Here is a 72,089-nt window from a genome sequence, read left to right as displayed (position 1 = left end):
AAGGTGGGGCTTTCTTGCCTGCTTTGGTCTAGAGAGAAGCCCTGATTCCACCTTTCTGCTTTCAGAGAGGATTGGGGATGTAGTGAAAACACGATTATCCAGTAAAGAGCTACAGCCAGCCGTGTTCTACAGTCTCTGAAAACAACTATGACATTGAGGTGGTGTGGGTTCTTGTGTCTGAGGTTGGGGACTGTCTAAGGGACATAGACTAAGGGACACTGGACAAGTTTTTTACTCTGATTTCGGGTTCATCCTCTCTAATGGTTCCAGGAACGTTTGGTCTTGTCTAAGTTTAAGATGTCTCCCAGGTAAAGTCACCGCGGGCACAGAGCGGACACTGCACATGTGGAGTTGGTTGTCAGTCTGTCCCTCAGGTCCACAGGAATCCCAGCCCCCTTACCAGTGCTCCAGACACAGGAAGGGATGGATGGGTCTATTGGGGTAGGTAGTGGTGTCTCTTTTACCTTTCCTCCAGTGTTCCCACTGTGGACAACAATATGATTGCTGGAGGTGGACAGGCAGAAAGCAAGTGGACCATAATTAGGAGAGATGAGAGGAAGGTGAGCAGTGGGGACAGGGAGCCAGGAGAGAGGAAAAACAATGCTCCCTCCCCAGCCTCCCCACACACACATACACACACAGAAGGGCATGGGGACAGTGACTGCCTGTAGGAGGGACAGGAAGACCCAGGCATTCACTCCCGGTCATTTAGAGAATGGGAGGGCTGAGATCAGCGATCACCTCCCTCATTGCAGAGGTGAAGGGACCGTGACCATAGGAGGACTGCACGGCTGAGGACGTAATCCCAGGAGCAGTGGGAACCTGAGTTCTCACCTCAACAAAATCTCTTCCCGTTCCCTTGGCCACCCCAACACCGTTGCTGCCTGGACACGTGAAGACCACTCGTGGGTTTGGATGACTCCAGCGGCAGGAACAACATCCTTCAGGTGAGCATGTCTTCCCTCCACACTTTTTCGTTTGTCCTTTCCATCCATAAGCTCCTCCTTGTAGCTCTTCCCTTTTCCTCCCCTTATGATGCTCATCCTGAAGGACCAGGGCTCAGTCAGGTACTTGAGGTCCTTGAATCTTCAGTGTCCATAAATCGCTCTGCAGCACCCCTCACCCACACTCACGGTAGTGTCCTGGCTCCCGAGCCTGGGTCTGCACCACCGAATCCTGCTGAGCAGCCCTGACTGTCCCCAGCAGGGAGCTGGGCTGGGAGCCAGAAGAGGGAAGCCCATCCCTGCTGGGGACCCCCGGGAAGTCTGCTGTGCCCGGGGCACTCCCCACATGGTCTTTTCCTGCCCTGGGTGGCTCTGGATCTGCCCCCTCTCCTCTTCCTTCGGCTTGTCAATTCTGGATTCAAGAGGAGAGAACAGGAAGGAATCTGCGGTGAAGAAGAACAGGAGAAGGAAACGAGAATGTGGGGTGTTTGGGATGTGAAGGGTAAGGCCAACAGGTGCACATATTCTCCATCAATTCCCTGACTTTCTGGTTGGCCCTTCTGGGAAACCAGCCAAAACACTGGGGTGGTCTCTGGGGCATGTGGCCACAGAAGTGCAGACAACAGGATGGTGATGATCTGCGCAGGCAACTCAAGGATGCCCTGAGCACATCTTCCCCAGGGAAGGGGTGCCCCATGCATAGGAGCCCACTGAGGTGCTGGGCTACCTCCTCCGATGGCTGCTTCATTTGGAGGGAGGGCTGCGGGTGCCTGGAGCGCCACCATGGGCAGGACTGGAGGATGAGCTGTGCATTACTCCGTGTGAGGAGTGCCCCTGCACTTGCCCAAAGTCTTAGTCTGCCCCGTCCAGCCCTACCCTCCCAACCTGCTCACGTCAGCAGGGAGCATCCCCAGTGAATCATTAGGTGTGATGAGACTCCCCCAATTCAGGCCTCCTGCGAACAGCATGAAGGAGACACGGGACCCCAGCGCTCATGCAGACAACTCACCTAGCCCCATTTGCCATCCCTGTGGGCGCTTGGTAGGGCCTGGTATGGAGGAGGGGACACTGTAGGGTCCCAGGCTGACCGGAAGCTAGGTGTCCCATTCGTGGTCCTCTCAGCATCCCTGAAGCCCCAGGGAGGGTATGGGCTCACCTGATGGCACCGTTCCTCAACCTGAGGTTTGAGGTTCTATAGCTTCTTTTGCGTATTTGTCACAGTGAAACAAAATGATAAAATAATTGTAATCATATACATGTTGTTTGAGAGATGTAAATGTTAATAGCTATAAAATTGTATAATCTATATTTCTATCACACAAGTTTATAATACATATGTAATTGTACATATTTATAATTATGATAAGGGCACCTGGGTGGCTCACTCAGTTTAAGTGTCTGGCTTCAGCTCAGGTCATGATCTCACAGGTCATGATTCATTTGAATCATGATCTCATAGTTCATGGGTTCGGGCCCCTGCATCGGGTTCTCTGCTGTCAGCGCGGAGCCTGCATAGGGTCCTCCGCCACCCTCTCTCTCTGCCCCGCCCCCACTGCCTCTCTCAAAAATAAAGAAACATTACAAATTTTTATAATAAATATGATATTTATGAGTAATGTACTAAATTAATAAAGTAGTTGGTAAATCAACAAAGTGATAATCAAATTTTTATAACAAAACTCATTGGCGCACTGGCATCAGAGATGCTGCTTTTGCCCCCTTGTTCCGAGCTATTCTCAGTACTTCGGGCTGCCAGATGTCTGCTCTCCAATAACTGAGGTGTTTCTGTACATGGATTATCAGTATTTTAGAGCACCTTGCTGTAAGGGACCGCCACCTCCATGACCGGACTAGGATCTGATTTATGGAGGCCTCATGAACTCTGGCGAGACCAGTGTGTGGTCAAAGTTCCGTAGCGAAAGCCCTGACAGTGGTCGTGCTGACCACAGATTTTGTGTCGAGGCAGTGCCATTGGAGAATGCCATCTTGACGGCTGCCTGGCTGGCTTAGGCGGTGTGGCACACAACTCTAGATCTCAGGGTCTCCCCACAGTGGGTGTAGAGATTACTTTAAAAAAAAAGTGAGAATGCCATTTGAATGTAAGAAAACTTGAAGGCGGATAATAGCTTGAAAAACTGGAAATACTACCAAGGATCTCAGAGGTAATAGTTGTGCGGCAGTGCCTCTTGGGAACATGACTGAGAAAGGCTAGAAATGAACTGCACTCAGCTCTTCGGCACCCACAGTTATACAATGTATCCCTTTTCTGATTTGCCAATGGTCCAAGACAAGCCATGTGCTCACTCAGTACAAGAGGCCAAAAGTATTTTGAATTTGAATCGCTGGTATGTGGCAAATGCTGGAATCTTCAGCTCGACTCACCAGATGACACGGCTGCACTGAAACACAGCTTCTCTCAGTTGATGAATTCGTTACAAGAAAAAGATCAGTGTGAGGCCGTGAGAATGTGAAATCTGGCAAAGAAAATGGGTTCCCCGAGGTCGTGAACCTATCATGTTAGTTTCTCACGATGATTTTATTTTGATATCAAGTCTAGATTGCTTTCAATATGCCTCTACTTATCTCAGACTCTCCTCTCTCTATGCAAGTGAATATTCTGTAAATCGGGCAATTTATCATTGGCCTTAACATTAAGCACAAACGACCCAGAGAGAATGGATTCTCTGCTTACCACTCATTATCCTCACTGCATGCCTCCTCCTTCTGTTGTAGGTTTTTCCTCTAAATTCTGTGCTCACATGGATGGCTTTCGTGGCTCAGGAAAATCAAATCCCTTATGAAGAATTCAGCCTAGGTCTCCGGGGGGAGTGTGCTGTGACCGGTGCTTTCCTTACTATCTCTATTGGTTTCAAGATCTCTTGGGTTTTCATTTTTCATTTTTGGTATAGGAGCCTTATATGTCAGGAGAAAAATAAGTGCCAAAAATGTCAGTGAATCGCTTTATCAGAAGGAGCATCCCGCCTTAGTAAAATTCACTTAAAAAGCCTTAAAGACAGCATGTCCATTTCCTTGATTACATCGGAAGCCTCACTCCACTCCTCAGAGCAGACATAAGTTAGTTTGGGAGAGGAATTAGAGGAAACTTAGGCACAATGCATGTGGCATCACTAATTACTACTATATGACCTTCAAGTATTTTTTCATGGACTAGACCACTCCGCATATCACATAGGTATATTTGCCTAAAAGTCTTAAACGTTTGAAATAGAGAAAAATGATTTTTAAAAGAATAGATAAAAGAATTGTTTTACACCGCCAAAGGGAGGATAGTTTATACGAGCTAAAGTTTAAGCGGGCATGGATTTCACAGAGGTAACAAAGCTAGAATCACCTGTGTATTCATCCACTAACGCTCGTGTATTTTACCGAGCTCTCCAGCCTGCACTGGCTGTAAAGGTGCAACACCGACAACCAAGGGGGCCTTGGAAAATTTGTGCGTGGGGCCCCGGGCCAGGGACGTCGGCCAGGTAAAGGATGGACTCTCCCAGGCACATCCTGGTCCAACTTGGACCGTTTCTTGCCCCCCCCCCAACCGGTGTGAGTGGTCCCCGGTCTCACAGGTATCATTCAGAAACTTCCACAGACCAAAACTCATTCTTTCTTCCTCATCTGCAGTCCACTGGATACCCTTCGTGGGTAGAGAAACTAACAAATAATAGTTCTAGTCATCACGATAATGTGATTAGAGCAATGACAAAAATCGTCATTCTTTACTATTTCTAGTATTCCATATTTACAGTTTTAGAAATTCATAGAATTCCTATGTATATAAAATGTCTACCATTTGTGTATTTATAATAAACTATGTTGGTAATAAATATGATCATTGATGTGAATCTCAGGACACATACCTATTCCACCTGCCAGACAAATCTCACCCTTAACTGTCAAAGTGTCTATTTGGGGTAACAGTCCCTCCATCTGGTCTACCTTCTGTGTGTGTGTGTGTGTGTGTGTGTGTGTGTGTGTGTGTGTGTGTGTGTGTGTGTCTATGCTTGTGCGCGCCCGCGCGCACGAGAGAGACTGAGACAGAGACAGAGAGACAGAGAGAGAGAGACCAAAAAATTTCGGATGCCTCATTTTGGCACCAGAGATGAAGTCCGCTTATTTCGAAGGCATCTTGGAGCCAGAGTCGAAGACCGATTTTCCAATGACCCAGGCGGTGACTGTGTGCAAAGAGTTATTCGAAACCTCAAATATATGCAAACGATCCATGCAGGAATCCTGACAGCTTGCTGGTCAACCGCCCAAATCCCCTCAAGCCCCAGCTTAGCAGACTGCTGGTCAACCTGGACTGCGGAAAGAGGCATGCAAGGCAGCGTCCAACCCGGCTCTTCCGTCACACACGCTCCCTGCAACAGCCACATCAGTCGCACATTAGAAGTGTCCAGCCGCCCCCCATCCCCTTTCTCCATCATTGCCAAGGCTCCCCAACCCCGTCCCCGCCCACGTTGAGCCACGGCGAGGTGGGGAAAGAAGCGGGAATCCAGGAGCATTCACGTTCGGCGGGTAAGTGCGACGGCAGTGATCCACGTAGGACCACGGGAAACCCCGTGGCGCACGGTCCCCGTCTCGGAGCCCGGGCCGCCCTCTCCCCTTACCCGCCGCGGTCGCGGTCGCTTCCCGCGAGCCGACAGGCGGCGAGCGGCGTGTGCTGGTCCACCCGTCAACCCCTGCCAGAGACGCGACGACAGCCTCCCTAAGAGACCTGCTCGCCCAATCCCCAGCGAAGGCAAGACCCGCCGACGCCGTGGCACCGCCGAGCACATCCTGCTGGCGCTGCCGGCCCCCTGGAACTCTGCGGCGCTGACTGCGGCCGAATCCCAGCCTTCGCTAGTCTTGCGGAGCTCCGGGGGAAAAGGCTAGAGAGGCGGGCGCCAGGTGGCGCTAGACAACCGGGCCGGCTCCGGACCGCAGGCGGGCGAGGGCGCACCACCGGCCGCCTGCGAGTCCGATCTCGTCCCGGTCCCCTCGGATGGCGCTTCCCCGCGCCAGGTGGGCGGAGGGTGTCCCGCGGGGCCCCGGGTAGTATTCTCCCCCCCGGCCCCCCCTCCCCAGGAGTTCCCTGCCTGGATGGATCGGCCCTGCCTGACAGGGCTCGGCACCTACAGCAGAAGGGGGGGTTTGAAAACCTTTCTCTGGAAATCTCCCTGGAATCGCCTTCCCCTGCCTGGGACGGCGGACGGGAAGGGGACAGACTGGAGGCGGCGACTCGTGAGCCGGCGCAAAATTCCCCAGAGTCGCCGGCACGTCCGCGTCCCCTAGCCCACCTTCTTTCTCAGAGCGACAGCGGTGCTTCTCGGCGTCCTAGATGGACAGGACATCTGCGGGGGTAGGGTGGGCCGGGACCGAAAAACTGAAACCATGCAAGTACTGGTAGAAAGCGTGGAGGGACGCCTCTCATTCTACGATGCTGGAGTGGAGGTCTCCCGAAAGCATAAAGCAAAGTCCAGAATCCATCGAAGAAATGATTCATCAACTTGCCCGCGTAATGAGTAACCAAAATGGACCTTTGCATATACCACAGGGAAAGTCCCTTGACAACAAGGGGGCGTGGGGAGCATTTGGGCACACGCATGGGTGATAAGAATATTGATGTCAGCACTATTTGTTACAAGAACAAAAAGTTGGGAAAAGATCATAGCCATGAAGGGGAGCCACGTGGAACTCTGGTGTACCCCATACAATGCCATACTATCAATTGTCTTCTGGTTTAGGGATTTGTCTACCCAGTCCTCTATAACAAGTATTATACACTTGGTGACTTATACAACAACGGAAATGTATTGCTCACATGTCTGGAGGCCAGAAGTCCAAGATCAGGGTGCTGGCATGCTTGGGTGAGGGCCCTCTTCTGGGTCACAGACTTTCCTTGGAATCTCATATGGTGGAAAGATCTAGGGAGCTTATTATAGGATCTTTTATTTTTAGTTTTTCATGTTTCATCTTATTTTTTAAACGTTATTTTTCTATTCTCTTGTATGTTGCAATATTTTAATTCATTTTTTGCATTTTATTTTATATTCTTCATTTCATTTATTTCCTATAGAGGTAACATACAATGTTGATTCCTTTCTGGTGTCCGATGCAGTGATTCAACACTCCATACATCACCCAGGGCTCAGCAGGACAAGTGCACCCCTTAGTCTCCATCACCTGGTTCACTCATTCCCCCAGCTCTGCTCCCCTCCTCTCTGCTCACCATCCTTCTGTTTTTTACAGCCAAGAGTCTGTTTCCTGGTTTGTCTCACTCTCTCTCTCTCTCTCTTTTTCCTTTGCTCATTTGTTTTGCTTCCTAAATTCTACATACGCGTGAAAACATAGGGCATTTGTCTTTCGCTGCCTTATATCACCTAGTTCCATCTATGTGTTGTTTTTCTCCCCCTGTGAAGGAAATTCTTTATTTTTTTCATTCTTTTTTTCAAGAATAGAATTTAGTGAGTCATCATTTACATGTAACACCCAGTGCTCATCCCAGTAAGTGTCCTCCTTAAAGCCTCTCTCTCCTTTAGGGGTTCCCCCCACACAACTCCCCACCAGCACTCCTCAGTTTGTTCTCTGTATGAGTGAAATCATATGAGGTTTGTCTTTCTCTGTCTGATTTTGCGTAGCGTAATACACTCTACTTCCATCCAATTTGTTACAAATGGCAAGATTTCATTCTTTTGGATCGCCAAGTACTATTCCACTGGGTCCATATACTACATCTTCTTCATCCATTCACCACTTGGTAGACATTTGGGCTCTTTCCATTCTTTGGCCATTGTTGACAGTGCCGCTAAGATCATCGGTGTGCCTGTGCCCCTTCGAATCAGCACTCCTGTATCCTTTGGATAAATACCTAGTAGCGCAATTGCTGGGTCGCAGGGTAGTTCTCTTTGTAATTTTTGGAGGAACCTCCATACTGTTTTCCAGAGTGGCCGCACCAGTTTGCATTCCCACCAGCAGTGCAAAAGGGTTCCTCTTTTTCCGCATCCTCGCCAACATCTGTCGTTGCCTGAGTTGTTCATGTTAGGCATCCTGACAGGTGTCAGGTGGTATCTCGTTGAGGTTTTGATTTGTAGTTCTCTGATGATGAGTGACCTCGTGCATCTTTTCATGTGTCTGTTAGCCATCGGGATGTCTTCTTGGGAGAAGTGTCTGTTCGTGTCTTTTGTCCATTTCTTCCCTGGATTATTATTATTTTTTTTTTTTGGATGTTGAGTTTGATAAGGTCGTTCTAGATTTTCAATACTAACCGTTCGTCTGATACGTCATTTGCAAATATCTTCTCCGATTCCGTCGGTTGCCTTTTAGTTTTGCCGATTGTTTCCTTCGCAGTGCAGCTTTTTATCTTGATGAGGTCCCACTAGTTCATTTGTGCTTTTGTTTCCTTTGCCTCTGGAGACGTGTCAAGTAAGAAAGTGCTGCGGCTGACGCCAAAGATGTTTTTGCCTGCTTTCTCCTCGAGCATTTGGATGGCTTCCTGTCTTATGTTTAGTCTTTCCTCCGTTTTGAGTTTATTTTTCTGTCTGGCATAAGAAAGTGGTCCAGGTTCGTTCTCCTGCATGTCGCTGTCCAGTTTTCCCAACACCACGTGCTGAAGTGACTGTCTTCATTCCATTGGATAGTCTTTCCTGCTTTGTCAAAGATCTGTTGGCCATACGTCTGTGGGTCCATTTCTGGGTTCTCGATTCTGTTCCATTGATCTCGGTGTCTGTTCTTGTGCCAGTATCATACTGTCTTGATGATTACAGCTTCGTACTACATCTTGATGTGTGGAATTGGGATGCCTCCAGCTGTGGTTTTCTTTCTCAGGATTGCTTTTGGCTATTCAGGGTCTTTTCTGGTTCCGTACAAAATTTAGGATTTTTTCTCATAGCTCTGTCAAGAAAGCTGGGTTTCTTTCGGTAGGAGTTGCGTCGAATATGTAGATTGCTTTGGGTAGTATTGGCATTTTAACAATATTTGTTCTTCCGATCCAAGAGGATGGAATACTTTTCCATTTTGTGTGTGTGTCTTCTTCAATTTTTTTCATAAGCTTTCTATACTTTTCAGTGCATAGGTTTTTCGCGCCTTCGGTTAGGTTTATTCCAAGGCATTTTATGGACTCGGTGCAATTGGAAATGGGATCGATTCCTTGATTTCTCTTGCTGTTGTTTCATTATCGGTGTACAGGAATGCAACCGATCTCTGTGCCTTGATTTGATATGCTGCGACTATGCTGGACGCATGGATCAGTTCTAGCAGTTTTGGGGGGAATCTTTTGGGTTTTCGGTATAGACTGTCACATTGTTGGCAAAGAGTGAAAGTTTGACTTCCTCCTTGCCAGTTTGGATGCCTTCTAGTTCTTCTTGTTGTCTGATTGCTGAGGCTAGGACTTCCAATACTAGGTTGAATAACCGTGGTGAGAGTGGACATCCCTGTCGTGTTCCTGACCCTAGGGGGAAAACTCTCAATTTCCCCATTGAGGATGATATTCGCATTGGTCTTTCCCATGTGGTTCTTATCATCTTGAGGTATGATCCTTCTATCCCTACTTTCTTAAGGGTTTTCATCAAGAGAGGATGCTGAGTTTTGTCAAATGCTTTCTCGGCATCTACTGAGAGGATCATGTGGTTCTTCTTTCTTTTATTGATGTAGTGTATCACACTGATCGATTTGCAGACATGAAACCAGTCCTACATCCCAGGTATAAATCCCACTTGATCGTAGTGAAGAATTCTTTTCATGTATTGTTGGATTAGGTGGGCTAGTATCTTGTGGAGCATGTTTGCCTCCATGTTCATCGGGGAAATTGGTCTCCAGTTTTCCTATTGAGTGGGGTCTTTGTCTGGTTTTGGAATCAAGGGAATTCTGGCCCCATCGAATGAGTTTGGAAGTTTTCCTTCCATTTCTATTTTTTGGAACAGCTTCAAAAGAATAGGTGTTAATTCTTAATTAAATGTTTGGTAGAATTCCCCTGAAAAGCTATCAGGCCCTGGACTCTAGGTTTTTGGGAGATTTTTGGTTACTAATTTAATTTCTTTCCTGGTGACGAGTCTTTTCCATGTTTCTATTTCTTCCTGTTTCAGTTTTGGTGCTTTATGTTTCTAGGAATTTGTCCATCTCTTCCAGAATGCCCATTTATTGGCGTATAATTGCTCATAATATTCTGTTGCGACCGGCACAACAAACACCGAGATCAGGGTCCTGAGGGTAGGGGAATGGAAGAAAGAAAAGAAGAGAAGCCAGTTTGGGAACAGGAGGGTCCCGTGGACTGATGGCCCAAGTGACGGCTTTATTGTTGCTGTACACAATCTTTTATATCAAGACTCTGTGGGTCAGGTCATTCTAAGAATAAACAGATTTCGCACGATCGCTGCCAACCAAAACATTTAGTTCTGTGTCCATTGTGAACTTTCTAAACGGGTCACAGCAAGGTCCTGTTGGTAGATTGCTAGCAAAACACAGTTCCCATGTTTGTTTCTATTTGACCCGGGGTAGAAAGGGGGGTAACATTGCTGCCAACACCCACAGACCATGGGCTTCAGGAATTAGATTTCTCCGCCTTGGCGAGGCTTTCGTATGCCTTTGCAAGTGGGGGAAGGGGAGGGGGAACCACCGGGTTGGCTGAGTCAACAGGGAGCCGTTGCTCAACCCGGTCTCAGCCTGGCTCCGGGGTCCGGCCTCCTACATTTCCCCCTATTGTTTGTAATTGCAACATGTGCATCCTGGCTTGGTATGTGGTAAAGGCAGTGAGACCCCATCTCCAGAAACAACACAGTAACATAAGTATAACAGATATTACGGAAACAATTTCAATAAAGATCCAGAGGGAATGCTAAAGAATATTAAATGGATTAAGCCCATTAAGTTTGTGCAGTATGGTTCCAGCGAGATCTCCAGGGTCAGGGAAACTGAGTGAGCTACTTGCAATAGCATTTATCTCTTCCTGTAGCTGTAAGAGGTCTAAGCTAGTGTTAGCGTCATGCCAAACCCCTTGTAAATGACGACGCACTTGTCCCCATGTCATATTGGTATACTCTAACGGGGTAACACAGATATGTTTATATGCATCATGACAAATTAGAGAAAGTCTGGTACGCAAAACAGCAAGCTGATCGCCAAGATATATCAATGCTTCTTGTAGTGCCTCCAATTGGGCTTCCAATTTACGGTCTATTCGTTCTTGAGTGGCAAGCACCTTGGATATATTATGAGCCAATTCATTTACATGGGATGCCGTTTGGGCACTTTCATGTAAGGATATTACAGATAGAGTTGCAGAGGCAATGACAGTCACTGTTGCTATGAGTCCAGCAACCAAGAGTCCAAGAAACCGTCTGGTCCTGTGCAGCCGTTTACTGATTTCTAAGGCCAATCGAATCCCATAATTAGGATACCAAGGTCCTGTAACATTTACTGGCAACATCCAATAGGGAGGTTGTAAGACCAGATAAACCTTCATTTCACTTCTAGAGGGCCCCTCTACTAGTAGACAATTGGTCAAAACACAAGCAGGACAAGTCAGCCGGTATAACTGATGACCATCTTCCTTCACTGGAGTAATGGCTCCATCTCCAACAATCAAATAGTAGGGAGGAGGAACACAGGCACGCAATTGTAGGACTGGAGAAAGAGAATAATCTGGAAAACTAAAGCTGTCATTAGTATACATTTTATCAAAGGCAGCATATAACTTCCAAAGATCAGAATGAATTCTTCCTTCAGGGGATTGCAAAATGGTTTGTGGGATAACCTTGTGGTGTTCCTGCACCTCGTTAGGAGGTGGGCCCATATCTCTTAACGGAGCCACTAAAGGTCTCCTTGTTTCCCTTTGCACTTCCAAAATAGCCATAGGTGTTTCTTGAAGGAATGAATGCCAGGCCTCTCGGGAATAATCTGTAATGGTATAGTTTATGCCTTTAGGAGTCATCCTTAATGAAGAGGATTGGGCACATTTACCCCAAGGTGAGTCCCCAGTAAGGCCTTGACCAATTGAGGGACATACAGGAAGATTTTGAGGGGGATCACGTGGTCCAAAAAACATCCATTCTCCTAGTAATTCTCTCTTTTGCCAATAAGCGGCAACGGAGCGAGATGTACATGTGGGGAATACTTTGTCTTTCCCTTTAACATCTCCCCCTCTTTAAGTGTTTGCAGATACTGTTTTAGTGTCAGGTGAGCGCGTTCAACAATAGCTTGTCCTGTGGAATCATAAGCCTTGCCAGTTGCATGCTCAATTGGGAGTCGGTGGCAAAATTCTGCAAATGATTTAGAAGTATAAGCACTACCATTGTCAGTTTTTATTTTATGAGGCTTGCCCATTGCTGCAAAGGCAGAAAATAGGTGATTTTGAACATCAACAAATGCTTCTCCTGAGTGGGCTGAAGCATGTATATAGCCTGAGCAAGTATCTACAGACACATGTAAATATTGCAATTTCCCAAAAGGTAAATATTGGGTGACGTCCATTTGCCACAAATCATTGGGCCCAAGACCTCGGGGATTAATGGCATAGACCGGCTGTGGGAAGAATTGCGGACAGAGGCCGCATTGTTTAACAATTTGTCTGGCCGCCTCACGAGATATTTTGAATTCTCGTCGAAGGGCTGCCGCATTCTGATGAAAATTATCGTGACTCCTTTTGGCTGTTTCCAAAGGAGTGGTAATGGGCAGAACTTGCAATAAATGGGTTGCTGCCTCGGCTATCCGATTCCCAGCAACTAGGGGACCAGGTAGATCGGTGTGAGCTCGATTGTGGGAAATATAAATTGGACTGTGCCGTAAATTAAGAAGGTTTTGTATAGCATGAAATAGATGATAAAGTTCCTCATCCGCTGTCAGTATAAAGGCCGTGGGAAGTTGCAACACGGCTGTGACAACGTATTGACTGTCAGAATAGACATTTATAGATTCCGGGTAAGTTTTTAAGGCTACCTGTACAGCATAAAGCTCGGCCCTTTGGACAGATTTAGTCGTATAATTGAAAATGATCAAATTTTTATGTTGGGAAGTGACATAATACACCGCAATTTTACCCTCTTTACTAGCATCCACAAAAATGGAGGCAGCGTCTTCAATCGGCTGACAAACAATAGGATTATAGGGCAAAATATCTACAAGACTGAAACCTTGTATTCAAGAATCAGAAGGTAAATGAAATTTAATTTGACCTGTAAAATTAGCCAAGGCAAGTTGCCATTCGATGGACTGGGCAAAAGCAACGTCCACCAGCTTCTCTGTCAGAAAGGCACATGCAATAATTTCTGGATCGTGTCCAAAGAGCTGAACAGCTCGGGATCTTCCTCTAATGATGAGAAGACAAACCATAGATAGCAAAGGATAATGACATGCAGGGAGTGTCATTCACTCCCATTCAAGTGGGCCATGAGATTGCCACAGAATTGCAAAGGGGATGACCTGAGGTTCTAATATTATTAGATACAAAGGCTGAGAAGGGTCAATTCTAGCGACTGGGGCCTGCTGAATGGCCTGTTCTATATGTCTTATAGCTTCTTTAGCTTCTTGAGTGAGACTTCGCGGGGACGCTGGAGAACTATCTCCTTTTAGAATATTAAACAAAGGCAGTAAATTGTTCTGTGGTGACCCCTAGTGTATTTCTAATCCAGTTTATATCTCCTAACAATTTCTGAAAATCATTTAGAGTAGTCAAATGTCCGGTTCTAACTGATCCTTTCTGAGGTCGAACAGTTGATTTGGAGATGAGATACCCTAGGTATTCAAAAGGGGCTTCCTTTTGAACTTTCTCAGGGGCAACAATCAAATTATACGCTTTAAGGCACCTTTGAAGAGAAATAAACGCTTCCTGTAATAATTCCTCAGTTTCAGCAGCCAAAAGTAAGTCGTCCATATAATGGATGTAATATACATGGGGGAAGCTCTGTCTAAAAGGGGTCATTGCTCTGGCCACAAACTCTTGACATAAAGTCGGACTGTTAGCCATGCCTTTCGGTAAGACCTTCCACTGATACCGCTCAGCAGGTTCCTGTAAGTCAGTGGAAGGCAGGGAGAATGCAAAATGTTCTCCGTCGCCAGGGGCCAACGGAATGGTAAAAGAAACAATCTTTTAAGTCCAAAACTAGTAATTGATATTGCAAAGGAATGGCCGATGGGGAAGGGAGGCCGGGTTGCAAAGCCCCCATGGGTTTCAGGGCAGCATTAATCGCTCTCAAATCCTGCAGCAACCTCCAGGATCAAGGACCTCTTTAATACAGGTCCAAGTAGACCATAAGGTCCTTGGAACCGCAGCCCCATGAATCTTCATTTGACTTTTAAGTTCCTGACCAACTCGCTGCCAAACCTTTAAATCAACTGTACCCCCGTCTGGAAACCATGGGCAATAGTCGTGCCCTATGTCAAAAAATTCCCTAAGAGCTGACTGAGAAACCTTAATTCCCTTCTCCTTCATAAGAGCCTGCAAGGCAGTTACAAAATACCCCTGTTCCGTACACTGTTTCTGTCCCATAGTCTTACTCCCGTCGTCTGTGCTGCTGCCACAGTTCCCCTACCTGAATTAGACGCCGTGCGATCTGCTTTCGCTTTCCTCCCTGTTGTCTCAGGTCCCTGTTCGGGCGCCACTTGCTGCGACCGGCGCAACAAACACGGAGATCAGGGTCCTGAGGGTAGGGGAATGGAAGAAAGAAAAGGAGAGAAGCCAGTTTGGGAACAGGAGGGTCCCCTGGGCTGATGGCCCAAGTGACGGCTTTATTGTTGCTGTACACAATCTTCTCTATCAAGACTCTTAGGGGTCAGGTCATTCTAAGAATAAACAGGTTTCGCATGATCGCTGCCAACCAAAACATTTAGTTCTGTGTCCATTGTGAACTTTCTAAACGGGTCACAGCAAGGTCCTGGTGGTAGATTGCTAGCAAAACACAGTTCCCATGTTTGTTTCTATTTGACCCGGGGTAGAAAGGGGGGTAACATTGCTGCCAACACCCACAGACCACGGGCTTCAGGAATTAGATTTCTCCGCCTTGGCGAGGCTTTCGTATGCCTTTGCAAGTGGGGGAAGGGGAGGGGGAACCACCGGGTTGGCTGAGTCAACAGGGAGCCGTTGCTCAACCCGGTCTCAGCCTGGCTCCGGGGTCCGGCCTCCTACAATATTCTCTTATTATTGCTTGTATTTCTGCAGTGTTGGTTGTGATCTCTCCTCATCCACCCTTGATTACATTTATTTGGGTCCTTTCCTTTTTCCTTTTGATCAACCCGGCTAGGGCGTTGTCAGTTTGGCCAATGCTTTCAAAGAAACAGCTGCTGGTTTCATTGATCGGTGCTACTGTTTTCCTTTTGTATTTGGAAAGCGTTCATTTCTGCTCCAATCTTTCTTGTTTCCCATCTTCTGCTGGTTTGGGGTTAGCTTACGCTTGAAAGCTAGTTCATTTCATCTGGGACTGTGTCATCTGCCTTGATTGACACTTCAGGTCCAGGGGCTGGCGAGAGACAAATTAGAGTCCCTGTGTCCCAGTGCGAATTCCCTGGAGATTACCCACATCTGGCTGCGTGTGGTCAGCACCCAGCCTTTCTCCAATTTGGAGTGCAGGCCAACTGAGAACAGGGGACAAAGGGTAGAGAGATATCAAGAGCGGCGTTTCGTTTCTGGACAGCTAGACTGTAGGATGCATCCTGTTCCTACTCAGGGAATGGGAACATTCTGCTGTGCCCTTGCTGAAGGGAACAGACTCACACATTGGCTTACCGGGCTAACTGGGTCGTGTGGGCTGGTGGAGACTTCAGGGTAAACTGGCAGAGCAGGGAGGACAAGAGGAGTACACAGCACGCAAACCAAGATTGAGGCAGAGACCCAACGGCAGGAGCCCCTTAAGGACTTGGCCATCATCGATGCCATCCAAGTGGCCTAAGAGGCCAGTGGAGGCCAGTGGACTTCCGCCTCCCCTCAGCACTATGCTTCCCTCCTTGTGTAGGCAGATCGGAACGAGAGTGCGGCACTGACGAGACTGCCCCCACACTGTTTTCTCTTGAAAGTGACCACGAAAGCACACAGGTAAAGAGATCGCTTCCTCAAAATCCCTTATCCAACTGGCGTCGTCTTCTCAAGAGGGATTATGGAAGCAGGAAGTTCTCTTCCCATCTGGAGAGTTCTCCCAGAATAGTGCGTGGGTACATGGACACGCCACAGGGTGTTCACAACTCCAGCCTTTGTTTTTTCCCCTCGGTGGTGCTGGGGCCTTATCGATTTTATCGTTTCACACACCAATTGTTGGCTTTTTTATTTTCTCTGTGGCTTATCTTTTTCCCGTGTAATTGATGTGCCCTTTGTCCTTCTTTTCCCCTCCGCGGGTCTGATTTGTTGGTGGGTTTTCTAGCTCCTCAAAACGGAACTTAAACAAGTGATTCTCAACCCTTGCCCTCTGCTAACAGAAGCATTTGAAGCGACGGGCACTGCCCTAGTGGCATCTCACCACCAAATTCCATGTTGTATTTTGATTATCAGTCTGTTCTGTTTTACGTGTTCCATGTAATTTCCTCTCTAAACCGTGAGCCTTCAAGAAATCTACCGTTGTTGTGCAAACAGTTAGGGATTCTCTGGACGTCTTCGTATTGTCGATTTCTACTTTATTCCCAATGTGTCAGAGAACATACTTTCTAATAGTTCGTTATCCTGATGATTATTGGGCCTGTGTCATGGCCCAGAATATCTGGGTGAATGTTCCATGTTTCTAGGAAAAAGTATGTTTCCTACAACAGTGAGGTGGTTAGTCTGTAAATGTCCGTTTCATTCAGGCCAAGGGTAGCCGTCAGATCTCCTGTGTTATCCCTCGTGACACGAGCCTGTGTCCCTGGGATTTGACACCTACCAGTGCTTCTCAGACTTCTTTCCCCATCAGGTGAGAGCATGCTAGAGGGAGCTGGGTTCCTTCCTGCACAGGGAAAGCTGGAGGGGACTGGATTTGGGCATCTCCTTTCCCCCAGGCCGGCTGTGGATGGCAGAGGCAAGGTGGTTGCTCTGGGAGAACCGTGTCCCCCCAGGGAAGGCTTCCTTAAGGAGACCAAGGGCACCCTGGGTGTGTTCAGAATGGTGGTTTCCTTCTCCCGCTGCCAGATGTACTGAGGATTTTGCTTTGCACTGTGAATGCGGTGGAGCTCCTGGAGGCGAGCTCATGAGTGTGGAAGTCCCGAAAGGCTGCGTCCCCCGGGGTTTAACCTGTCCGTCTTGCGGACACGGAGCCTGCACACAGTCATCAGCCACCGTGTGAGTGCTGCTGCCCAGATCCCGCTCCACCAGTGGCCTCTGCTCCGTGAAGCCGTGAGCCTCTGCGTTCACCCCGCTTATTGCGGTGATGCTCACCCTGTGGTCTCAGTTCTCTGACGGATTTAAGGATTGTTGGTGTTCACGCCGTTCAGGTTTCTCGCGTGATGACAGAGAAACCCCATTAAGAAGGTCCAAGGATAAAAGGCGTAAAGTAGGTTACGGGGACAGGGAGCCAAAATAAGTTATAGGCCTGTTTTTATTACGTGAGATTTTCACAGACATAACTCCATGATAGTGAACTTGGAAACAGATGAGATAGTTGATGTCTAGCAACACACGAATTATACGAAAATTGTTGCAAGCAGCGGAGAGGAGTCCACCCACAACGTGGGGCCACTGAAGGGGCTGGAGGGAGTGGCCGCGGTCTGGAGACCCCCGGACCGGGAGCTAGTCGCACATGGCAGAAGGGGCCGGTGGCCCTGAAGGGCAGTAGGGTGGGGCCAGTGAGGCGGCCAAGAGTCCTGTGGTCCTGCAGCAGGGGCGGCGGGGACCAGCTGGGGCAGGGGAAGGATGGGGATGAGACAGGAAACGCAGCGTTTGAGGAGAACGCAGGGTGCGACCCTGCAGGGTGAGGCGAGCGGGGACGCAGGCCGGTCCTCTCTGCCAGGGCACAGGCAGGTCTGGCTGCTGTGGTGATGACGCCCTGGGTGAGTGGGCTCAGGGGGCCAGCCTCTCTGAAGTGCCACCGGTCCCGTGTGTCAGCTCTGTGACTCCATGTCTTAGAGGGCTTCCTGCAGATACACCAGCCTAGGAGACCCAAGATCTAGCTCTATCTCACCATTGTCCAAACCATGGGAATGAAGGAACATAGAAGAGAGAATTCAGTTGGGAAGTCAAAGACCCAAGGACGATGTCCCAACTGTAGGGACTCTGAAGGAAGTCCTAAAAGCCTTGCTAGGGGAACAAAGCAACTGAAGAAGTCCGTGTGGGAAAATCCCTTGTTGGGTTAAAAACACGTTTCAAAAGGTATATAGAGACATGCTTGAATGGCATGGAGAATTTATGGAGCGCTACCCAAGTAAATGCTTTTAGAAGATACTCTGTGCAGGGAAAGGGGAGACTTACATTTTCACTGTGTGTCCTCTAGACTATAATCTCTTTATTAAAGATATATTATTTGTACGTATTTGCTACACGCAATGGGGGCTCAAGAGTTGAATGCTCCCCCTGAGTCATCCAGGCGCCCCTAGACTATAATCTTTTATGAATGAAACATCGTTTAAAGGAAACACTCTTTCTCTTCTCCTCTTCCAAGGGATATCCTGCCTCCCAGGAGACCCCATGGACCCCGGAGCACAGTTAGAAACATTGTGTGAGGGGTGGACAGCCTGTAACACAAGCTAGGTATGCAAACAGACCTCCCCTCATTTTCCAAAAGTTCCATTCATTTCTCTTTCTAGTGTCCAATTCTACTGAAGACAGGCAAGTATTCTGAAACCCAGGGAGTTATTTCTCTTGAGACATCACCCGCCTCTCCGCTGCTGTCCATCCTGGGCTCGGGGGCTGCAAGGAGGGAGGTTCTGCGTGCACAGTGAGTCTCCCCCCGCCCCCCGCCCGCCGCCCAGGGCCGATGGAGCCGGTCCTGACGTGCCTGCTGGTCCTGGGTCCGCCCTACCATGGCAGGCCGCGTCTTGCATGGACTCGTCCCTGAGGCAGGTCCCAGCAGGGCAGAACCCCTCGCAGCTGCTGGGGTCCATGTGTGGGACCCCAGGCCCCTCTGCTGGCTGCACTGCTGTCCACTCGCTAGAGCTGTCATCGAGGACAGGAAACCGTAAAACCGTCTGCAGACCCAGCTACATACTTTGTAGGGACCGTGGCAAAACGAACTTCCAGATCCCTTGTGCAAAAAGCAGGGGGAATATACAGTTACTGGAATTAAAATATAAGGCATTTTCCTTAATACTATATTACTTATGAAACATAATAGGTTATCAAAGGCACATGAGCAACAACTAGGGTGACACGTTAAAAGCAATATTTCCAGGGTCTTCTTTTATAGAATACACTACATAACACCTTATCTATGTTATACGGAAACGTGGTATCATTTTAGGGCTCACTTCTATGCAAGTTCCCTTACTGTGTCATGAAAATGTCTACATACTTTTAGCAACTTTTATCTTTGGTGGATGTAGTTGAGAGTAGTATTGGCCTCTACTGGCACGTGGAAGACCCCACACACTTGTAGTTCATGGTTTGGGGAAGCATCTTTCTGGTGGCGTGAATGCAGGTGGAGCTGTTCAGAGTATCTTTGAGGCTGTGGTAATTTGGATGGGTTTCCGATAACGTATTTCAAAATATGAATTGCATCACCCACAGAACTCATGATCCTTGAGGAACAAGTTTTCTAAAAAGAAAGTCAACTCGAACAAATCAAGCCAAACCATCGATTTCGGGTATTCCGAATGTAATTTGAGGTGTAAATTCATATACTTTGGCATTTTAAGGTTTCCGCTGACCTTTCTCATCATGTGCTGAGGGTGTACAAATACCCAAAACTGGGTTCCAGGTTGGTATACAACACAAAATGCCCTTCAATTCATTCTAACACTGTACCTTCAATTTTCTGGAATGTTACTTTTAAAATTGTCTTCCTCCTTAACAGATGGTGCTTCTGAAGCTTCCTATAAAATAGTGTTCTTTTCTGCTGCACGCAATGACCTTTAAATGTAATCTATGATTTCTGAGGTTGTGGATTTCTGGATTTGTAATGTTGTAGCAGTTTTCATACCAGAGATACTCAGCCCTTGAAGAATTCTAATATTCTTCAGTGGTCCCCGATATGATGTATTGCAATGAATTGTTATTTTGCAGCAAGCTACTGACCCAGTTTGCTGCCCAAGTAGCACAGTTCTCATGCCAGCATCCAGGGTGGGCATTCGTATTGGTGCAGATGCCATGGGGACAGGCTAGCAGGACAGCCAGACCAGCCAGCCTGCCACTGCGGGTCCCGGCACACCCCCTTGCAGAGGTCCTGGTCCTCTCTCCTAAGGCTATAACGGCTGCCACCTCTGCTGCCATCACTGCTTGGGGACCCACTGTCCCAGGACTGTCCCCATCATACACATGTGCACCAGGCAGCCTGACCCACCCTTCGGCTCCATGCCAGGTGCTTCCTGCTGCGTCTACGTGTGTGAGGACACAGTACACACCACGTCATCCACCAAGGCAGCCAGTCTTCACCCAGTCTTTGGGACAGGTGGCCTGTTCAGGGCTGCAGGGGTCAGGGGCTTGAAGGCCTTTGTATATTGTAGCTCTTCCCTTTTGCTAAGGAGAGAAGCCAAGGAGGCGTTTTGGATGCAGGTGTGAACCTGCTTCAAACACAGTCCGTGGCCAGTGAGCAGCGGGACGTACCCCCGTTAGGGGAAGCCTGCGAGTTGCATTTCTGAAATCCTGAAAGGTAATCCCATTGGTACGAGCCCAACAGTTTGTTTCTGCAAAGGAATCCTCTTTTATATTCATGCTTTCAAATTGTTCCATAATAGGATTCACAGCACAATATGGGTGACATGTTTTTTATATGCGGGCTTCGATTTTTAAAAATCAGTAGAACTTTAAAGTTGTTTCATTTAGACGTTATTTCTAAAATTCTGCTTTTAGAGGTGCCTGCGTGGCTCAGTTGGTTAAGCGACCGACTCTTGATACTGGTTCAGGTCAGGATCTCACGGGGGTGAGATGTCCACAGTCGGGCTCCACATGCGGGTGGAAGCTGCCTGGGGTTCTCTGTCTCCCTCTCTCCCTGCTCCTCCTCAGCTCGCGCACACATTCTCTGTCTCGCAAAATAAATAAATAAGCTTAAAATTCTGCTTTTAAATATAACATGGGCAAGCATTTAAGGACAACCCTGGGGGAGTCTGTGACACTCACCCGGCACCATGGCTAGCCTCCTCTCTGTGACTGGGAATAGCAAAGCCATTTGCTGATGGAACTGTAGGTCCAGGTAGAAGTGGCCCTCTGTGCTTGGAGCTAGGAATCTAACGGGCTAGAAAGAAATAACAGTCACTTACCAACCAAAAGTCCATTCCCACAGCTAAAGCCAGATCGCTCTGAAAATAGAGACAGCTAACAATAAAGTGACAACGAATAGCTATAAAGTCAAATGCCTCAAATGTGAATCTCAAAAAGCAAAGGCATGCCATGACTGAGATAAACCAGAAGACACGAAAAATTAGTAGCTCTAAGAGTGAAACACTGGCAGAGATAACGAACATAAGTAATTCAGACATAATAAGGTTTTAAATAAATAGTGAAAGTAACTAAATTGTAAATGACTGTGAGAATGCAGATCCATCAAAAAGTCGCCAACTGAGTCCCAATTTGGCGAGAGGGAGCTGTTCCCTGCCAAGACAGGCTCCCACACGGGGAGCAGGGATCAGAAGCAGAGTCAAACCAGAGAAGGCCAGGTGCCACGGAGGAGGTGATGGGAGAGAGGCCCCAGAGCAGGGAGTGGGAGAAGAATGGCCACAGCGAATATCTGGAAAGAGGCCGCCACATTTATGAGCATTTTCCAGACCCATCAGAAAGAAACCCTGTGAGGTTGGAAATGCTTTTTGGAAGCATACTGCTTTCCACAATTGTCACATAAACGACTAGCAGAAAAATACTATTTCTCTAGCAGTATTTTTGCTAGTATATTGCATACTCTAGCAGCGTGGGAACGGGCTCACCCCACACAAAGGTACCTCAGGGGTAAGAGGAGGAAGTACGGAGTAACCACTGCAGAACACGAAGAGTCCCCATCTTGACGAACCTTATGTGCTGTGCTGTGCAGCTTTTAAAAACGAGAAAAAAGTCGGGGCACCTGGGTGGCTCAGTCGGTTAAGTGTCTGACCTCGGCTGAGGTCATGATCTCAGGGTTTGTGAGTTCGAGCCCCACAACGGGCTTGCTGCTGTCAGTGCAGAGCCTGCTTTGGATCCCCTGTCCCCCTCTCTGTGCCTCCCCTGCTCGTGCTCTCTTTCTCTCAAAAATAAAGAAACATTTTTTTTTTAAATAAGATAAAAGTTATTAAGAAAGCAGGGCACCTGGGTGGCTCAGTGGGCTAAGAGTCTGACTCTTGGTTTCAGCTCAGGTCATGATCTGACAGATTTGTGAGTTTGAGCCCTCAATGGGGCTCTCGTGCTAACAGTGCAGAGCCTGTTTGGGATTCTCTCTCCCCCTCTCTCTCTGCCCCTCTTGCACAGGCACTCTCTCTCTCAAACATAAATAAATAAATGAATAAATGAATAAATAAATAAATAAATAATTTTAAGTTATTAAGAAACTGATTCAGTGTAAGATATACATCATTAATCAGAAATAGAAAAATTTAGTAATGAAGGGACAGAACCCAAGAACGAATAAAAAAAAAAAAAAGGAAGTCGCTTCTTTTTTTTTTTTTTTTAATGTTTACTTATGTTTGAGAGAGAGAGACAAAGTGCAAATGGAGGAGGGGCAGAGAGAGAGGGGGACATAGAATTTGAATCAGACTTCAGGCTCTGAGCTGTCAGCACAGAGCCTGACGTGGGGTTTAAACACAGGAACCTCAAGATCATGACCTGAGCCTAAGTCAGAGGCTTAACCCACAAAGCCACCCAGGTGCCACTCCTGGAAAAATCATCTCTTAAATGAAGTTCAAACCAGAAGAAACAATGTCAAATAAGCCTTACAAGCAACAGAAGGCAAAACAGAGGAAACTATTGAAAAAGCAATTAAATAAGAGATTGTAAGAGATTTGATAAAAGTGTCAAAAGTTGAAGATAATGAAAAGAGATGGGCCATATGAATGACTGAGGTGCTTGAAAGAGCAAAGACAAAGCCAAGATAGAAAACAAGTAGAGAAAATTCTAGTTCCGCTTTTGTCCGCAGACGGAAAACACTTTTGAGGAGGGAGCATAATGCAAGCTGAGAGTAAGTACAAGCTGGCACCAACCACCCCTCCCCACCCCGCCACCCCCAGCCAGGTGGAATATGTGTGATATTCCTCAGACACTCCCAGCTTCACAAGAACAAAGAAAAGGGGTTTAAGTGCTTGCCATGGTGACACGGGAAACTAAGGCAAATGAAAACTTAAATTCCCTTACTGCCCACAGCCCACTGACAAGTCCTTGAGACAGGCAGAGTGACCTCCCTCTAGGAGCTCAGCTGCCTCAAAGACGACACTTTGCGAGGGCCAAAAGGGAATCTTGGCTTAACATTATCTAGCACGGCTACACCAGCAATGTGGTAATGGAACTTCTCTACTTCCCTCTCTCTGGGAGGAGCATGGGAGCTCCTTTTCAGTCCCCAAGGACTCTTCCTTGGGATGCCTTTTTAACCCACTGGAAACAATTAGGCTTGCAAAATGTAGAAAAGGGCTGATCTCCTGGAACACTGCATGGCCTTAGTAAACAGGGAAAAGGGACAGAGGTACCCTAGGTCCAGGCCTGCACGGTCTGGTCAGTAACCAGGCCAGTAAACTCCCTCCTGATAATATTGGATGATAATTATCTGGCTAGACCTCCTCCTGATAGAATTCAGTCGCTGGAGGAAACACAGGCCATCCCTGATAAAGGGGACACTGACTCTGTCTCTTCTTCCTCCTAATACATGTGAGGGCTTCTCCCTCATTCACTTCCCAGGCTAATGGCTGTGATAATTAGAGCCAACTGTGCTTAGTCTACCTCAGGACGGGGACTTTAAGGAATATTCGCAAGCAGCTGCCTAAACTCCATTCATTTCCCTGTCTTCTCCAGCCAGACATGGATTCCATATTTCCCCTTTGGTGGAGAAAAAGAAAAACGAAAACAAAACAAAACAAAAAAAGAAAAAAAAAAGAAAAGAAAAAAAAAAGAAAAAGAAAAAACCAAATAAACCATGGTGTCTGCTCCTCTGTCCAGGCTGACAAGGTTTAGAGCCAGGAATCTTTCTTCTGTGCCTTCTGCTGGCACCTCGCCTCTTCTGCCTTCCCCTCCCCATCCTGTTTCTGCACCACCTTGGGTGGGGCTTACGTAACTGGTTCCTATGCCATCGTCACTGACTCAGGCACCACTGGTCCCTCCTCCCAGCTTCCTGTCAAGGAACAAAGAGCACCCACTTGGACCGCCCTCTTCAGATCCCCCCACTGACGTCCCAGGTAAAGATTGACAACGGGGAACAGATGGTCTCTTAAGTGGACCCAAATGGAACACATTTGTTTAAACTAACTTAAGCTTTTGCTTTAATTAAGATAGACATGCCTTTAGCATTATCAACATTAAATATGAAACTTTTTATTCTACCTAGGTTTGCTGAAGGTCAAGAAAGCTCATGTTCTCTCTGCAAGTTGTTAGCAAGAAGATGACTAATGGTAATGGTTAATTTTGTCTCAAAGTTTTCATGGGTAATTGTTAAGACAGCTTTCGAAGCCTTTGGTAACCTGAAACTTTAAAGTTTTGCTTGCACAATAAATGGGATTGAATTCATTGGATAGCAAATGAGATAAAAAGCTAAAGCACTGATTACTAGATGTAGGTTTGTGCTTTTGACTTATTGCAGAGTAACTAAGACTATTTGGGTCTGGTAAGTGTGCTTTGTGCTTTATGAAGCTTTACTATGGAACACCTGCTTTGTGCTTAATTGATAAATTTACCATCTTAAAAAAAAAACTGGTGTAACAGTTCTCGAGTGGTTACTAACTTCTCATTGGAGACTAAGGTTTCTAGAGTTAAAAGTCTGTTAAGTATAATTAAGACTGATGGAAATAAGGAAAGAAACTCTGTATGTAGGAAAGTAGGAGATGCATAAGAAAGATAGAAGGAATAGCAAATGCATTTTTTTTGTTGGAGGTAAAAGAAAGTGATTTTGTCCTAAATGAGACTGGTTCTTTGGAGAGAAATGGTTTGGGGCAAAATCTGAATGCAAAGGAAAGTTGTAGAAGGTTCCCAAAGGGAAATCTTTGGAAAGGAATTTTGTGTGTGGTCAGGATGGACTAAAATAGAGGTGAATGGATTTTAAAGGTGCACCAGGTATAAGATTAAAATTCTGCTTTTCTCTCTGTTCGAAAGACAAAGTTTTCTTGGACTATTGAGCTGCTCTCGATAAGAAAATGTAAACAAAGGTTTGGGTTTTTGGGGTTTTTTCCCTCTCTTTTCTCTGCCTGAAAAACCAAAGCTTACGTTTTGTCTTTTTCAGGTACTTGAGTACTTTGTTAAAACTTCTCAATGTTAAAGGAGCTTAGCTTTGCTGACAACTGTAGAACCATACCTATTTGCCTTTGGAATCTCTTATTGCCACCTTGGTGAAAAAAATAATTTAAATAAATACTGATCTGCAATCCTATTTAGGATGCGCTTTATAACTGTCTGAGGTTTTTAACGGACTTCCAAGAGTTAAATTGTAAATGAATTTTTTTTTTTTTTTTTTTTTTTTTTTTTTTTTTTTTTTTTACAATTAGGCCTTTTTATTTGGGATGCTAAGTTACTTGGAAAGGCACTGTCCAATAATGGTAAACCTTAGGTTGTATTGCATGGGTAAATGCTGTAACTGTCAAATATATGTGCAATTCCTAAAGTTGTTGTTTTGATATTCTGATTATTGAAGTGTTATGTGCCACAGAGATAACTGAATTCCCTTGTCAATTGCATCATAATGAACTCTCATCAGATCTTTACCAATGTCCATTTTGTCATTTGTCATTTAGAATTGTTCTTATTCTCTCACACAACATATTTCATCTTCAAGGAGATTCATAAAAAGGACTTTTAGGACAATTACAGGTATTTGACATCTTTAAGATTAATACTAAAATGGGTAAGAATTTACAGAAGTAAAAAGCTGCATTCATACTGAACAAGAATTAGGAACATGAGACTAAATGAACTGAGGAAGATTATAGTTTTGTGACTCTTGTTGGAAATATTGCTGGTTCTCTAATGTTTCCTCTCCAGATTAAGGAAACTTTCTCTTAAGATATCTATGATATACAGAAATGTCATAAAGTATTCATTTGTAAACTGAAGCATTTATCTTTTCTCTCTACCTAAACCCTCTAAAATTCAAAAAGTCTCAGTGAGCATTCTTCTAGCAATCATACTTATTTGCATCAGTTCAATAAGAGTCTTGTCCTTATAACAGGACACCATTGGAAATACTGGTGATTTTACCAAGGCTTTGCCTGGAATGTCCTATTTGAGAGACATGCATAGACTTAGATATGACCCGATAGCTCTAAGGAACTAAGGTTGACTTTATGAAACATGGAGCCATAAAGCCCCTTGGAAATGTTGGCCTGATACCTTGCTTACAGGGTTCTCAGCAGTCTCACCAGCTGAGTTAAGAATGTACCGTCACTTCCTGGCAGGTGCAGGAACCTCAGGGTACGTTGGGGACCTCGTGAAGAGGGATTTGCCCAGTTCTACAGGTATTGCGGGCATGTCTGACAGCAAGTACTTGGCTTGGCTTCTGGCTTGGAGAGGCTACTAAAAATTCAATCTGGAGATTCCTTAGAAAAGTTTGAAGCAAAGCAAACTTTAAGAAATCCTTATGATTAGGGGCTCCTTGAGTGGCTCAGTTGGTTAAGCGTCTGACTTCAACTTAGGTCATGATCTCTCCGTTTCTGAATTCAAGCCCAGCGTCAGGCTCTGTGCTGACAACTCAGGGCCTGGAGCCTGCTTGGGATTCTGTGTTTCCCTCTCTCTCTGCCCCTCACCTGCTCACGCTCTCTGTCTCAAAGATAAATATTTTAAAAAAATTTTAAAGGTCCTTATGATCAATCGCTATTCTTGCTGAGCTTATGTAAGTAATTAGGCCAAGTTTGCTAGAACCGGACTTGTTTTACAAACGAATTAGTCTTGATTCGGCTGTCTCCGAATATGAGGGCTTTTAGACAGAAAAACTATTTTCGATAATGCACTTTTATGGATGTTAAACTCTAGTTTTGATTGTCTTTAAATGTTTGTTGTTTGCCTAAACTGGACAACTTGAGGTAAACTTCAGAAAAATGGTCACAATAGCACAGACATGGACAATCTTCTTGCTTATTATTCTGTGGTAATAATAACCCCAGGGGCATATGATTTAAACAACTGGAAAATGGTATGGATTACCCCAACAATTGTATATGAAACGACTTTTCTCACTGTAAGTCTATCAACAGATAAAGACTATAGTGCCTTATTAAATTATTAACTTGCGGCCGGATTGAATCATGAGTCTCTAAATATGCAAACCATAGCCTCTAAACCTGATCTGACAATTACTAGCAACCCATGCCATATAAACCCCAAAGCCTGCTTTATCTAAAGGATCGAAAGTCTAATACAACAGGGAATTTAACTCCAAAATGAAAGGGTCATATTATGTACTTCCACTGCCGTAAAGTCAGAGGGCACTCTTCATGGGCTCCTGCATCTAAATAAAACCTGTACCCCTTTACAGGAAATCAATGAGTGAACTAATGTGACCTCTAATTCCTGTGAACCTGTGGGAGAAATCAAACTTCTCTTATGATGGTTGTACCTTTCTTTTTCATTCTCCTTTCCCCAATTTCTACTAATAATTCCTTCTTACAATGGGCCACTCAAAAGGATCACCACAGATATTTGAGTTACACACCAGAAAGACCAATCTGATTCCTGCTGCCCGTTCCCACTCCCGTGTGAGGATGCTTCCAGCCTGACAACTAAAAATCTCACTGGCCGCACTTATTAATTGCCTGATTGCTTACTAAACAAAACATAATCTATAGGATGGCTAACCACCACCTGTTACCCAGTTAAGGCCTTAAATGACTCTCACAATAACATTATATTACTAAATACTAAAATAACTCAAATGCATGAAACAATTCTACAACATAGAATGACATTCGATGGTCTAACTGCCGCACAGGTGGAACTTATACTGTCATAAAAACAAAGTGCTGAGGGGCGCCTGGGTGGCGCAGTCGGTTAAGCGTCCGACTTCAGCCAGGTCACGATCTCGCGCTCCGTGAGTTCGAGCCCCGCGTCCGGCTCTGGGCTGATGGCTCAGAGCCTGGAGCCTGTTTCCGATTCTGTGTCTCCCTCTCTCTCTGCCCCTCCCCCGTTCATGCTCTGTCTCTCTGTGTCCCAAAAATAAAATAAAAACATTGAAAAAAAAAATTTAAAAAAAAAAAAAATAAAATAAAAAAAATAAAAAAAAAATAAAAAAAAAAACAAAGTGCTGTGTATACATTCCAGAATACCACAAAACTATTTCTGGATTTCTAACTGACATGAATACTCAAACTGGCGCTTTAAACAATCCCTCTCTTTCCTTTAATGATTGGTTAAACATCTAGACTGGAGGTTTTTTGTCAGCTACCAAAGGACTTTTATTTGGGCTAATCTTTCTAGTTATTCTAATTATGTTTTGCTGTTTTCTCCCATGTCTGTCTGCCTCGTGCCGAGACTCCATCACTGCAATAACGTCAAGCCAACAGATGATCCTTTCTACTCCAGGAGCTTCGTGTACATTGTCAGTGTTGGATTCAGCTGCCTCTGCCTTTCATGACTCCCCTATACCTTCCCGACCGACCAATGTTGACCCGTAGGTGGGGACATCTCTATGCCCCTACTCAGCAGGAGGAAGCCATGGAAAAGGAGACCTCCACCGTCAGCAACCTTAAAGATGTAAGGGTCAAAATTGTTCAGGAGGGATATGATGAGGGAGCATAATGCAAGCTGAGGGCAAAGTACAAGCTAACACCAGCCCCTCCCACCTAGGTGGAATACGTGTGATATTCCTCACACACACTCCCAGCTACCCAAGAACAGAGTAAAGGGGTTTAAGTGCTTGCTGTAGTGATGTGGGAAAATAAAGCACATGAAAACTTAAATTCCCGGGGCGCCTGGGTGGCGCAGTCGGTTAAGCGTCCGACTTCAGCCAGGTCACGATCTCACGGTCCGTGAGTTCGAGCCCCGCGTCAGGCTCTGGGCTGATGGCTCGGAGCCTGGAGCCTGTTTCCGATTCTGTGTCTCCCTCTCTCTCTGCCCCTCCCCCGTTCATGCTCTGTCTGTCCCATAAATAAATAAAAACGTTGAAAAAAATTAAAAAAAAAAAGAAAACTTAAATTCCCTTACTGCCTACAGCCCTTTGACTAGTCCTTGAAACAGGCAGAGTGACCTCCCTCTAGGAGCTCAGCTGCCTCAAGGACGACACTTTGCTAGGGTCAAAAGGGAAACCTGGCTTAACATTATCCTGACCCACCCCGATCCTGTAAATCTACTTTAACATATAAAAATTCCTTTGGAAATGTCCTTTATCTCAATTCCCCCAAGATATATGCTGGCAATCATACTCCAAGCTTATGGCCCCCGATATACATCTGAAGGGTCTAATGACTAAGGTTTTACTAAATGGTAATAAATGTCATTTTCCTAACAACAGCTAGCCCCTCAAGGTCCTGGAAACGTTGCTTCCAAAATACCTTAGAGACTTAGTGTATCCCTAATTCCCTCCCGACCTGTGGGACTATAATCAGTTACCTGTCACAATCCCAGTGCAGCTCTTTCTGCCCATGGGTCCTGTCCCTGTGCTTTAATAAAATTACCTTTTTGCACCCAAGACATCTTCAAGAATTCTTCCTTGGCTGTTGGCTCCAAACCCCACCATCACCCAAAACATCGTCACCTGACACTTTTAGGAAAGAGAACACTGAGCATCTCTTGTAACAACTAACAGCAATATGGGTATTCAAGTAAAATCAGTGGGCTTTAAAGAAAAAGAACAATCTTTTTAAAAAAATATTTATTTATTTTTGAGAGAGAGAGGGAGGGAGAGGGAGGAAGCATGAGTGGGGGAGGGGCAGAGAGAGAGGGAGACACCGAATTCGAAGCAGGCCTCAGGCTCTGAGCTGACAGCAGCAAGCCCGATGCGGAGCTCGAACCCACAAACCGTGAGATCATGACCTGAGCCAAAGTCAGACACTCAACCAACTGAGACACCAAGGTGCCCCTAAAGAAACAGAAAAATCTTTGGGTGTCTGGAATACAAGAGCAAGTGACATGTATAGAAACAACATTGAGAATTTCATCAACCATTGTGAGAGAAACACTAGGGCAACATATTGAAGATACTCAAGGAAAGAACTGATGAGTCATGAATTTCATACCAGCCTAGTTGACTTCTTAGTATCAAAGACCCTGACATCCAAGTCATCAGGAAAGACCTAGGTTAACATTGTTCCCAAGATCAGTGAGATGAACAGACTTGAGTACAGGAAATCCCTATAAAGACATTGACATCAGAACAGAGGCAAGTACTAAATTTGCAATTACTTTGTTTAATTAGACTGAATGAGGATTATCTGAGAGAGGGAGTGACCTTGATGATGCCCTGAGTCACTATGGTGGCTGCCTTATATGGATTCAGTAAATTCTAACTTCCTTTAGGGTATTTTTTCTATATATTTTAGTGATTTTATAGAAAAATATCTTAAAAGCGAGTAGTAGTACATAAATAGTATTTAGTATAAAGCCTTCCATAGGAAATACAGATCATACATCTAACACTAATGTATACTAATGTATAATATATACTTCACATATACAATAAAACCCTAAATGTACTACATTAGGTGCCCAGGGAGACAAAAGGCAGTGAGGCCGTTCTTGGTGTCTGTTGGGAGTGAGCCTGTCAGCCCTGTGTGAGCTCCACCCCCACCCCCCAGGAGGCCCAGGCTGAGGACCCCAGGGCCCCTCCCTCACAGGTGTCAGACCAGAATCTGCATCGGAAACAGGTGCTGGAATGACTGGGGAGGCACAGAGACAGATGGAGGAGGGCTCCCCGGGGTGGGTGTCTGGGACCCAGAGGGCGCCACATCTCTGGAAAGTGACTCTGTGCCCTGGCATCCCCAGGAGTCAGATCTGCTGGGCACTAGGACCTTTTGCTGCTCTCAGCTGACTGTGTTGTCTGTCAGCTGAGAATGTCTAGGAATGTCCTCCAGGAGTGATCTCTCCTGGGCATTCGGCCAGGCCGACTTAAGTAACTGGACCCTGGATGGTGAACTGCCACCCAGGAAAGGGGAGCCTCTAGACTCAGGATGAAAAGGCCAGTCGCACCCCTGGGCTCCCTGAGCAGCAGCAGGTCTGAGGACACAAGGTCGGGGGTGGGAAGCCCGCCCCTGTCCCCACACACAATAAGACCCAGCGTGGGACATGCACAAAGTGGACAGGTAGTTCCCTGGAGCTCCTCCTTTTTCTCCCACTAATCCTTTTCTTTCTAAGACCCCAGCCTAACCTGCCTGTGCTTTTTAAAGTTTAGGGGAAAAAAAAAGCATTATGCTGTGGTAATGAAAACATAGTTTTTATCTCGAATATATTCCAACACGAAAGCTTGCAAGTGACGTGACCTTTTATTTTATTTTTATTTTTTTAGCATTGGCAATTTTGTTGATTTTTGAAATTTTATAATTTTTTTTTAATTTGTAGATTTTGGTTTTGGGGTTTAGTTCTTGTTTTTTATTAATTTTTTGTTTTATATTTTTAATCTTATTTTGTTTACTTCTTTTTTAAATTTTATTTAAATTCAAGTTAGTTAACATACAGTGTAATAATATTTCCACGAATAGAATTTAGTCATTCATCACTCCATACAACACCCAGTGCTCATCCCAAGTGCCCTCCTTAATGCCCATCACCCATTTAGCCCATCCACCCACCCAATACCCCACCACCAACTTTCAGTTTATTCTCTGTATTTAAGAGTCTCTTATGGTTTATCTCCCTCTCTGTTTCTATCTTATTTTTCCTTCTCTTCCTCTATGTTCATCTGTTTTGTTCCTTAAATTCCACAGACGAGTGAAATCATATATTTATCTTTCTCTGACTGACTCATTTCACTTAGCATAATACATTCTAGTTCCATCCACATTGATGCAAATGGCAAGATTTCATTCTTTCTGATTGCCCAGTAATACTCCATTGTATGTATACACCACATCTTCTTTATCCATTCATCGATCAATGGACATTTGGACTCTTTCCATACTTTCTATACTACATTCAAAATGTAGGACCAAGTGCTGGCAAACATGTGGAGACACTTGATCACTCGCACACCGATGGCGGGGACGTAAAATGGAATGGCTGCTCTGGAAAACAGGGTGGCAGTTTAAAACAACAACAGCAAAAAACAACAAAACAAACAAAAACCATGCAAATTGCATAACCCTGCGACTATCCCAGACGAATGGAAGAGATTGTGCAGCACAGGGTTGACTCAGCAGGTCTGGGATGTTCAGAAAGGAAATTGCACATTCCAGAGAAAGGCCTGACCTTGCCTGTCTCCTTGCCCATCTAAGCCCTTGGAAGGTCCTGCCTGGACCTTTGTTTAGCTGGGCACTTGGGTCATCTAGGCCCACAATGTGACTTCTGGTGGGGGGCCTTGGGCCATGTGGTATCAGGATGACCTCCAGGAGGTCAGCATCTTGGAATTTTGTGAGAGTCCTGCGAGTCCTTCTAGGGAGTGAGACATCCAGCCTGACGGTGGTCTGGAGGACCCCCATCCCAGGCCCGACACCACTTACGTTCCCACAAATTCCTGGACATGAATGATCTCAACAGCTCTGTACCTCACAGCCCCAAACTGGAAACAACATGGATGTACTTCAAGGGGTGAATACTTGGGGGAGGGTAGGAGGGTATAGGGCAGGTAGTGGCAAAAATGTAGGGAAGCGTTTGGAGACACATGAGAGGAAGAATGGACAGGAGGGGGCTATGCATTCTCTATAACGTGGGAGAGACCGAATGAGGAAAGGCTTCTGGAAGTTGGAACAGGGTCACTAAGTGAACAGTGCTACCATCCATTCTGATGGGAAGTCTGGAGAATGGCCAAGGTGAGGGAGACCCAAGTTTGTGTGTCATTTTTTTTTTTTTAACGTTTATTTATTTTTGGGACAGAGAGAGACAGAGCATGAACGGGGCAGGGGCAGAGAGAGAGGGAGACACAGAATCGGAAACAGGCTCCAGGCTCTGAGCCATCAGCCCAGAGCCTGACGCGGGGCTCGAACTCACGGACCGCGAGATCGTGACCTGGCTGAAGTCGGACGCTTAACCGACTGCGCCACCCAGGCGCCCCTGTGTGTCATTTTTTAATGTAATGTCCAGGAGGCATCCACATCAGAAAATCAACCAGGCAGGGGTGCCTGGGTGGCGCAGTCGGTTAAGCGTCCGACTTCAGCCAGGTCATGATCTCGAGGTCCGTGAGTTCGAGCCCCGTGTCAGGCTCTGGGCTGATGGCTCGGAGCCTGGAACCTGTTTCCGATTCTGTGTCTCCCTCTCTCTCTGCCCCTCCCCCGTTCATGCTCTGTCTCTCTCTGTCCCAAAAATAAATAAACGTTGAAAAAAAAATTTAAAAAGAAAATCAACCAGGCAGTTTATGTATGATTATGGGTGGAGATAAATCGGGTTTATAAGCACTGAGGTGAGAGTGCCTTGGAAATGGACTAGATCACACAGAGATTATTTAAAATGATGAAAATATAGTGAGAAAAGACTAGTGCCCAGACTTGTACCATGATGCACTTCAAATTTTTTTTATTTTATTTTTTTTAATTTATTTTATTTTATTTTATTTTATTTTTTACCCCAATCCCTGGCAACCACTAATCTGCTTTTGTATGGATTTGTCTGTTCTGGACATTTCATATAAATGGAATCATGCAATATTATTTTTTTGTCTGGCTTATTTCACTTAACATAATCTTTCCAAGGTCCCTCTATGTTGTAGCATGAGTCAGAGCTTTATTCCTACTTTTTTTTTTTTTATATATGAAATTTATTGTCAAATTGGTTTCCATACAACACCCAGTGCTCATCCCAAAAGGTGCCCTCCTCAGTACCCATCACCCACCCTCTCCTCCCTCCCACCCCCCATCAACCCTTAGTTTGTTCTCAGTTCTCAACAGTCTCTTATGCTTTGGCTCTCTCCCACTCTAACCTCTTTTTTTTTTTTTTTTGTTCCCCTCCCCCATGGGTTTCTCTTAAGTTTCTCAGGATCCACATAAGAGTGAAACCATATGGTATCTGTCTTTCTCTGTATGGCTTATTTCACTTAGCATCACACTCTCCAGTTCCATCCACGTTGCTACAAAAGGCCATATTTCATTTTTTCTCATTGCCACGTAGTACTCCATTGTGTATATAAACCACAATTTCTTTATCCATTCATCAGTTGATGGACATTTAGGCTCTTTCCATAATTTGGCTATTGTTGAGAGTGCTGCTATGAACATTGGGGTACAAGTGCCCCTATGCATCAGTACTCCTGTGTCCCTTGGATAAATTCCTAGCAGTGCTATTGCTGGGTCATAGGGTAGGTCTATTTTTAATTTTCTGAGGAACCTCCACACTGCTTTCCAGAGCGGCTGCACCAATTTGCATTCCCACCAACAGTGCAAGAGGGTTCCCGTTTCTCCACATCCTCTCCAGCATCTATAGTCTCCTGATTTGTTTATTTTGGCCACTCTGACTGGCGTGAGGTGATATCTGAGTGTGGTTTTGATTTGTATTTCCCTGATAAGGAGCGACGCTGAACATCTTTTCATGTGCCTGTTGGCCATCCGGATGTCTTCTTTAGAGAAGTGTCTATTCATGTTTTCTGCCCATTTCTTCACTGGGTTATTTGCTTTTCGGGTGTGGAGTTTGGTGAGCTCTTTATAGATTTTGGATACTAGCCCTTTGTCCGATATGTCATTTGCAAATATCTTTTCCCATTCCGTTGGTTGCCTTTTAGTTTTGTTGGTTGTTTCCTTTGCTGTGCAGAAGCTTTTTATCTTCATAAGGTCCCAGGAATTCACTTTTGCTTTTAATTCCCTTGCCTTTGGGGATGTGTCGAGTAAGAGATTGCTACGGCTGAGGTCAGAGAGGTCTTTTCCTGCTTTCTCCTCTAAGGTTTTGATGGTTTCCTGTCTCACATTCAGGTCCTTTATCCATTTGGAGTTTATTTTTGTGAATGGTGTGAGAAAGTGGTCTAGTTTCAACCTTCTGCATGTTGCTGTCCAGTTCTCCCAGCACCATTTGTTAAAGAGACTGTCTTTTTTCCATTGGATGTTCTTTCCTGCTTTGTCAAAGATGAGTTGGCCATACGTTTGTGGGTCTAGTTCTGGGGTTTCTATTCTATTCCATTGGTCTATGTGTCTGTTTTTGTGCCAATACCATGCTGTCTTGATGATGACAGCTTTGTAGTAGAGGCTAAAGTCTGGGATTGTGATGCCTCCTGCTTTGGTCTTCTTCTTCAAAATTACTTTGGCTATTCGGGGCCTTTTGTGGTTCCATATGAATTTTAGGATTGCTTGTTCTAGTTTCGAGAAGAATGCTGGTGCAATTTTGATTGGGATTGCATTGAATGTGTAGATAGCTTTGGGTAGTATTGACATTTTGATAATATTTATTCTTCCAATCCATGAGCAGGGAATGTCTTTCCATTTCTTTAAATCTTCTTCAATTACCTTCATAAGCTTTCTATAGTTTTCAGCATACAGATCCTTTACATCTTTGGTTAGATTTATTCCTAGGTATTTTATGCTTCTTGGTGCAATTGTGAATGGGATCAGTTTCTTTATTTGTCTTTCTGTTGCTTCATTGTTAGTGTATAAGAATGCGACTGATTTCTGTACATTGATTTTGTATCCTGCAACTTTGCTGAATTCATGTATCAGTTCTAGCAGACTTTTGGTGGAGTCTATCGGATTTTCCATGTATAATATCATGTCATCTGCAAAGAGCGAAAGCTTGACTTCATCTTTGCCAATTTTGACGCCTTTGATTTCCTTTTGTTGTCTGATTGCTGTTGCTAGAACTTCCAGCACTATGTTAAATAACAGCGGTGAGAGTGGACATCCCTGTCGTGTTCCTGATCTCAGGGAAAAAGCTCTCAGTTTTTCCCCGTTGAGGATGATGTTAGCAGTGGGCTTTTCATAAATGGCTTTTATGATCTTTAAGTATGTTCCTTCTATCCCGACTTTCTCAAGAGTTTTTATTAAGAAAGGGTGCTGGATTTTGTCGAAGGCCTTTTCTGCATCGATTGACAGGATCATATGGTTTTTCTCCTTTTTTTTGTTAATGTGATGTATCACGTTGATTGATTTGCGAATGTTGAACCAGCCCTGCATCCCAGGAATGAATCCCACTTGATCATGGTGAATAATTCTTTTTATATGCCGTTGAATTCGATTTGCTAGTATCTTATTGAGAATTTTTGCATCCATATTCATCAGGGATATTGGCCTGTAGTTCTCTTTTTTTACTGGGTCTCTGTCTGGTTTAGGAATCAAAGTAATACTGGCTTCATAGAATGAGTCTGGAAGTTTTCCTTCCCTTTCTATTTCTTGGAATAGCTTGAGAAGGATAGGTATTATCTCTGCTTTAAACGTCTGGTAGAACTCCCCTGGGAAGCCATCTGGTCCTGGACTCTTATTTGTTGGGAGATTTTTGATAACCGATTCAATTTCTTCGCTGGTGATGGGTCTGTTCAAGCTTTCTATTTCCTCCTGATTGAGTTTTGGAAGAGTGTGGGTGTTCAGGAATTTGTCCATTTCTTCCAGGTTGTCCAATTTGTTGGCATATAATTTTTCATAGTATTCCCTGATAATTGTTTGTATCTCTGAGGGATTGGTTGTAATAATTCCATTTTCATTCATGATTTTATTTATTTGGGTCATCTCCCTTTTCTTTTTGAGAAGCCTGGCTAGAGGTTTGTCAATTTTGTTTATTTTTTCAAAAAACCAACTCTTGGTTTCGTTGATCTGCTCTACAGTTTTTTTAGATTCTATATTGTTTATTTCTGCTCTGATCTTTATTATTTCTCTTCTTCTGCTGGGTTTAGGCTGCCTTTGCTGTTCTGCTTCTATTTCCTTTAGGTGTGCTGTTAGATTTTGTATTTAGGATTTTTCTTGTTTCTTGAGATAGGCCTGGATTGCAATGTATTTTCCTCTCAGGACTGCCTTCGCTGCATCCCAAAGCGTTTGGATTGTTGTATTTTCATTTTCGTTTGTTTCCATATATTTTTAAATTTCTTCTCTAATTGCCTGGTTGACCCACTCATTCGTTAGTAGGGTGTTCTTTAACCTCCATGCTTTTGGAGGTTTTCCAGACTTTTTCCTGTGGTTGATTCAAGCTTCATAGCATTGTGGTCTGAAAGTATGCATGGTATGATTTCAATTCTTGTAAACTTATGAAGGGCTGTTTTGTGACCCAGTATATGATCTATCTTGGAGAATGTTCCATGTGCACTCGAGAAGAAAGTATATTCTGTTGCTTTGGGATGCAGAGTTCTAAATATATCTGTCAAGTCCATTTGGTCCAATGTATCATTCAGGGCCCTTGTTTCTTTATTGACCGTGTGTCTAGTTGATCTATCCATTTCTGTAAGTGGGGTGTTAAAGTCCCCTGCAATTACCACATTCTTATCAATAAGGTTGCTTATGTTTATGAGTAATTGTTTTATATATTTGGGCGCTCCGGTATTCGGCGCATAGACATTTATAATTGTTAGCTCTTCCTGATGGATAGACCCTGTCACTATTATATAATGTCCTTCTTCATCTCTTGTTACAGCCTTTAATTTAAAGTCTAGTTTGTCTGATAAGGATGGCTACTCCAGCTTTCTTTTGGCTTCCAGTAGCATGATAAATAGATCTCCATCCCCTCACTCTCAATCTAAAGGTGTCCTCAGGTCTAAAATGAGTCTCTTGTAGACAGCAAATAGATGGGTCTTGTTTTTTTATCCATTCTGATACCCTAAGTCTTTTGGTTGGCGCATTTAATCCATTTACATTCAGTGTTATTATAGAAAGGTATGGGTTTAGAGTCATTGTGATGTCTGTATGTTTTATGCTTGTAGTGATGTCTCTGGTACTTTGTCTCACAGGGTCCCCCTTAGGATCTCTTGTAGGGCTGGTTTAGTGGTGACAAATTCCTTCAGTTTTTGTTTGTTTGGGAAGACCTTTATCTCTCCTTCGATTCTAAATGACAGACTTGCTGGATAAAGGATTCTCGGCTGCATATTTTTTCTGTCTAGCACACTGAAAATCTCGTGCCAATTCTTTCTGGCCTGCCAAGTTTCAAAAGAGAGATCAGTCACGAGTCTTATAGGTCTCCCTTTATATGTGAGGGCACGTTTACCCCTTGCTGCTTTCAGAATTTTCTCTTTATCCTTGTATTTTGCCAGTTTCACTATGATATGTCGTGCAGAAGATCGATTCAAGTTACGTCTGAAGGGAGTTCTCTGTGCCTCTTGGATTTCAATGCCTTTTTCCTTCCCCACTTCAGGGAAGTTCTCAGCTATTATTTCTTCAAGTACCCCTTCAGCACCTTTCCCTCTCTCTTCCTCCTCTGGGATACCAATAATGCGTATATTATTTCTTTTTAGTGTATCACTTAGTTCTCTAATTTTCCCCTCGTACTCCTGGATTTTTTTATCTCTCTTTTTCTCAGCTTCCTCTTTTTCCATAACTTTATCTTCTACTTCACCTATTCTCTCCTCTGCCTCTTCAATCCGAGCTGTGGTGGTTTCCATTTTGTTATGCATTTCGTTTAAAGCGTTTTTCAGCTCCTCGTGACTGTTCCTTAGTCCCTTGATCTCTGTAGCAAGAGATTCTCTGCTGTCCGCTATACTGTTTTCAAGCCCAGCGATTAATTTTATGACTATTATTCTAAATTCACTTTCTGTTATATTATTTAAATCCTTTTTGATCAGCTCATTAGCTGTTGTTATTTCCTGGAGATTCTTCTGAGGGGAATTCTTCCGCTTGGTCATTTTGGATAGTCCCTGGCGTGGTGAGGACCTGCAGGGCACCTCCCCTGTGCTGTGGTGTATAACTGGAGTTCGTGGGCGGAGCCGCAGTCAGACCTGATGTCTGCCCCCAGCCCACCGCTGTGTCCACAGTCAGACTGGTGCGTGCCTTCTCTTCCCCTCTCCTATGGGCGGGATTCACTGTGGGGTGGGGTGGCCTGTCTGGGCTACTTGCAGACTGCCAGGCTTGTGATGCTGGGGATCTGGCGTCTTAGCTGGGGTGGGTAGGCAAGGTGCACAGGGGCAGGAGGGGCAGGCTTAGCTTGCTTCTCCTTAGGTGATCCTCTTCAGGAGGGGCCCTGTGGCAGCAGGAGGGAGTCAGATCCGCTGCCGGAGGTTTGGCTCCGCAGAAGCGCAGAGTTGGGTGTTTGCGCGCGGAGCGAGCAAGTTCCCTGGCAGGAACTGGTTCTCTTTGGGATTTTGGTTGGGGGATGGGCGGGGGAGATGGCGCTGGCGAGCGCCTTTGTTCCCCACCAAACTGAGCTCTGTCGTCCGGGGGCTCAGCAGATCTCCTTCCCTTTGTCCTCCAGCCTTCCCGCTTTCTGAGCAGAGCTGTTAACTTATGACCTCCCAGACGCTAAGTCGCGCTTGCTGTCGGAACACAGTCCGTCAGGCCCCTCCGCTTTTTGCAAGCCAGACTCGGGGGCTCTGCTTGGCCGGCGAGCCGCCCCTCCGCCCCGGCTCCCTCCCGCCAGTCCGTGGAGCGCGCACCGCCTCGCCGCCCTTCCTACCCTCTTCCGTGGGCCTCTCGTCTGCGCTTGGCTCCGGCGACTCCATTCTGCTAATCCTCTGGTGGTTTTCTGGGTTATTTAGGCAGGTGTAGGTGGAATCTAAGTGATCAGCAGGACGCGCGGTGAGCCCAGCGTCCTCCTACGCCGCCATCTTCCGCTTTATTCGATGCACTTCAAATTTAAAAATCTAGGCAGGGGAGCCTATGCAGGCAAACAGCGCTGTGAGAAATATCCAGAAAGTTAGGAATAAAAGGAGAGGATCCTAGAGTCAGGAGCCAGAAATGAGAGTGCCCTCAGACACAAAGATGAGCCCCACCTGCCTCTCTGTCCCTGTCACCACAAGCCCAGTCACTCAGTGGCGTCCCAACTTCTGAGCTCCACTGCTCCCTCCAGCCTGGAGCCAACCGGGGTGGACAGGACCCCAACTCCCTACGTCTTCAGCCACTTCCCACACCTCGAGCCCCTGGCAATTCAGTCGGCAGCCCAGACCATCCAAGCCCCAGGGCGGGTGGCCCCCACCTGTGGCAGCACAGCCCCCACCTGGAGACTCGGGCCACCCTCTGGGGGAAGGGCATGCCCTCCTGCAGCAGGGATGAGCGAAAGGGACAGTGTCTCTTTGCTCCTGGACCCTATCTTACAAACTTTGTGTGCCTCCCCACTCTGGAGAAACAATATGACCGAGGCCTTCCCTGGCCCGCGCATCCCCCCTGCTCTCACAGGGCAGCCTGAGCGTTCAGCAGGTCCCAGGTCTCCAGAAGGCAGGGGACAGACACACAAACACACACACTCCCCAGGCTCCAAGTGTTCCTCCTCCTGGGGCCCAGCAGTGCTGGTGGCAGAAAATGTTCGGGAGACCATCGCTGCCACTTCCTGGCCCCTTGAATTGACAACCCCAGCTGATTCCAATCTGGTTGAGTTGTTTCTGTTAGTTTGATGTTACTGCTTCCTGTGGGAAGGGAGCTCGAAGCTTCCTAGTCTGTCATTGTGCTGTGACCAGGAGCCTACATTTTCTTCTGTGGTCTCCATTCCTTCTCCTCATCCAACAGTCATAATCAAGAAAACAGTGCTCGGCATGTATTTGCATTGAGTTTTCAAGCTTGAACAAGGTTAATAACACAGAGGGACAAGTTTTGGAGGGAATTTTATTCATCTTTTTTTTTTTTTTTGAAGCTCTCACAATGTTCAAGTACAATCTATAAAAACTTGAATATGTTAAAGAATGTTCACATAGTGAGTGGGTCCTCACTGCTCCCTCTGGTCTAAACTTTTTTCTCCCACCTCAGGGCTGCACAGTCTCCACCCACCTTCTGGGACACCGGCCTCACCCGATGGAACAACTGCCTACCCTCTTGTCCAGACGCTTCTGTTCTCACTGTCTATTGCCGTGTCTACCACAGACCTAAGCCCACCGCAGTCAGGAACATGGTAAACGAGGAATCATTTCTCTACAGAGCCCATGGGCTGGATAAAAATAACACGACTCTCGTTCTTCGGTGAAGACACAGCCTTCAGGGAGCTGGAACAAATGACTGTAGGTGTCGGGAAGGAGAATTTGTGCATCAGGTCCTTACCTAACAGGTGGCGATCATAAAAGTCTTCCTCCTCCTCATCTTCCAGCTGAGTAGGTGGAGGAAGAGGAAGAGGAGGGCTGGCCTTTTGTGCCAGTAACTGTATATTCCCCCTGCTTTTTGCACAAGGGATCTGAAAGTTCGCTTTGCCACGGTCCCTACAAAGTATGTAGCTGGGTCTGCAGACGGTTTTACGGTTTCCTGTCCTCGATGACAGCTCTAGCGAGTGGACAGCAGTGCAGCCAGCAGAGGGGCCTGGGGTCCCACACATGGACCCCAGCAGCTGCGAGGGGTTCTGCCCTGCTGGGACCTGCCTCAGGGACGAGTCCATGCAACACGCGGCCTGCCATGGTAGGGCGGACCCAGGACCAGCAGGCACGTCAGGACCGGCTCCATCGGCCCTGGGTGGCGGGCGGGGGGCGGGGGGAGACTCACTGTGCACACAGAACCTCCCTCCTTGCAGCCCCCGAGCCCAGGATGGACAGCAGCGGAGAGGCGGGTGATGTCTCAAGAGAAATAACTCCCTGGGTTTCAGAATACTTGCCTGTCTTCAGTAGAATTGGACACTAGAAAGAGAAATGAATGGAACTTTTGGAAAATGAGGGGAGGTCTGTTTGCATACCTAGCTTGTGTTACAGGCTGTCCACCCCTCACACAATGTTTCTAACTGTGCTCCGGGGTCCATGGGGTCTCCTGGGAGGCAGGATATCCCTTGGAAGAGGAGAAGAGAAAGAGTGTTTCCTTTAAACGATGTTTCATTCATAAAAGATTATAGTCTAGGGGCGCCTGGATGACTCAGGGGGAGCATTCAACTCTTGAGCCCCCATTGCGTGTAGCAAATACGTACAAATAATATATCTTTAATAAAGAGATTATAGTCTAGAGGACACACAGTGAAAATGTAAGTCTCCCCTTTCCCTGCACAGAGTATCTTCTAAAAGCATTTACTTGGGTAGCGCTCCATAAATTCTCCATGCCATTCAAGCATGTCTCTATATACCTTTTGAAACGTGTTTTTAACCCAACAAGGGATTTTCCCACACGGACTTCTTCAGTTGCTTTGTTCCCCTAGCAAGGCTTTTAGGACTTCCTTCAGAGTCCCTACAGTTGGGACATCGTCCTTGGGTCTTTGACTTCCCAACTGAATTCTCTCTTCTATGTTCCTTCATTCCCATGGTTTGGACAATGGTGAGATAGAGCTAGATCTTGGGTCTCCTAGGCTGGTGTATCTGCAGGAAGCCCTCTAAGACATGGAGTCACAGAGCTGACACACGGGACCGGTGGCACTTCAGAGAGGCTGGCCCCCTGAGCCCACTCACCCAGGGCGTCATCACCACAGCAGCCAGACCTGCCTGTGCCCTGGCAGAGAGGACGGGCCTGCGTCCCCGCTCGCCTCACCCTGCAGGGTCGCACCCTGCGTTCTCCTCAAACGCTGCGTTTCCTGTCTCATCCCCATCCTTCCCCTGCCCCAGCTGGTCCCCGCCGCCCCTGCTGCAGGACCACAGGACTCTTGGCCGCCTCACTGGCCCCACCCTACTGCCCTTCAGGGCCACCGGCCCCTTCTGCCATGTGCGACTAGCTCCCGGTCCGGGGGTCTCCAGACCGCGGCCACTCCCTCCAGCCCCTTCAGTGGCCCCACGTTGTGGGTGGACGCCTCTCCGCTGCTTGCAACAATTTTCGTATAATTCGTGTGTTGCTAGACATCAACTATCTCATCTGTTTCCAAGTTCACTATCATGGAGTTATGTCTGTGAAAATCTCACGTAATAAAAACAGGCCTATAACTTATTTTGGCTCCCTGTCCCCGTAACCTACTTTACGCCTTTTATCCTTGGACCTTCTTAATGGGGTTTCTCTGTCATCACGCGAGAAACCTGAACGGCGTGAACACCAACAATCCTTAAATCCGTCAGAGAACTGAGACCACAGGGTGAGCATCACCGCAATAAGCGGGGAGACGGGTGAACGCAGAGGCTCACGGCTTCACGGAGCAGAGGCCGCTGGTGGAGCGGGATCTGGGCAGCAGCACTCACACGGTGGCTGATGACTGTGTGCAGGCTCCGTGTCCGCAAGACGGACAGGTTAAACCCCGGGGGACGCAGCCTTTCGGGACTTCCACACTCATGAGCTCGCCTCCAGGAGCTCCACCGCATTCACAGCGCAAAGCAAAATCCTCAGTACATCTGGCAGCGGGAGAAGGAAACCACCATTCTGAACACACCCAGGGTGCCCTTGGTCTCCTTAAGGAAGCCTTCCCTGGGGGGACACGGTTCTCCCAGAGCAACCACCTTGCCTCTGCCATCCACAGCCGGCCTGGGGGAAAGGAGATGCCCAAATCCAGTCCCCTCCAGCTTTCCCTGTGCAGGAAGGAACCCAGCTCCCTCTAGCATGCTCTCACCTGATGGGGAAAGAAGTCTGAGAAGCACTGGTAGGTGTCAAATCCCAGGGACACAGGCTCGTGTCACGAGGGATAACACAGGAGATCTGACGGCTACCCTTGGCCTGAATGAAACGGACATTTACAGACTAACCACCTCACTGTTGTAGGAAACATACTTTTTCCTAGAAACATGGAACATTCACCCAGATATTCTGGGCCATGACACAGGCCCAATAATCATCAGGATAACGAACTATTAGAAAGTATGTTCTCTGACACATTGGGAATAAAGTAGAAATCGACAATACGAAGACGTCCAGAGAATCCCTAAATGTTTGCACAACAACGGTAGATTTCTTGAAGGCTCACGGTTTAGAGAGGAAATTACATGGAACACGTAAAACAGAACAGACTGATAATCAAAATACAACATGGAATTTGGTGGTGAGATGCCACTAGGGCAGTGCCCGTCGCTTCAAATGCTTCTGTTAGCAGAGGGCAAGGGTTGAGAATCACTTGTTTAAGTTCCGTTTTGAGGAGCTAGAAAACCCACCAACAAATCAGACCCACGGAGGGGCAAAGAAGGACAAAGGGCACATCAATTACACGGGAAAAAGATAAGCCACAGAGAAAATAAAAAAGCCAACAATTGGTGTGTGAAACGATAAAATCGATAAGGCCCCAGCACCACCGAGGGGAAAAAACAAAGGCTGGAGTTGTGAACACCCTGTGGCGTGTCCATGTACCCACGCACTATTCTGGGAGAACTCTCCAGATGGGAAGAGAACTTCCTGCTTCCATAATCCCTCTTGAGAAGACGACGCCAGTTGGATAAGGGATTTTGAGGAAGCGATCTCTTTACCTGTGTGCTTTCGTGGTCACTTTCAAGAGAAAACAGTGTGGGGGCAGTCTCGTCAGTGCCGCACTCTCGTTCCGATCTGCCTACACAAGGAGGGAAGCATAGTGCTGAGGGGAGGCGGAAGTCCACTGGCCTCCACTGGCCTCTTAGGCCACTTGGATGGCATCGATGATGGCCAAGTCCTTAAGGGGCTCCTGCCGTTGGGTCTCTGCCTCAATCTTGGTTTGCGTGCTGTGTACTCCTCTTGTCCTCCCTGCTCTGCCAGTTTACCCTGAAGTCTCCACCAGCCCACACGACCCAGTTAGCCCGGTAAGCCAATGTGTGAGTCTGTTCCCTTCAGCAAGGGCGGAGCAGAATGTTCCCATTCCCTGAGTAGGAACAGGATGCATCCTACAGTCTAGCTGTCCAGAAACGAAACGCCGCTCTTGATATCTCTCTACCCTTTGTCCCCTGTTCTCAGTTGGCCTGCACTCCAAATTGGAGAAAGGCTGGGTGCTGACCACACGCAGCCAGATGTGGGTAATCTCCAGGGAATTCGCACTGGGACACAGGGACTCTAATTTGTCTCTCGCCAGCCCCTGGACCTGAAGTGTCAATCAAGGCAGATGACACAGTCCCAGATGAAATGAACTAGCTTTCAAGCGTAAGCTAACCCCAAACCAGCAGAAGATGGGAAACAAGAAAGATTGGAGCAGAAATGAACGCTTTCCAAATACAAAAGGAAAACAGTAGCACCGATCAATGAAACCAGCAGCTGTTTCTTTGAAAGCATTGGCCAAACTGACAACGCCCTAGCCGGGTTGATCAAAAGGAAAAAGGAAAGGACCCAAATAAATGTAATCAAGGGTGGATGAGGAGAGATCACAACCAACACTGCAGAAATACAAGCAATAATAAGAGAATATTGTAGGAGGCCGGACCCCGGAGCCAGGCTGAGCCCGGGTTGAGCAACGGCTCCCTGTTGACTCAGCCAACCCGGTGGTTCCCCCTCCCCTTCCCCCACTTGCAAAGGCATACGAAAGCCTCGCCAAGGCGGAGAAATCTAATTCCTGAAGCCCGTGGTCTGTGGGTGTTGGCAGTAATGTTACCCCCCTTTCTACCCCGGGTCAAATAGAAACAAACATGGGAACTGTGTTTTGCTAGCAATCTACCACCAGGACCTTGCTGTGACCCGTTTAGAAAGTTCACAATGGACACAGAACTAAATGTTTTGGTTGGCAGCGATCGTGAGAAACCTGTTTATTCTTAGAATGACCTGACCCCTAAGAGTCTTGATAGAGAAGATTGTGTACAGCAACAATAAAGCCGTCACTTGGGCCATCAGCCCAGGGGACCCTCCTGTTCCCAAACTGGCTTCTCTCCTTTTCTTTCTTCCATTCCCCTACCCTCAGGACCCTGATCTCGGTGTTTGTTGCGCCGGTCGCAGCAAGTGGCGCCCGAACAGGGACCTGAGACAACAGGGAGGAAAGCGAAAGCAGATCGCACGGCGTCTAATTCAGGTAGGGGAACTGTGGCAGCAGCACAGACGACGGGAGTAAGACTATGGGACAGAAACAGTGTACGGAACAGGGGTATTTTGTAACTGCCTTGCAGGCTCTTATGAAGGAGAAGGGAATTAAGGTTTCTCAGTCAGCTCTTAGGGAATTTTTTGACATAGGGCACGACTATTGCCCATGGTTTCCAGACGGGGGTACAGTTGATTTAAAGGTTTGGCAGCGAGTTGGTCAGGAACTTAAAAGTCAAATGAAGATTCATGGGGCTGCGGTTCCAAGGACCTTATGGTCTACTTGGACCTGTATTAAAGAGGTCCTTGATCCTGGAGGTTGCTGCAGGATTTGAGAGCGATTAATGCTGCCCTGAAACCCATGGGGGCTTTGCAACCCGGCCTCCCTTCCCCATCGGCCATTCCTTTGCAATATCAATTACTAGTTTTGGACTTAAAAGATTGTTTCTTTTACCATTCCGTTGGCCCCTGGCGACGGAGAACATTTTGCATTCTCCCTGCCTTCCACTGACTTACAGGAGCCTGCTGAGCGGTATCAGTGGAAGGTCTTACCGAAAGGCATGGCTAACAGTCCGACTTTATGTCAAGAGTTTGTGGCCAGAGCAATGACCCCTTTTAGACAGAGCTTCCCCCATGTATATTGCATCCATTATATGGACGACTTACTTTTGGCTGCTGAAACTGAGGAATTATTACAGGAAGCGTTTATTTCTCTTCAAAGGTGCCTTAAAGCGTATAATTTGATTGTTGCCCCTGAGAAAGTTCAAAAGGAAGCCCCTTTTGAATACCTAGGGTATCTCATCTCCAAATCAACTGTTCGACCTCAGAAAGGATCAGTTAGAACCGGACATTTGACTACTCTAAATGATTTTCAGAAATTATTAGGAGATATAAACTGGATTAGAAATACACTAGGGGTCACCACAGAACAATTTACTGCCTTTGTTTAATATTCTAAAAGGAGATAGTTCTCCAGCGTCCCCGCGAAGTCTCACTCAAGAAGCTAAAGAAGCTATAAGACATATAGAACAGGCCATTCAGCAGGCCCCAGTCGCTAGAATTGACCCTTCTCAGCCTTTGTATCTAATAATATTAGAACCTCAGGTCATCCCCTTTGCAATTCTGTGGCAATCTCATGGCCCACTTGAATGGGAGTGAATGACACTCCCTGCATGTCATTAATCCTTTGCTATCTATGGTTTGTCTTCTCATCATTAGAGGAAGATCCCGAGCTGTTCAGCTCTTTGGACACGATCCAGAAATTATTGCATGTGCCTTTCTGACAGAGAAGCTGGTGGACGTTGCTTTTGCCCAGTCCATCGAATGGCAACTTGCCTTGGCTAATTTTACAGGTCAAATTAAATTTCATTTACCTTCTGATTCTTGAATACAAGGTTTCAGTCTTATAGATATTTTGCCCTATAATCCTATTGTTTGTCAGCCGATTGAAGACGCTGCCTCCATTTTTGTGGATGCTAGTAAAGAGGGTAAAATTGCAGTGTATTATGTCACTTCCCAACATAAAAATTTGATCATTTTCAATTATACGACTAAATCTGTCCGAAGGGCCCAGCTTTATGCTGTACAGGTAGCCTTAAAAACTTACCCGGAATCTATAAATGTCTATTCTGACAGTCAATACGTTGTCACAGCCGTGTTGCAACTTCCCACGGCCTTTATACTGACAGCGGATGAGGAACTTTATCATCTATTTCATGCTATACAAAAACTTCTTAATTTACGGCACAGTCCAATTTATATTTCCCACAATCGAGCTCACACCGATCTACCTGGTCCCCTAGTTGCTGGGAATCGGATAGCCGAGGCAGCAACCCATTTATTGCAAGTTCTGCCCATTACCACTCCTTTGGAAACAGCCAAAAGGAGTCACGATAATTTTCATCAGAATGCGGCAGCCCTTCGACGAGAATTCAAAATATCTCGTGAGGCGGCCAGACAAATTGTTAAACAATGCGGCATCTGTCCGCAATTCTTCCCACAGCCGGTCTATGCCATTAATCCCCGAGGTCTTGGGCCCAATGATTTGTGGCAAATGGACGTCACCCAATATTTACCTTTTGGGAAATTGCAATATATACATGTGTCTGTAGATACTTGCTCAGGCTATATACATGCTTCAGCCCACTCAGGAGAAGCATTTGTTGATGTTCAAAATCACCTATTTTCTGCCTTTGCAGCAATGGGCAAGCCTCATAAAATAAAAACTGACAATGGTAGTGCTTATACTTCTAAATCTTTTGCAGAATTTTGCCACCGACTCCCAATTGAGCATGCAACTGGCAAGGCTTATGATTCCACAGGACAAGCTATTGTTGAACGCGCTCACCTGACACTAAAACAGTATCTGCAAACACTTAAAGAGGGGGAGATATTAAAGGGAAAGACAAAGTATTCCCCACATGTACATCTCGCTCCGTTGCCGCTTATTGGCAAAAGAGAGAATTATTAGGAGAATGGATGTTTTTTGGACCACGTGATCCCCCTCAAAATCTTCCTGTATGTCCCTCAATTGGTCAAGGCCTTACTGGGGACTCACCTTGGGGTAAATGTGCCCAATCCTCTTCATTAAGGATGACTCCTAAAGGCATAAACTATACCATTACAGATTATTCCCGAGAGGCCTGGCATTCATTCCTTCAAGAAACACCTATGGCTATTTTGGAAGTGCAAAGGGAAACAAGGAGACCTTTAGTGGCTCCGTTAAGAGATATGGGCCCACCTCCTAACGAGGTGCAGGAACACCACAAGGTTATCCCACAAACCATTTTGCAATCCCCTGAAGGAAGAATTCATTCTGATCTTTGGAAGTTATATGCTGCCTTTGATAAAATGTATACTAATGACAGCTTTAGTTTTCCAGATTATTCTCTTTCTCCAGTCCTACAATTGCGTGCCTGTGTTCCTCCTCCCTACTATTTGATTGTTGGAGATGGAGCCATTACTCCAGTGAAGGAAGATGGTCATCAGTTATACCGGCTGACTTGTCCTGCTTGTGTTTTGACCAATTGTCTACTAGTAGAGGGGCCCTCTAGAAGTGAAATGAAGGTTTATCTGGTCTTACAACCTCCCTATTGGATGTTGCCAGTAAATGTTACAGGACCTTGGTATCCTAATTATGGGATTCGATTGGCCTTAGAAATCAGTAAACGGCTGCACAGGACCAGACGGTTTCTTGGACTCTTGGTTGCTGGACTCATAGCAACAGTGACTGTCATTGCCTCTGCAACTCTATCTGTAATATCCTTACATGAAAGTGCCCAAACGGCATCCCATGTAAATGAATTGGCTCATAATATATCCAAGGTGCTTGCCACTCAAGAACGAATAGACCGTAAATTGGAAGCCCAATTGGAGGCACTACAAGAAGCATTGATATATCTTGGCGATCAGCTTGCTGTTTTGCGTACCAGACTTTCTCTAATTTGTCATGATGCATATAAACATATCTGTGTTACCCCGTTAGAGTATACCAATATGACATGGGGACAAGTGCGTCGTCATTTACAAGGGGTTTGGCATGACGCTAACACTAGCTTAGACCTCTTACAGCTACAGGAAGAGATAAATGCTATTGCAAGTAGCTCACTCAGTTTCCCTGACCCTGGAGATCTCGCTGGAACCATACTGCACAAACTTAATGGGCTTAATCCATTTAATATTCTTTAGCATTCCCTCTGGATCTTTATTGAAATTGTTTCCGTAATATCTGTTATACTTATGTTACTGTGTTGTTTCTGGAGATGGGGTCTCACTGCCTTTACCACATACCAAGCCAGGATGCACATGTTGCAATTACAAACAATAGGGGGAAATGTAGGAGGCCAGACCCCGGAGCCAGGCTGAGACCGGGTTGAGCAACGGCTCCCTGTTGACTCAGCCAACCCGGTGGTTCCCCCTCCCCTTCCCCCACTTGCAAAGGCATACGAAAGCCTCGCCAAGGCGGAGAAATCTAATTCCTGAAGCCCGTGGTCTGTGGGTGTTGGCAGCAATGTTACCCCCCTTTCTACCCCGGGTCAAATAGAAACAAACATGGGAACTGTGTTTTGCTAGCAATCTACCACCAGGACCTTGCTGTGACCCGTTTAGAAAGTTCACAATGGACACAGAACTAAATGTTTTGGTTGGCAGCGATCGTGAGAAACCTGTTTATTCTTAGAATGACCTGACCCACAGAGTCTTGATATAAAAGATTGTGTACAGCAACAATAAAGCCGTCACTTGGGCCATCAGCCCACGGGACCCTCCTGTTCCCAAACTGGCTTCTCTTCTTTTCTTTCTTCCATTCCCCTACCCTCAGGACCCTGATCTCGGTGTTTGTTGTGCCAGTCGCAACAGAATATTATGAGCAATTATACGCCAATAAATGGGCAATCTGGAAGAGACGGACAAATTCCTAGAAACATAAAGCACCAAAACTGAAACAGGAAGAAATAGAAACATGGAAAAGACTCGTCACCAGGAAAGAAATTAAATTAGTAACCAAAAATCTCCCAAAAACCTAGAGTCCAGGGCCTGATAGCTTTTCAGGGGAATTCTACCAAACATTTAATTAAGAATTAACACCTATTCTTTTGAAGGTGTTCCAAAAAATAGAAATGGAAGGAAAACTTCCAAACTCATTCGATGGGGCCAGAATTCCCTTGATTCCAAAACCAGACAAAGACCCCACTCAATAGGAAAACTGGAGACCAATTTCCCCGATGAACATGGAGGCAAACATGCTCCACAAGATACTAGCCCACCGAATCCAACAATACATGAAAAGAATTCTTCACTACGATCAAGTGGGATTTATACCTGGGATGTAGGACTGGTTTCATGTCTGCAAATCGATCAGTGTGATACACTACATCAATAAAAGAAAGAAGAACCACATGATCCTCTCAGTAGATGCCGAGAAAGCATTTGACAAAACTCAGCATCCTCTCTTGATGAAAACCCTTAAGAAAGTAGGGATAGAAGGATCATACCTCAAGATGATAAGAACCACATGGGAAAGACCAATGCGAATATCATCCTCAATGGGGAAATTGAGAGTTTTCCCCCTAGGGTCAGGAACACGACAGGGATGTCCACTCTCACCACGGTTATTCAACCTAGTATTGGAAGTCCTAGCCTCAGCAATCAGACAACAAGAAGAACTAGAAGGCATCCAAACTGGCAAGGAGGAAGTCAAACTTTCGCTCTTTGCCAACAATGTGACAGTCTATACCGAAAACCCAAAAGATTCCCCCCAAAACTGCTAGAACTGATCCATGCGTCCAGCACAGTCGCAGCATATCAAATCAAGGCACAGAGATCGGTTGCATTCCTGTACACCGATAATGAAACAACAGCGAGAGAAATCAAGGAATCGATCCCATTTCCAATTGCACCGAGTCCATAAAATGCCTTGGAATAAACCTAACCGAAGGCGCGAAAAACCTATGCACTGAAAAGTATAGAAAGCTTATGAAAAAAATTGAAGAAGACACACACACAAAATGGAAAAGTATTCCATCCTCTTGGATCGGAAGAACAAATATTGTTAAAATGCCAATACTACCCAAAGCAATCTACATATTCGACGCAACTCCTACCGAAAGAAACCCAGCTTTCTTGACAGAGCTATGAGAAAAAATCCTAAATTTTGTACGGAACCAGAAAAGACCCTGAATAGCCAAAAGCAATCCTGAGAAAGAAAACCACAGCTGGAGGCATCCCAATTCCACACATCAAGATGTAGTACGAAGCTGTAATCATCAAGACAGTATGATACTGGCACAAGAACAGACACCGAGATCAATGGAACAGAATCGAGAACCCAGAAATGGACCCACAGACGTATGGCCAACAGATCTTTGACAAAGCAGGAAAGAATATCCAATGGAATGAAGACAGTCTCTTCAGCACGTGGTGTTGGGAAAACTGGACAGCGACATGCACGAGAACGAACCTGGACCACTTTCTTATGCCAGACAGAAAAATTAACTCAAAACGGAGGAAAGACTAAACATAAGACAGGAAGCCATCCAAATGCTCGAGGAGAAAGCAGGCAAAAACATCTTTGGCATCAGCCGCAGCACTTTCTTACTTGACACGTCTCCAGAGGCAAAGGAAACAAAAGCACAAATGAACTAGTGGGACCTCATCAAGATAAAAAGCTGCACTGCGAAGGAAACAATCGGCAAAACTAAAAGGCAACCGACGGAATCGGAGAAGATATTTGCAAATGACGTATCAGACGAACGGTTAGTATTGAAAATCTAGAACGACCTTATCAAACTCAACATCCAAAAAAAAAAAAAAAAATCCAGGGAAGAAATGGACAAAAGACACGAACAGACACTTCTCCCAAGAAGACATCCCGATGGCTAACAGACACATGAAAAGATGCACGAGGTCACTCATCATCAGAGAACTACAAATCAAAACCTCAACGAGATACCACCTGACACCTGTCAGGATGCCTAACATGAACAACTCAGGCAACGACAGATGTTGGCGAGGATGCGGAAAAAGAGGAACCCTTTTGCACTGCTGGTGGGAATGCAAACTGGTGCGGCCACTCTGGAAAACAGTATGGAGGTTCCTCCAAAAATTACAAAGAGAACTACCCTGCGACCCAGCAATTGCGCTACTAGGTATTTATCCAAAGGATACAGGAGTGCTGATTCGAAGGGGCACAGGCACACCGATGATCTTAGCGGCACTATCAACAATGGCCAAAGAATGGAAAGAGCCCAAATGTCTACCAAGTGGTGAATGGATGAAGAAGATGTAGTATATGGACCCAGTGGAATAGTACTTGGCGATCCAAAAGAATGAAATCTTGCCATTTGTAACAAATTGGATGGAAGTAGAGTGTATTACGCTACGCAAAATCAGACAGAGAAAGACAAACCTCATATGATTTCACTCATACAGAGAACAAACTGAGGAGTGCTGGTGGGGAGTTGTGTGGGGGGAACCCCTAAAGGAGAGAGAGGCTTTAAGGAGGACACTTACTGGGATGAGCACTGGGTGTTACATGTAAATGGTGACTCACTAAATTCTATTCTTGAAAAAAAGAATGAAAAAAATAAAGAATTTCCTTCACAGGGGGAGAAAAACAACACATAGATGGAACTAGGTGATATAAGGCAGCGAAAGACAAATGCCCTATGTTTTCACGCGTATGTAGAATTTAGGAAGCAAAACAAATGAGCAAAGGAAAAAGAGAGAGAGAGAGAGAGAGAGAGAGACAAACCAGGAAACAGACTCTTGGCTGTAAAAAACAGAAGGATGGTGAGCAGAGAGGAGGGGAGCAGAGCTGGGGGAATGAGTGAACCAGGTGATGGAGACTAAGGGGTGCACTTGTCCTGCTGAGCCCTGGGTGATGTATGGAGTGTTGAATCACTGCATCGGACACCGGAAAGGAATCAACATTGTATGTTACCTCTATAGGAAATAAATGAAATGAAGAATATAAAATAAAATGCAAAAAATGAATTAAAATATTGCAACATACAAGAGAATAGAAAAATAACGTTTAAAAAATAAGATGAAACATGAAAAACTAAAAATAAAAGATCCTATAATAAGCTCCCTAGATCTTTCCACCATATGAGATTCCAAGGAAAGTCTGTGACCCAGAAGAGGGCCCTCACCCAAGCACGCCAGCACCCTGATCTTGGACTTCTGGCCTCCAGACATGTGAGCAATACATTTCCGTTGTTGTATAAGTCACCAAGTGTATAATACTTGTTATAGAGGACTGGGTAGACGAATCCCTAAACCAGAAGACAATTGATAGTATGGCATTGTATGGAGTACACCAGAGTTCCACGTGGCTCCCCTTCATGGCTATGATCTTTTCCCAACTTTTTGTTCTTGTAACAAATAGTGCTGACATCAATATTCTTATCACCCATGCGTGTGCCCAAATGCTCCCCACGCCCCCTTGTTGCCAAGGGACTTTCCCTGTGGTATATGCAAAGGTCCATTTTGGTTACTCATTACGCGGCAAGTTGATGAATCATTTCTTCGATGGATTCTGGACTTTGCTTTATGCTTTCGGGAGACCTCCACTCCAGCATCGTAGAATGAGAGGCGTCCCTCCACGCTTTCTACCAGTACTTTCATGGTTTCAGTTTTTCGGTCCCGGCCCACCCTACCCCCGCAGATGTCCTGTCCGTCTAGGACGCCGAGAAGCACCGCTGTCGCTCTGAGAAAGAAGGTGGGCTAGGGGACGCGGACGTGCCGGCGACTCTGGGGAATTTTGCGCCGGCTCACGAGTCGCCGCCTCCAGTCTGTCCCCTTCCCGTCCGCCGTCCCAGGCAGGGGAAGGCGATTCCAGGGAGATTTCCAGAGAAAGGTTTTCAACCCCCCCCTTCTGCTGTAGGTGCCGAGCCCTGTCAGGCAGGGCCGATCCATCCAGGCAGGGAACTCCTGGGGAGGGGGGGCCGGGGGGGAGAATACTACCCGGGGCCCCGCGGGACACCCTCCGCCCACCTGGCGCGGGGAAGCGCCATCCGAGGGGACCGGGACGAGATCGGACTCGCAGGCGGCCGGTGGTGCGCCCTCGCCCGCCTGCGGTCCGGAGCCGGCCCGGTTGTCTAGCGCCACCTGGCGCCCGCCTCTCTAGCCTTTTCCCCCGGAGCTCCGCAAGACTAGCGAAGGCTGGGATTCGGCTGCAGTCAGCGCCGCAGAGTTCCAGGGGGCCGTCAGCGCCAGCAGGATGTGCTCGGCGGTGCCACGGCGTCGGCGGGTCTTGCCTTCGCTGGGGATTGGGCGAGCAGGTCTCTTAGGGACGCTGTCGTCGCGTCTCCCGCAGGGGTTGTGGGGCTGCCCAGACTGGTCGACCAGCACACGCCGCTCGCCGCCTGTCGGCTCGCGGGAAGCGACCGCGACCGCGACCGCGGCGGGTAAGGGGAGAGGGCGGCCCGGGCTCGGAGACGGGGACCGGGCGCCACGGGGTTTCCCGTGGTCCTACGTGGATCACTGCCGTCGCACTTACCCGCGAGCGTGAATCCTCCTGGATTCCCGCTTCTTTCCCCACCTCGTCCTGGCTCAACGTGGGCGGGGACGGGGTTGGGGAGCCTTGGCAATGATGGAGAAAGGGGATGGGGGGCGGCTGGACACTTCTAATGTGCGACTGATGTGGCTGTTGCAGGGAGCGTGTGTGACGAAAGAGCCGGGTTGGACGCTGCCTTGCATGCCTCTTTCCGCAGTCCAGGTTGACCAGCAGTCTGCTAGGCTGGGGCTTGAGGGAGTTTTGGGCGGTTGACCAGCAAGCCGTCAGGATTCGTGTACGGATTATTTGTATCTATTTGAGGTTTGAAGTAACTTTTTGCGTACAGTCACTCACTGTTGATTGTAAAATTGGACTCACTTCTGGTTCCAAGATGCTTTTGGAATAAACAGACTTCATCCCTGGTGCCAAAATGAAGTGTTAAACAGGTGTGTGTGTGTGTGTGTGTGTGTGTGTGTGTGTGTGTGACAGGGACTGAGGCACCTGCCTATAAAAACATCATGAAATGAAATTGCTCTAGGCCCTAATCTCCTTGCAGTTTCAGTCTGTTTCAAAAGGAAAGCTCTTTATCTGCCCATTTGCAATTCTTTTTTCTGAGACATTTCTTTCGTAGAAAACTTTGGGCCCCCTCACATAACCCATTTCTCTAGCCCACTGTGCAGGTGCTGCATACAATCAAGAAGCCAAACCCACAAGCTTGAAACAGGCTCTGGGGCTCAACTTACAACTGGCCTGCTGGGACAAAGACTACACCAGACCAGTCAGAGCGACAGTGGACCCCAGCACCTACCTTTCCCTGACTTTTCCCCTCATAAGGCTAAAAATCACACCCAGGGGCAGAGAGTTATCACACAAATAAAACATACCACGTATGAAAAAGCATGTTCTGTCAACTGCACCTGCACACCCAACTTCCTATATTTCTCCACCCTTACAGGGTTAGATGTCACTCCTTTCCTGCCTTCTACCCTTCGAAAACCTTCCTGGGGCACCTGGTGGCTCAGTAGGTTAAACATCCAACTTCGGCTCAGGTCATGATCTCGAAGTTCATGGGTTTGAGTCCCGCGTCAGTCTCTATGCTGACAGCTCAGAACCTGGAGTCTGCTTCGGGTTCTTTGTCTCCCTCTCTGCCTTTCTCTCTCTCTCTCTCTCTCTCTCTCTCTCTCTCACTCTCTCAAAAGTAAACATTAAAAAAATAAAAACTTTCCCTGGCCATTGTTTCGGGAGCATCCTAGTATTCCTTACCAAGACTGTCTCCATCATGCCCGGGCATGAGCTTGTACTAAATGCTATCCACACCATCCCTGGCCTCATGTCTCTTTCTACGCTCTAGAGTCAAAGATCCCCAAGGTCAGTAACATATATATGCATATGTGCATGTATATATTATTAAGCGATAAAAAAAAGAAGGAAATCCGCCATTTGTGACAACATCCTTGACGACACGGTGCTAAACAAATAAATCAGACATAGAAAGACAAATACTGTATGGCTCACTTATATGTGGAATCTTAAAAAGTCAAAGTCATAGAACCAGAATATAAAATGGTGGTTACCAGGGTTTGGGGGTTAGGGGAAACGGGGAGACATTGGGCAAAGCATACAAAGCTCAATCGTAAGATGAATACGTTCTGGAGATCTAATGTACAGCGTGGTGACTACAGTTAATAATACTGTAGTATTTTATACTTGAAGTTTGCTAAGAGAGTAGACCTTCAGTGTTCTCACCACACCTACAAAATTTAAACTAACCATGTGAGGTGATGGCTATGTGAATTAACTTGATTGTGGTCATCATTTCACAATGTACACACAGATAAACCCTCACGTCATACAACCTAAATATACACAATTTTTGTCAATCATACCTCAATAAATATGTTTAATAAAAGACATGATTGGGTTATTAATAACATATAAAGTGACATCAACTATTTTAAAAGTAGTATATGTTGGCACATACCAGGCTTTTCTGTGAGCTTTTCGTAAAATTAAGAAAGAGCCCTTCCCTGATAAATGCATATACACACTGAAAGAGTTTCCCTCCAGCATGATTCTGCATATCCTCAGGGTCACACACAGTCTACACACACAGCCTTGGTTGGTCTGCAGTGTACCCAGGAAGGAAAGAAGTTGGAAGGAAGGAAGGAAGGAAGGAAAGAAGGAAGGAAGGAAGGAAGGAAGGAAGGAAGGAAGGAAGGAGGGAGGGAAGGAAGGAGGGAGGGAAGGGAAAAGGAGAGAAAGAGAAGGAGAGGAAGGAAGGAAGGGAAGAAATAAAGGAAAAAAGGAAGAAAAGAAAGACATACAATTCATGATATAATTGCTGTGGATGAACTTTAGCTATTAAATGCTAAAATTCTCCTTGCCTTTCAGAAATTCCCTTACTCCAAACCAAGAAGAAGAAGTTTGTTTTTTTTAATTGTGATAAAAATACATATCACCACTTCAGCTATTTTTCTTAAATTTTTATTTAAGATTTTGATTTTGAGAGTTGGGGGAGGAGGGACTGAGAGAGGGAGAGAGCAAATCCCAGGCAGGCTTTGTACTATCAGCACAGAACCCACCATGGGGCTTGATCCCACAAAATGTGCGGTCAAGGCCTGAGCCAACATCAGGAGTTGCACACTCAACCAACTGAGTCCCCCAGTGCCCCACCATTTTAGCTACTTTTAATTGTGTGGTTCAGTGGCATTGAATACATTCATACCCTTGCTGTGTTCACTCTTTTAGTCTGACATTTAAAAAAAAATTTTTTTTTAATATTTATTCTTGAGACAGAGAGACAGGGTGTGAGCAGGGCAGGGTTAGAGAGAGGGAGACACAGAATCCGGAAGCAGGCTCCAGGCTCCCAGCTGTCCCACAGAGTCCGATGCAAGGCTGGACTCACAATCATGACCTGAGCCAAAGTTGGACGCTTAACCAACAAAGCCACCCAGGTGCCCCTTAGTCTGACTTTTGAAACAAGCCTGGGATGATGAATTTGAGTCACAATGAGAGCCCCACCTCTCCCACCCCTTCCCTGCTTCATTCAGAAGTACCGTCTCTGAGGTTCATTCATGTTTGCCCATCTTCCTCTTTGACATGTCCAGGAGGCAGTGAAATCCCTTGGCCAGAGTACCTGTGGGTGTCTGGACTCAGACTGAGGATTTCCCATGGGGATTGTGTCTGAGACTCAGACACTTGTTATAGCAGAGGGAAGACTTTACTCAAGAGGGACCATTGCAGGGGTGCCTGGAAGTTTCAGTTGGTTAAGCGTCTGATTTCAGCTCACGTCCAGTCCTGCATCGGGCTGTGTGCTGACAGCTCAGAGCCTGGAGCTGCTTCAGATTCTGTGTCTCCCTCTCACTCTGAAGTCAGTGGGGGTTTGCAGTGGGGAAGAGAGATTGAGATCAATGGCAAATACAAGGAAAAGTGGAAATTTATAGCCAGAGAACACATGGGGGCGAGCGGCCGGAAAATTACTAAGAGGAAACATCACGGTGAGGAGGAATCTTCAATCAACTCAACAGGATTCTTGCTGCAGAATGAGAAATTTGATCGGGATTCAATTATGGGGAATTTTTACTAAACTTAATGAGCAGGAGGATTCTTGCTAAAATTGGATGAAGCTGGCCAAGGACAGAATGCAAGGCCCAGGCCTAGTCAGAAAGAGGACTCAGAGGAGTACGGGTAAAGAGAAAGTTTGGTTAAGGAGCGTCTGCCAGATGCCCGTGGGAGAGTAGGAACATAGTGGAACTTGAAGACTAAGGACAAAAACCATCACTTTGAGCAGAGTACTGCACTAGGAGTGTGCTGGGCCCAGAGCCCAGGGCTGAGGGCTCAAAAACATCCCCCACCAGGCCTTCCTTACCATTCCCACTTGTGTTTGGACTATGAACTCTAAGTCACCAATGTAACCTGTTTAACATCCTCCTTTGACTTGCCCCCCGCCCCCCAAGGAAGGCTTGCAGCGAGACGTCAGCCTTCACATCCATGATTCTTAGATGATTTAGTGGGGTTTCCTGGGGCAGGAAAAGGAGGAGACTTTTTGCCCCAGACAAGGTGAGTGGCTCAGACACTCTCCCTCCCTCCCTCCCTCCCTCCCTCCCTCCCTCCCTCCCTCCCTTCCTCCCAGCAGTTTGGAAGCTGAAGGATGAGAGTGAGACAGGCGAAGAAAGCCATTCCTTGGAGAGAAGCCCAAGCTAGGTCAAAAGCTCTGACTCTACCAGAGCTTTCTGCATTTGAATCAAGTGCCCAGGGTTTCATCTTAAGTGGTGAACTAGGTCCCAGATCTGCAGGCAAATCACACATGGGTACAGCGGAGTTGGTATCTCAGGCAAAGTGGTCAAGGTGTTGGCAAGATGTCTGCAGATGAGAGGAGACTTGTTCTGGGACCACCCTCCCAAGCACCGCTCTGGCTGAGAAGAAGGGAGGGGGGGTGCAGTTTGATCCAGAACCCTGACCAAACAATGACGTTAGCTGCTGCCTGCCTGGAGCCTGAGGGGCTGACGGCAGCAGGGTATGCCAGCTCCTCCAACTCGATTTATTCTGGGAACCTTCTGTTGTTACTACTGAGGTGCCAGTTGCTACAATGACCAAAGCTAAACTCTCTGTGTCTAGTTTCTAAAAGGCCTGATTCTCTTGTTTTCTTGCTAAATGTGTAGCTGAACTAACACAAGTTTTCTCCTCCATGAGTCACAGATAGAAACTACATCAGGTGAGTTATAGCACAAAGTCAACGTTATTGCAGCATATAAGGAGATCACAGGGAATAACTTCCAAAGCTGTGACTCCCCCAGCAATGGTAGATGGATTCCTTTGATTTAGGGTTAGGATGAATATTTAGGTTTGGGAACCTTGTCACTGGCTATAGGGGTGGGCACAAGGTGATGCATGCACCTTAAAGAAACATCCCTATCCGTACATCGTATGTTATGTAAATGAGGCTTCTGCTCCCCATTGGATGGAGACTTTAGTATTGAAATGAGGTAGAGGTAACTGTAAGTCACTCCACAATTTCTGACATGATGGGGAAAAGAAGGATAATATGAGTGCAGACCTTGTTCATCTTGTTTTATCAGGGAAGATAATTTGGCTCTTGCCTGATGGGATCTAATTTTTTCATGAATGATGAGGCAAGATAATGGGAAAAGAAGGGAAATCTAGGATGTAAGAACATGAAGAAGATTGGTTATAGATACTGGGGTTCTGGAGAAAGTATTTTGTGAAAGAAGCATGAGCTTACTGATTTCTGGACAATGTTTCTGGCTGATTTGGCGTGTAGGTCATTTTGAACCAGTCTGTGGGTCCACTTTTGGATATCGTCTCCAGCTCACCTGAGTGGTGTGGCCGTGTAAATATAAGATGGGGTCTCATCCAGGGATGGAACCGTGTCAGAGAAAGGAGACAGCAGCAAGTAAGGGACTTCAAAGTATTTATAAGACAGTGACTCTCTAAAGTGGATGAGGGAGAAGGACACCCTGACAGTTTTATTTTTAAAGTCAGCAATCCCAAGGACTGGAACTCCTGGTTAAAGGAAATGTGGGTAAATTGAAAGATACTGCCAAGTTGCCCTTCAAAATGATGGTGCCAAGCGATACTGGAGAGAAACACGTAGTTACTTTCCCTCACCTGGAGCTCACGTGGCACATTACTTAACTCTCGCACCTTTGCCGTCTGACCTGATGCTAAAGTGGTTCAGAGATGCATCTATCTCCTCATATGCAAGGGGCCTGGGGATAGCCTCGCATGCCTAAAAGCCATTTGTGTCTTTCAGGGAGTTTTGTGAATGTTCCAGACACCCAATCCCCAAGTTACTTGCCTCCCCCCCCCGCACCGCCCACACTGCCAAAATGGACTGTCCCTCCCACCACCTCTGCCTCCAGGGATTCTAACCTGACCACGGGGTTCTTCCCAGCACCTAAGATGGCCATCTGGGTCGCAGCCTCCCCTCTGTGCACGCTCCCTGGACCCCCACCATGGCAGGGCATGGAGGCCTGACCGGCCCCGCCCCAGCAAAGCCCACTGTGTCTGTCAACAGATGGAGGCATGGTTTGCTGTATCGGTCTAGTAATACGAAATTCTAGAGCAGGCAAGGTAACCGGAAGGACGGATGTCAGTGGCTCCCTAGGCAATGGGCCGAGACTAGGTCTTTGGCGAAGGGGCACTAGCGAACCTTCTGAGTAATCGGAACGTTTTGGATCTTTATTGTGATGATAGCCCGCCCAGTGGGGGCACATTTTATCAAAAGTCATGGACTTGTACACTGAAAGTGCCTATTAATGTATGCAGATTATACCTCAATAGAGTAGATATTGAAGACAAAAGCAAACACTGCTCTCCAACGTAGGCTAATTTATACAGCAAATGAGGGATATGCATTCTCTGCAGTCAGCTTCCTCCCTGCTCTAGGCAGCAGGGTCTTTGATGCTTCCCCCTCACTTTTATGATTGCTCCTCTGTATGGTATTATTTTTCTTCTGCCTTCTCCATTTGTACCCTTAACACTTTTCAGCAGGGAGATCAGTGCTCTCACAAAGCCCTTTCACTACCGAGTGGCTAATCGTCCTACAAATGTAATAAAATTTTGAGGCATAAATAAATAAACAAGTAACCCACTGTCTCTGCCTTCAAGAATCTCATAGTCTAAATTTAAAATTGTGGAAGAAAGAGAAAGAAAAGAAAAGAGAAAAGAAAAGAATGCCTATAGTCACAGCAGCAGACCGTGACACATGGGAACTTGGAACAGAAAAAAAGGAAGTGAAAGCGATACAGAACAAAGGCTTTTCTCTGAGGTCTCAGAATTGCAATTCAGTGAGTACAGACTCCAGAGTAACCAAAAACGTGTCCCACTTTTGTGGGGAAAGCAAGAGGTTTTTGTAAGAAAGAAGAGGCTAATTACATGGTTTAGAAAAAGAAAAGAAGTGGGGGAAAGGGAAATCTGTTAATTTGGGGGGAACTGGTCGAGCCACTTGGATGACTATCTAACTGATTATTTTGTTGGTGCTATCAAATGAAGCTATTCCTGCTATACATTCATTAAGGATTCTGTCTTTATAAAGTTAGTACTGTCACCAAACCCAAGTTCATCTGTCTGAGGGGCAGCAAAGCCAATCACTGAGATATGGAATATGTAGCAAGGAAAGAGTGTATTGGAGAGGCAGCCAAATGAGGACAGGACAGCAAGCCTCAAATGTGCCTCCCCCAAAAGGGAGAGTCAGAGATATTTAAAGGCAAACTAGAAGGAGGAGCCAAGATGGCAGAACAGCATGGAAGCTTTGTGTGTGTCTCACGTCCATGAAATACAGCCAGATCAACACTAAACCATCTCGCACACCTAGAAAGCTGATTTGAGGATTAACGCAACAATTGCACGACCTGAACCACAGAACTCAGCAGGTACGCAGCACGGAGAGGTGAACTGGGAGAGAGAGAGAAGCCACAGAGGGCAGGGAGCTGATTCTGTGTGCGGAGAGAGGATGGAAATGGGGGTGGGGGGGTATGGGAAAAGCCCCCCCCCCCCGCTAAGCAGCTGGAGAGAAAGTAGAAAAGTGGAAACAGCTATAGGGACTGAACTAAAAAGGGACAAAGGAGAAAGGAGAGGGTTTAAATTCCATCAAGACTCTATAAACAGGGGACCGCAGAGTCTGAGGCCCCACTGCTCCATACCTGGAGGTGCTCTGGTGAGAAGGGCGAATCCCCAGGAGCAGAGTGGAGTCCGGGGGTCTTGAGGCCACACGGGGAGAGGTGGTTCCCCGGCTGGGAGGACAGCTGGTGGAGGCTGTGTGGGTCCCCCAAGGGCAAAGGCCCCAGTGGACCCGGGAGAGAAACCACATTCGCTGGTGCTGGAACGAGGTCGTTGGGGGGTGAATCTGGTGCCAGATTCATGTTGTAATTTACCATAATCTCAGAAACACTGCTGCTGCAAGATCATGTGAACTTTTTCTGGGGCGGGCTGGCACCCGGCCACGGTATCGGGGCACCGGCAGCGGCCCGGTCCCGTAAACGTTCCTGGGTGAGGCCGGCACCCTGCCATTGCTGGGTGAGACCCTCCCGCAGAGGGGCAGAACAAGTCAAAGCTGCAGTCCCTCAGAAATAAGGGGTCAGAAAACACAGCCGCATCTGAAACAAAACTCAGGAGGGAGGTGCTGCCTGAGGCTTGGTCACAGACTGTGTAAAAGCGGGGAGTGGGCAGAAGCCAAAGACAAAGGACCTGTGCGCAATTGCTAATCAGGGAGAACAGAGTTCAGATACTAAAGACTGGGTAGCTGGGCGACGCCATTAACACCGCTCCCACGCATGCGCACACGTACCTACACGTGGCACAACAATCCATCCCAGTAAGCTGAGCAGCGCCATCTAGTGGAGAACGGAGCTGTTACACTAAGCCCCGGCCAACTGGGCCAACATCGCTCCTCAAGAACACGTGTCTCTCCGCCTGCTTAGTTTATGGACTATAAAGTGCTTCATAGCTTGACTTCTAAGGGGAAAACAAAGTGATTTCAATTGTATTTCAGTCTGTTCGCTGGTCCATCTATTCAATTTTCTTTTTTTTCCTTTTTTTCCCTCTTTTTCGTTTCTTTTCTTTTCCTTGAATACAGAAAGAGAAAAAAAATTATCTTTATTTTCAATTTTTATTAAGAATGTTTTTCTTTATATTTTTACTATATTTTTTACTTTTGTGTAAATTTTTTTACATCGTATTTTACTTCCATCATTTCATTTTATTCTAATTCAGTGTCTTCATTTTTTTCAAATTTTCAAACGATTTCCTTATTTTTTTCTTTCTCCTTTTTTCTCTAATCTATCAGGCCCCTTTCAACCCCCAGACCAAAACAAACCTAGGATCTAGCATCATTTATTTGATTTTTTGTGTTTGTTGTTTTTAATGTCTTAATTTTAATTTTTTTATAATTTTAATTTTTTTATAATTTTTTACCTCATTAATTCCTTTTCTTCCTGCAAAATGATGAAATGAAGGAGTTCACCACAAAAAGAGCAGGAAGAAACGACAGCCAGGGACTTAACTAACACAGATACAAGCAAGATGTCTGAACCAGAATTTAGAATCATGATAATAAGAATACTAGCTGGAGTTTAAAATAGATTATAACCCCTATCTGTAGAGATAAAAGACATAAAAACTAGACAAAATGGAATTTAAAAATGCTATAACTGAGCTGCAATCTCGATGGATGCCATGATAGCAAGAACTGATGAGGCAGAACAGAGAATCAGCGATATAGAGGACAAACTTATGGAGAATAATGAAGCAGAAAAAAAAGAGGGAGATTAAGGCAAAAGAGCACGATTTAAGAATTAGAGAAATCAGTGACTCATTAAAAGGGAACAACATCAGAATGATATGGGTCCCAGAAGAGGAAAAGGGAGAAAAAAGGGTAGAAGTGTTATGTAAGCGAATCATAGCAGAAAACTTTCCTAACCTGGGGAAAGACACAGACATCAAAATCTAGGAAGCACAGAGGACTCCCATTAGATGCAACAAAAACAGACCATCAACAAGGCATACCATAGTCAAATTCACAAAATACTCAGGGAAGGAAAGAATCATGAAAGCAGCAAGGGAAAAAACAGTTCTTAAACTACAAGGGAAGACAGATCAGGTTTGCAGCAGACCTATCCACAGACACTTGGCACGCCAGAAAGGAGTGGCAGGATATATTCAATGTGCTGAATCAGAAAAATATGGAGCCAAGAATTCTTTATCCAGCAAGGTTTTCATTCAAAATAGGAGAGATAAAAAGTTTCCCAGACAAACAAAAATTAAAGGAGTTTGTGACCACTAAACTAGCCTTGCAAGAAATTTTAAGGGGGACTCTCTGAGGGAAGAAAAGATGGAAAAAAATAAATAAATAAAGACCAAAAGCAACAAACATTAGAAAGGACCAGAGAGAATTCACCAGAATTCCAACTCTACAAGCAACATAATGGTAATACATTCATATCTTTCAGTACTCACTCTAAACGTCGATGGACTAAATGCTCCAACCAAAAGACATAGGATAACAGAATGGATAAGAAAACAAGATCCATCCATACGCTGTTTACAAGAGACCCACTTTAGACCTAAAGACACCTTCAGATTGAAAGTAAGGTGATGGAGAACCATCTATCATGCTAACGGTCAACAAAAGAAAGCTGGAGTAGCCATACTTGTATCAGACAATCTAGACTTAAAATAAAGACTGTAATGGTAGGGAAGATGGCGGTGTAGGAGGACGCTGGGCTCACCGCGCGTCCTGCTGATCACTTAGATTCCACCTACACCTGCCTAAATAACCCAGAAAACCACCAGAAGACTAGCAGAACAGAGTCTCCGGAGCGAAGTGCAGACGAGAGGCCCACGGAAGAGGGTAGGAAGGGCAGCAAGTGGTGCACGCTCCACCGACTGGCGGGACGGAGCCGGGGCGGAGGGGCAGCCCGCCGGCCAAGCAGAGCCCCCGAGTCTGGCTTGCAAAAGCGGAGGGGCCAGACAGAGTGTGTTCTGACAGCAAGTGGGACTTAGCATCTGGGAGGTCATAAGTTAACAGCTCTGCTCAGAAAGCGGGAAAGCTGGAGGACAAAGGGAGGGAGAGTTGCTGAGCCCTGGGATGACAGAGCTCAGTTTGGTGGAGAACAAATGCACTCGCCAGCCCCATCTCCCTCGCCCATCCCCCAGCCAAAATCCCAAAGGGAACCGGTTCCTGCCAGGGAACTTGCTTGCTCCGCACAAACACCCAATGCTGCGCTTCTGCGGAGCCACCCCTCTGGCAGCAGGTCTGACTCCCTCCCGCTGCCACAGGGCCCCTCCTGAAGTGGATCACCTAAGGAGAAGCGAGATAAGCCTCCTGCCCCGTGCACCTTGCCTACCCACCTCAGCTAATATGCCAGATCCCCAGCATCACAAGCCTGGCAGTGTGCAAGTAGCCCAGACGGGCCACGCCACCCCACAGTGAATCCCGCCCCTAGGAGAGGGGAAGAGAAGGCACACACCAGTCTGACTGTGGCCCCAGCGGTGGGCTGGGGGCAGACATCAGGTCAGACTGCGGCCCCGCCCACCAACTCCAGTTATACACCACAGCACAGGGGAAGTGCCCTGCAGGTCCGCACCACTCCAGGGACTATCCAAAATGACCAAGCGGAAGAATTCCCCTCAGAAGAATCTCCAGGAAATAACAACAGCTAATGAACTGATCAAAAAGGATTTAAATAATATAACAGAAAGTGAATTTAGAATAGTAGTTATAAAATTAATCGCTGGGCTTGAAAACAGTATAGAGGACAGCAGAGAATCTCTTGCTACAGAGATCAAGGGACTAAGGAATAGACTAAGGAGCTGAAAAACGCTATAAACAAGATGCAAAATAAAATGGAAATGACCACGGCTCGGATTGAAGAGGCAGAGGAGAGAATAGGTGAACTAGAAGATAAAATTATGGAAAAAGAGGAAGCTGAGAAAAAGAGAGATAAAAAAAATCCAGGAGTATGAGGGGAAAATTAGAGAACTAAGTGATGCACTAAAGAGAAATAATCTATGCATAATTGGTATCCCAGAGGAGGAAGAGAGAGGGAAAGGTGCTGAAGGGGTACTTGAAGAAATAATAGCTGAGAACTTCCCTGAACTGGGGAAGGAAAAAGGCATTGAAATCCAAGAGGCACAGAGAACTCCCTTCAGACGTAACTTGAATCGATCTTCTGCACGACATATCATAGTGAAACTGGCAAAATACAAGGATAAAGAGAAAATTCTGAAAGCAGCAAGGGGTAAACGTGCCCTCACATATAAAGGGAGACCTATAAGACTCGTGACTGATCTCTCTTCTGAAACTTGGCAGGCCAGAAAGAATTGGCAGGAGATCTTCAATGTGATGAACAGAAAAAAAATATGCAGCCGAGAATCCTTTATCCAGCAAGTCTATCATTTAGAATAGAAGGAAAGATAAAGGTCTTCCCAAACAAACAAAAACTGAAGGAATTCATCACAAGTAAACCAGCTCTACAAGAGATCCTAAGGGGGACCCTGTGAGACAAAGTACCAGAGACATCGCTACAAGCATAAAACATACAGACATCACAATGACTCTAAACCCGTATTTTTCTATAGTAACACTGAATGTAAATGGACTAAATGCACCAACCAAAAGACGTAGGGTATCAGAATGGATAAAAAAACAAGACCCATCTATTTGCTGTCTACAAGAGACTCATTTTAGACCTGAGGAGACCTTCAGATTGAGAGTGAGGGGATGGAGAACTATTTATCATGCTACTAGAAGCCAAAAGAAAGCTGGAGTAGCCATACTTATATCAGACAAACTAGACTTTAAATTAAAGGCTGTAACAAGAGATGAAGAAGGGCATTATATAATAATTACAGGGTCTATCCATCAGGAAGAGCTAACAATTATAAATGTCTATGCGCCGAATATGGGAGCCCCCAAATATATAAAACAATTCATCACAAACATAAGCAACCTTATTGATAAGAATGTGGTAATTGCAGGGGACTTTAACACCCCACTTACAGAAATGGATAGATCATCTAGACACACGGTCAATAAAGAAACAAGGGCCCTGAATGATACATTGGACCAGATGGACTTGACAGATATATTTAGAACTCTGCATCCCAAAGCAACAGAATATACTTTCTTCTCGAGTGCACATGGAACATTCTCCAAGATAGATCATATACTGGGTCACAAAACAGCCCTTCATAAGTATACAAGAATTGAAATTATACCATGCATACTTTCAGACCACAATGCTATGAAGCTTGAATCAACCACAGGAAAAAGTCTGGAAAGCCTCCAAAAGCATGGAAGTTAAAGAACACCCTACTAACGAATGAGTGGGTCAACCAGGCAATTAGAGAAGAAATTTAAAAATATATGGAAACAAACGAAAATGAAAATACAACAATCCAAACGCTTTGGGACGCAGCGAAGGCAGTCCTGAGAGGAAAATACATTGCAATCCAGGCCTATCTCAAGAAACAAGAAAAATCCCAAATACAAAAATCTAACAGCACACCTAAAGGAAATAGAAGCAGAACAGCAAAGGCAGCCTAAACCCAGCAGAAGAAGAGAAATAATAAAGATCAGAGCAGAAATAAACAATATAGAATCTAAAAAAACTGTAGAGCAGATCAACGAAACCAAGAGTTGGTTTTTTGAAAAAATAAACAAAATTGACAAACCTCTAGCCAGGCTTCTCAAAAAGAAAAGGGAGATGACCCAAATAGATACAATCATGAATGAAAGTGGAATTATTACAACCAATCCGTCAGAGATAAAAACAATTATCAGGGAATACTATGAAAAATTATATGCCAACAAATTGGACAACCTGGAAGAAATGGACAAATTCCTGAACACCCACACTCTTCCAAAACTCAATCAGGAGGAAATAGAAAGCTTGAACAGACCCATAACCAGCGAAGAAATTGAATCGGTTATCAAAAATCTCCCAACAAATAAGAGTCCAGGACCAGATGGCTTCCCAGGGGAGTTCTACCAGACGTTTAAAGCAGAGATAATACCTATCCTCCTCAAGCTATTCCAAGAAATAGAAAGGGAAGGAAAACTTCCAGACTCATTCTATGAAGCCAGTATTACTTTGATTCCTAAGCCAGACAGAGACCCAGTAAAAAAAGAGAACTACAGGCCAATATCCCTGATGAATATGGATGCAAAAATTCTCAATAAGATACTAGCAAATCGAATTCAATGGCATATAAAAAGAATTATTCACCATGATCAAGTGGGATTCATTCCTGGGATGCAGGGCTGGTTCAACATTCGCAAATCAATCAATGTGATACATCACATTAACAAAAAAAAGAGAGAAGAACATATGATCCTGTCAATCGATGCAGAAAAGGCATTTAACAAAATTCAGCACCCTTTCTTAATAAAAACCCTTCAGAAAGTCGGGATAAAAGGAACATACTTAAACATCATAAAAGCCATTTATGAAAAGCCCACAGCTAACATCATCCTCAATGGGGAAAAACTGAGAGCTTTTTCCCTGAGATCAGGAACACAACAGGGATGCCCACTCTAACCGCTGTTGTTTAACATAGTGTTGAAGTTCTAGCATCAGCAATCAGACAACAAAAGGAAATCAAAGGCATCAAAATTGGCAAAGATGAAGTCAAGCTTTCACTTTTTGCAGTTGACATGATACTATACATGGAAAATCCGATAGACTCCACCAAAAGTCTGCTAGAACTGATACATGAATTCAGCAAAGTTGCAGGATACAAAATCAATGTACAGAAATCAGTTGCATTCTTATACACTAACAATGAAGCAACAGAAAGACAAATAAAGAAACTGATCCCATTCACAATTGCACCAAGAAGCATAAAATACCTAGGAATAAATCTAACCAAAGATGTGAAAGATCTGTATGCTGAAAACTATAGAAAGCTTATGAAGGTAATTGAAGAAGATATAAAGAAATGGAAAGACATTCCCTGCTCATGGATTGGAAGAACAAATATTGTCAAAATGTCAATACTACCCAAAGCTATCTACACATTCAATGCAATCCTAATCAAAATTGCACCAGCATTCTTCTCGAAACTAGAACAAGCGATCCTAAAATTCATATGGAACCACAAAAGGCCCCGAATAGCCAAAGTAATTTTGAAGAAGAAGACCAAAGCAGGAGGCATCACAATCCCAGACTTTAGCCTCTACTACAAAGCTGTCATCATCAAGACAGCATGGTATTGGCACAAAAACAGACACATAGACCAATGGAATAGAATAGAAACCCCAGAACTAGACCCACAAACGTATGGCCAACTCATCTTTGACAAAGCAGGAAAGAACATCCAATGGAAAAAAGACAGTGTCTTTAACAAATGGTGCTTGGAGAATTGGACAGCAACATGCAGAAGGTTGAAACTAGACCACTTTCTCACACCATTCACAAAAATAAACTCCAAATGGATAAAGGACCTGAATGTGAGACAGGAAACCATCAAAACCCTAGAGGAGAAAGCAGGAAAGACCTCTCTGACCTCAGCCGTAGCAATCTCTTACTCGACACATCCCCAAAGGCAAGGGAATTAAAAGCAAAAATGAATTACTGGGACCTTATGAAGATAAAAAGCTTCTGCACAGCAAAGGAAACAACCAACAAAACTAAAAGGCAACCAGCGGAATGGGAAAAGATATTTGCAAATGACAGATCGGACAAAGGGCTAGTATCCAAAATCTATAAAGCGCTCACCAAACTCCACACCCGAAAAACAAATAACCCAGTGAAGAAATGGGCAGAAAATATGAATAGACACTTCTCTAAAGAAGACATCCGGATGGCCAACAGGCACATGAAAAGATGCTCAACGTTGCTCCTTATCAGGGAAATACAAATCAAAACCACACTCAGATATCACCTCACGCCAGTCAGAGTGGCCAAAATGAACAAATCAGGAGACTATAGATGCTGGCGAGGATGTGGAGAAACGGGAACCCTCTTGCACTGTTGGTGGGAATGCAAACTGGTGCAGCCACTCTGGAAAACAGTGTGGAGGTTCCTCAGAAAATTAAAAATAGACCTACCCTATGACCCAGCAATAGCACTGCTAGGAATTTGCCCAAGCGATACAGGAGTACTGATGCATAGGGGCACTTGTACCCCAATGTTTATAGCAGCACTCTCAACAATAGCCAAATGATGGAAAGAGCCTAAATGTCCATCAACTGATGAATGGATAAAGAAATTGTGGTTTATATACACCATGGAGTACTACGTGGCAATGAGAAAGAATGAAATATGGCCCTTTGTAGCAACGTGGATGGAACTGGAGAGTGTGATGCTAAGTGAAATAAGCCATACAGAGAAAGACAGATACCATATGTTTTCACTCTTATGTGGATCCTGAGAAACTTAACAGAAATCCATGGGGGAGGGGAAGGAAAAAAAAAAGAGGTTAGAGTGGGAGAGAGCCAAAGCATAAGAGACTCTTAAAAAGTGAGAACAAACTGAGGGTTGATGGGGGGTGGGAGGGAGGGGAGGGTGGGTGATGGGTATTGAGGAGGGCACCTTTTGGGATGAGCACTGGGTGTTATATGGAAACCAATTTGACAATAAATTTCATATATTGAAAAAAAATAAAAAAAATAAAAATAAAATTGCTCTTAAAAATTAATAAAATAAAATAAAGACTGTAACAAGAGATGAAGAAGGGCATCATATCATAATTAAGGGGTCTATCCACCAAGAGGACCTAACAATTATGAACATTTATGTTCCAATGTTGTGGCACCCAAATACATAAATCAATTAATCACAAACATAAAGAAACTCATTGATAATAATACTATAATAGTAGGGGACTTCAACACCCCACTTACAGCAATGGACAGATCATATAATCAGAAAATCAACAAGGAAACAATGGCTTTGAATGACACACTGGACCAGATGGACTTAACAGATATATTCAGAACATTTCATCCTAAAGCAGCAGAATATACATTCTTCTCCAGTGCACATGGAACGTTCTCCAGAATAGACCACATACCGGGACACAAATCATCCCTCAACAAGTACAAAAAGATTGAGATCATACAGTGCATATTTTCAGACCACAATGCTATGAAACTCAAAATCAATCACAAGAAAAATTTTGGAAAGGTAACAAATACTTGGAAACTAAAGAACATCCTACTAAAGAATGAATGGGCTAACCAAGAAGTTAAAGAGGAAATTAAGAAGTTCATGGAAGCCAATGAAAATGATAACACCACAACCCAAAACTTCTGGGATGCAGGAAAGGTGGTCATAAGAGGAAAGTGTATAGCAATCCAGGCCTTACTAAAGAAGAAAGATCTCAGATACACAACCTAACCATACGCTTTGAAGAGCTGGAAAAAGAATAGCAAATAAAATCCAAAACCAGCAGAAGACAGGAAATAATAAAGATTAAAGCAGAAATTAATGCTATTGAAACCAAAACAAAAAACAAAACAAAACAAAACAACAACAACAACAACAACAACAACAAAAACAGTAGAACAGATCAATGAAACCAGAAGCTGGTTCTTTGAAAGAATTCATAAAATTGAT

General features: G+C 45.6%; 3 long non-coding RNA genes across 3 annotated transcripts; 2 read left to right on the top strand and 1 right to left on the bottom strand.

The window, feature by feature from the left end:
- Positions 1-11,588: 11,588 nt before the first annotated feature.
- On the bottom strand, positions 11,589-14,517 carry LOC147574090 (uncharacterized). The gene is made up of 2 exons (XR_015243915.1): positions 14,459-14,517; positions 11,589-11,828 (listed from the first exon to the last, which is right to left on the bottom strand). It is a non-coding gene; the product is annotated as an uncharacterized LOC147574090 (long non-coding RNA).
- Positions 14,518-43,460: 28,943 nt separating this feature from the next.
- Positions 43,461-48,879, top strand: LOC147574089 (uncharacterized). Its single transcript, XR_015243913.1, has 2 exons — positions 43,461-46,008; positions 48,278-48,879. It is a non-coding gene; the product is annotated as an uncharacterized LOC147574089 (long non-coding RNA).
- Positions 48,880-54,022: 5,143 nt separating this feature from the next.
- LOC147574088 (uncharacterized) lies at positions 54,023-55,431 on the top strand. The gene is made up of 2 exons (XR_015243914.1): positions 54,023-54,231; positions 54,829-55,431. It is a non-coding gene; the product is annotated as an uncharacterized LOC147574088 (long non-coding RNA).
- The last annotated feature ends 16,658 nt before the right edge of the window (positions 55,432-72,089 follow it).

The sequence above is a fragment of the Puma concolor genome, chromosome E1 (genome assembly GCF_028749965.1).
Source record: "Puma concolor isolate L17-30 chromosome E1, mPumCon1.1.hap2, whole genome shotgun sequence".
Taxonomy (NCBI): domain Eukaryota; kingdom Metazoa; phylum Chordata; class Mammalia; order Carnivora; family Felidae; genus Puma; species Puma concolor.
This window is presented reverse-complemented; position numbering and strand designations above follow the sequence as displayed.